Source organism: Pteropus medius, unplaced genomic scaffold (assembly GCF_902729225.1).
Source record: "Pteropus medius unplaced genomic scaffold, Ma_sr-lr_union100, whole genome shotgun sequence".
Classification (NCBI taxonomy): Eukaryota; Metazoa; Chordata; class Mammalia; order Chiroptera; family Pteropodidae; genus Pteropus; species Pteropus medius.
This window is the reverse complement of record NW_024344378.1, coordinates 17922171-17994259: the sequence shown is the minus strand read 5'-3', so window position 1 is coordinate 17994259 and position 72089 is coordinate 17922171. Positions and strand designations below refer to the sequence as shown.

The following is a 72089-nucleotide window of genomic DNA, read 5'->3' as shown; positions in this document are numbered from 1 at the left end:
TGGCTTGAGAATCTTAACACGATTTACGATATTCTAGCAGTAGGAATAGATTTTGAATTTCAAACAGAGCTTCCACAATTTTAAGTTATAAGCTGTGGTTCTTTAAAAAAAAAATAGGAGTGAGATAGGAGGAAGGGGCTTTAACAGAATGAAGCCTTGATCCACGGATTTATTCCATTGATCAAGGACCTACCGTGATCCAGACCTTTTGGCAGCATCGAGGAGGGTGGTGTTAAAAGATGAAAAGATGTGGTGGTCGCTACCTTTGCAGGAGCTGACCACCCTCTGGCCCTTAGCTGCAGGAACTGCTGTCAGCACGGTGCCTTGCACACAGCAGGTTCAAAACTGATGTTCATTAAGTGACATTCCCTAACATGTGCACTGCCTTTGGGTCCTGAAGTTCCTATCCATGATGCTGCTGAGAGAGGCTGCATTTCCCCAGAGAGTACCGCTTAGGGGGCCAGGGTCTAACCCCAAGCATAGTCCCCAGAACAACCTCTCCAATAGTGTTCTGGCCAGTTTCCATCTTTGGCAAGTCAAGAGGAGCCTTCGCTACTGAGCCAAGAACACTGCTCAGTAGTGGGAAGGATAACGAGGCCCAACTTGACCCCCTTGCCCATCTGACCTCATTGCCCACTGCTCTCCCCTTGCTCACGTCACTAAGGCATACCAGCCTTCTTGCTTTTCCCTGAAAAGGCTAGACATAATGCTATCTCGGGGCCTTGGCAATTGCTGTTTCCTCTCCCTCAACCACTTTGGCTCCAAATATCCTCATGCTAACAACTCCCTCGGATCTTAGAAGTCACTAGACAGTGGAGCTGGCTCTTGCTAAACTATAAAATGGCGTGGCGACCCCTGCCCTGTGTCCCTCACCATGCTGTTTTCTCTACAGCACTTACCCCCATCTAACGCACTACATATTTTTACCTCTTTTGTTTGTTTATTGTTTCCCTTCCTCTACCAGAGGTAAACTCCAAAAGGGCAGAGATTTTTATCTGCCCTGCTCTGTTTCCAGTGCGTGGCACATAGTAAACATTCAAATGCTGGTTGATTAATTGAGTGACTAAATGAAGGAACATGAATAAGTATCAGATCGAGGTCCATCCCTCAAGGAGCTCTCCCATCAATCAGGCACATCTGACATAGGCTTGCCAAAAGCTCACCGGTCCAAGGCCATTCTTGACAAGTGTTAAATGAGTGGTAAAAATAATCAACGTAAAAATTCACAACAGGAAATATTGTGAGATGAGAAATCTGGAAGTGTCTGAGAGGCAGCAGAAACTGAGCAAAACCATGGAGCATGGCTATGAGAATGACGGTAATAATAGCTGCCATTTATTGAATAGCTGTCACGTGCCACGCACTACGCAGAGTAACAATCGTATGGGCTAAGTAGTATTACAATTCATCCTCATTTTATAGATTAGAAAACTGAGGCTCATGGAGGTGAAGAAATTTGACCAAGTAAAACAAGCTAGTAAGAGGTTTCAGAGCCCGAGCCGATGGAGCAGAGGCCACTGGTGCCCGGCCCTCACCCCCTTGCTCTCGACTTCCACCTTCTGGCACTTGAGGCTCTCTCTGGGGCTTATTCCAGTTGCCAGAGACTAGTTTAGCCTGAGCAAGCAGCAGGCTGAAAGCGTTTCTTAATTAAACTGCCCCCTGTTCCCAGCTGCGATGCCATGCTAGCTTCTAGCCCCAAGGACAGGATGTAGAACCCCCAGCAGCTGGAGCTTCTGAAGGGCCGGGCCTTCAAAAGTGGCTCTGGACAAGAGTTCAAGGGGAATAAAAATTCGAATCCCAAAATAGAGGCCAGACCTTGCCAGGGGTCCAGTCTCAGTCGCGAGAGGTTTATTATCTTATCTCCGCCACCAGTTTCAACCGCATCACATGTTAATAGAGGGGCTTGGAGGGAAGGTCAGAGTGGGCAGATGACCCGGGGTTTAATCCAGACCCTTGAAGTTTTATCTGGAAACCCACATGATGCACTCTCTAGCCCCCAGCCTCTCGGGAAGCTCTCGGAGATAAAGCCATCTATCTGTAACACCACAGGTCCTCAGCTTTCCGAGGGGAAGCCACTGCACACCCTCCCTCCAGGTCCACTCCCTTTCCGAAGCCCAGGGCAGTGCTCTCAGCATTGTCTATTCCAGCAGAGCCACAAACCAGGGCTGAGATCCCCACAGGTGCCCACGGCAGAGGGAGAGCTACGGCCACGGAGGCCAGAGTCTGACGGAGTTCAGAGAGGGGAGAGGAAGTGCAGCTAGTTTTGACACGTGTGGATGCCTCCAGCTATGGACAGGGGGGAAAGAGAACTCCCAACCAGCTCCTCAACATTTGGCGGGGGATGGGAGGGGAGTTCCACAATCCATCGAATCTTCAGGGGGCACGGCAGAATCATCACGGGCTTTGTTGCTGACCCTGGCTCTCACCACTCACTCCCATGTGATCGAGAGCAAGATACTGCTCCTCCTTGAGCTTCAGTTTCCTCGACTATGAAAATGGGAACAATGGGCTAGGGCTGCTGTGGGGATTAAAGGAGACAGTGGAGGAGAAGCCCTAACCCAGTGCCTGCACCTACAAGGGGTTCACATCTTCTCTGACTCAACTCTCCCACTTCCTCTGCCCGGGAACTGCCATATCCAGCAATCGTGGGGAAAATGAGGCTGCTCTTCTCCAGTTGCCAATGAGTGATGACTAAAGTAAATAATTAATCCCGGCTTGAAACCAAAGTTCAGACTTTGTTCCAGGATAGACCTTTACTCTGCGAGAGAAGGATCAGTTTGCCAATCTATCCAGCCTTAGACTTACAGAAAACCCTGGGCAGCCACCTCTGGAACCCCTGCCCTCACTGACAAGTGATTGTGTCACTTCTGAGTGCCAGGCACTGTGCTGAGAGCTTAATGAATCAATTCCAGTCCAGAGGGAAGAATTCAGGGAAGAGTTTCGCTCTGTCAGAGCCGGACTGCCAGCACCATGCCAGGCCAGCCAGGCCTCCCTCTCTGTTGTTACAAAGAAATTCTCCCACACAGGCAAGTCCCTTAAAATAGCCCGTTGGGTCTGGGCCATCAGGAAACGGAATAAAGCTGGGTCGGAATGGGGCCTACCATGAAAGAGTTTACAAAGCAGCCACTTCAAACAACAGGGACAATCCCTTCATGCTCAGAAGCCTTAGGTGGGCGAAAGCAGCAAGGCAGACTTTCTCAACAAAGAACACTATTCCACAGGAGGACAACACGTTGGGCCAGCAGAAGCCCCCAATACTCTGGGGCAGCCCTGGATAGGGACCAAGGCACACTGACAGTGTAAAACAGGCACAGGCTGGGGGACCAGACCAAACACATCTGGCTTTGTGCTTGACTAACAATGACCCTACACTTTCTGAACCTCAGTCTCTGTATGAGTAAAATGGGGTTAAAAATGCATAACTTCAGGGTGGTGTCAAGACCAGAGATTATAAGTAAAAGGCCTGGCGGCGTCTGGTACAAAATAGGAATTCAGTACATGGTAGCTGTATGACAATACAGGTCGAATTCCTTTATTCCTGAGTGAGGATATTCCTGGAAAAAGAGAAACATCAAGGCCTCTCCACCAGGGACCATGCAGTGACGGGCAAAACTACAGACGAGCCCACACCCACGCAACCCCTTACCCCACCTGGTACACGGCCAGCATCAGGCATCACCCCCACCCCTTACTTCCTGGAGTGTCTGTCAGATCTGATAAGAGTGATCAGTTTCCACCAGGTCTGAAGTTCATGCTCCAGGGATCCCAGAGGCAGGTTGGAGGGCCCCACATGCTCCACTGCATAATTTATGCCGCAATGACATACACAGAGTAAGGGATTCTGCCCCCACCCCACCACAGGACTCCACCCAGGCTTGGGGAGGGTGGCTTCCTCACCAGCCAAAGGGAAATGACAGCAAAGGGCCAGAGAAAGCAGCCGTGGAGGGGCAGAAAGCACAGCTGTTTCCTCTTTGCTAACTCAGCTGCCTGGATGTCACTTCCTCCTCTCAGGTAATAGCAGGGAGAGAAGGAACTGGAAATAGCTCTGTGTCATCCCATTCACAAAAACGATAGGCTCAGAAAGAAGCAAAGTGTAATTCCCAGGGTGGTTTCCTAGAATCTGCCTTCACTGAGGGCCTAAGGTAAACCTGAAACATCTCTGGCTGTGAGGCTTCTCAGGGGAGGTGAGGCACAGCTCCTTTCTGTAAAGCATCCCCCTTCCTCAAATGATTAAAAAACCAGATTGAGGGATCTGGGAATTACTATTTTCTCTGTGCTCAGCACTTTCCAAAGCAGCTTTTGTACCCACCCTCCCCTTTGCAAGTCAGGCCAGAAAGGAAGCAATCAGCCCATGTTCTCGAAGAGCAAATGGAGCTATAGATGGGGAAGGTAACATGGCTTGAGAAGCCAACCAGCAAGGCCTCAGGTGGAATCCCCTGGGGGCCCAGTCTCCCCAAGTGTAACATGTGATGAAGGAGTCGTGAGGTCTCTGTGGCGACAGGGCAGGCTTTGGAGCCCGAAGGTCTGGGTCCGTGCAGGCCCCTCTCTTCGTGCAGCCTATCAGCTGTGTGGTGGTTGGCGATTCGTTTAAGCTCTGTGGGCCTCGGTGTCCTGGTCTGTACAAAGTCGATGCCAGCAGTAAGTACACATTTCAGGGACAGTTTTAAGAGTTTCTGTAAAACTTTCAGCATGGAGAAAACATTCAGAAATGTTAGCTGTTATTTTCACTATTACGTTTTCCCTAAAGAATCAGGCTTACCAGAATATCAGGGTGTGTGGGGTTAAATACATGAAGAGATAATTGAAGCACAGTATTTAAAAGTAAAACGAGTTCAGAGGGATGTTGAAGGAGAAGGTGACGTGAGTGGGACTGTCTCAGGTAACACAGAGATTTCAAAGGCATCCCGGGCCCCCAGAAAGCTGTTTAGTATCAGCCCCTTGACCCTCCAAGAATAAAGGTTTCCTCTCTCTGGCCACTGGGGTGCTTTAGCAGCTGAGCTGGGGCATGCGGATGGAAAGTCTTGCACTGTGACACGTTGTGGCTGTATCGGGCCCTGCCAGTCAAGGCCCTTCACTGGAGAGACCCAAAGCAGCCAACACCTCACCCCTCGCTGCTCCCCCACCTCCTCTTCCTCCTCTCTCCTACCCCAAGACCTCCATGGTGCAATCAATCACCTTTTACGAAGCAGCCAGACCCCTCTGGCTCCGGTCTGCCAACTAGAGTCCCCAGTGCAGATCTAGAAATAGAATTCCAGTCCTTACTGAGCTCTGTTCCCAGCCACGGCTGTAAGAACAACCCTAGACCCAGCTCTGGAACCCACCAGAAGGACCCCATAGTGGCAGCAGCTCACCTACTCTCGCAATCCTTGGAAGAAAGGAAGGTTCAGAGGTGTCTACACAATAAACTCTGAACTCCCTCAGCTGGCATCTGAGGCTCTCAGAAGCTGGCCCTGACCTTTCTCTTCATCTTCTCTCTCACATGGGTTTTGCCCACATTTTCTTGGCACGTTCCACCTCTGGTACCTTTGCTTTTCCCTTTCTTGGCCTGCCCTTTCTCTCCCTTTCCCTTCTAAATCCTACTCTTTGCTATCCTAAACCTAATTATTCCTTAAGAGCCGCCACGAAGCCTGCCTTCTCCAGCCAGTCTTCCCTGAAACTCCGGTTCTCAGAGAGCAATCCCTCTTCTGAACTTAATAATCGTCGTGGCAAATACCTATGTTGTGCTTAACACGTGCCAGGTACTGTTCTAAGCTCTTCATATTTATTAACTCATTTAATCTTCACCACAACCCTTCGCCAACGAGCGAGGTCCAATTTTCGCCTCACTTTATGTTTTTTACAGATGAGGAAACTGAGGCACAGAGCTATACATAATTTGCATCGGGTCCCATGGTAGCAAGTGGCAGAGGCAGGATTCCAGACCAGGGATGCGAGAGCCCAGGTGCGCTCTGACAACACATCCTTTCAGGTGCTGCTGCCTGGACTCCTAGGTTATTTCCAGGCCCCTCTCTCACCGACTCAGCTCTAAGGGGGAAGAAAGTGACAAGCTCACAGACGTTGGGTGTCAGAGACCAGGGTAAGGATCACAGCCTTGCCTCTGAATTACTCTGAGTCACATAAACCCTCTAACACTCAATTTCCACATCTGTAAAGTAGGGATAAAAAACACCCACATCACATGATTGTGCTGAAGCTCCAATGAGATCCCCTCTAAAAGGTGTCTTCCGCACTGCCTGCCGCATAATAGGTACACTATGTTAGTTCTCACTCACTATGCATCTTGACATCCTCGCTGGGCTCTGCTCAGCCCCTGTTGTTGATGTGGTGACTTGCCAGGAGGTTACTCAGGGGCATTAGGGGAGCCTGCCTGTGGCTCGCCCTCCTGCCCTTCTGTCCTCCTGTCCAGGCTCCTGACTTCTCCATTCACCTGCCTTCCTATGACTGACTCCACTACAGGTAGCAGCTGCGAGAAATCACACATAGCTCTGGGAATCCGCCTCCTGAAATGCTGATCACCCTACTGAATGCTTCCATTATTTTTGGCAATTGCCATCGCAGAGTAAGCCTCTGGCCCTGGCTCAGAACCTATTTCCAAAGCCAGAATCTCCACCTCATTTCCCACACACACCCCTTGTCCTTCCTATTCCCTGGATCCCTGTCCTAATCCATTATCCCTTTCCTGGATTCTCAGAACTCAAGAGGAGTAAGTGTAACTACTGTATGTATACTGCTATTATTTGTTTCATTTTGTTTAATTAAGAGGCAAAAGAGAACAGAGTTGCCTGTTAGACTTTTTCTGGCCAAGAAATAGTCTGGTCAGTGACTCAGGCTGAGGAAATTAGAAGGCAATTTCCAGGGGACTGCTGTGCAAACCCAAAGTCAGAAGTCCTAACAACACTCCTCTAATTCAGAGCCTCCACTGGCCATTAACTCATGCTGACCCCGGAATATCTCTTTGGAAAATGCAGCAGCTGGCGCTTATATTTCTGGAGCTGAAACCAGTCTCCCATGACATCAAATAGGTTTATTTTTCCCTTCCCTTCCCCTCCCCTTTGCCTGCCACCACACACGGTGATTCCAATTCTGATCTGCCCCCCAAAAACCCTCTCTCTGCTCTAAAAAGGGCCATGACAAATGCCTGGTTATGCTCCCCATTCAAACGGCCTTGAAGGATGTGGTTAGCTGTTTCATGAGTAGGGAGCCTTGTCAGACCTGTGAATCACCCCTAGATCACTTCCCTCCTCAGAGAAGGAGAAGAAACTGTTCGTGTGTGTGTGTACACAGTAAGAGAGAGAAAGGGGAGAGAGAGAGAGAGAGAGAGAGAAGAGAGAGAGAGAGAGAGAGAGAAGCAGAGAGAGCAGGCAAGAATGCTAACCCATGGATGGTACTGACTTTGGGGCTAGGATCCTACTTGACCTTGCCCTTTCTGGAGCTCCTCTCCCCCCAACCCATGTTCCTTCCCTTCTCCTTCCCAACTTACCAGGAAGCCATCCCTAGGTCAGCTCCAGGAAGCCCTCCAGTCTGAACAGCTGCTCTTTGTTTGTTGGGCATTTTCCATGGGGCACACAGCCCGATTTCCCATCAGACTATGACCAGCTGGGCTTTCCTTCTTTTGCCTCAGCCTTTCTCTTTCTCTCAGCTTCACCTATCGGGTCCTAAATGTACTTCAGTGTTTTGGTGATCAGAAACACAAGATGGAAACCAGCGTATGTTGAGTGCTTACGATGGGGACCGGGTACTAGGTGGAAGCTTTATCCCAAATTATCTCAGGTCAATTTCCCAACAAGCCCTGTGAGGTTACAGGTGAGGATACTGAGGCCCAGAGAGGCTGGCCCCAGGTTGCACAGCTAGGAAGAACCAGAGGCAGGATTCAAACCATGATCGCCCAACACCACTCATTCCCTAATGGAACTGGCCCTGAGAAGACTCTTTTCATGCTGCAACTACACATCTTTCCTCCCATGAGATTGGATCCATGGCCTAAGGGCTTAGAGGAAAAGCTGAAGGGCTGAGAAATGAACAGGTGGGGGGCCAATTCTTAAAAACGTAGCTCCCAGGACCAAGACAAAAATCTGTAACGATCTAAATACTTGGGAGAATGTATTATTTCCATAGGGTCAATCCTTAATTTATCACCTGAAGTATCACTGGGGACCAGATATCATCCTGGACTTGTTCCCCTCCTCCGGCCTCACAGTGACCTCCTTCCACAGCCCACCACACACTCACCTCCATAGCACAAGGTCAATGTCCCACAAAGTGAGGCAGTCCTCAAATAACACTCTGCATTGCTCTCTTGCTGCCATGCAGGCCTGAGGCTGGTCTCCCCAACCAGACTCCAGCTGGGGAGAAGAGCCGCATTTTAGGTTCATTTCCTCCTCCTGAAGTACTTTGACCTGAGTTTACCCAGATCTGCCTTAACTAACTGAGAGACCCTGAGCAATCTCTAAGACTCAGTTAAGCCAACTGTATAAAGGCATTAAAGAACCAACCCCATATAGGGTATATTAGGATGGGGGTCTCCAATTGCTGGGCTGTGGACTGGTACTGGTCAGTGGCCTATTAAGAACCAGGCTGCATAGCAGAAGGATAGTGGCAAGCTGGCGAAGCTTCATCTGTATTTGCAGCCGCTTCCCAGCACTAGCATCACCACCCTAGCTCCACCTCAGATCATCAGGCATTAGATTCTCATAGGAGCACCAGTCCCTGGTGCCAAAAAGGCTGGGGACCACTGTTTAGGGTACATTCAATGAACTGCAAGGATCACATAAAATCATGCACATTAAGCATCTGGCACCATCGATGCTAAATGCTAACACTGGCTATTATTTGCATTCCCTAACCAGTCCTGTAGAAGATCATGACTGGTATTTGTCTGAATTAAACAATCAGGAAAGGAAATGACTGTGAAAGCACAACGCCTCCCAAATCCAAACAAATAATTTCTCGTTTGCTTTAGATAAACAAACTTCTCTCTACCACCATATGACTTGACATACACCTACACACATATGTGAGTGCAAAGAATTCTGTGGACCCACATTCGAATCCTAGTGGAAAACTTGCAGATGAAGGTATCTGCAGTTTGCATCCAGTATCATCAAGATCATTTAAAATACAAGTGGTCTGGGGCCAAATCCAGTTTACCTAAGATCTCCCCAGTGGCAGCTCATAAAAGTTAAGAGAGGAGCCCAACTCTATGCCAGAGAGCCTGGCTTAAGCAGCAGCTGCCCACCCTCCCCTAACCCCACCCCAAGCAGGGGCTTGGCAGAGAGGAAGGAAGCCAAGGGGTTGACAGCACCATCCAAATGATGGAGGCCACATGCCCGCCTTTCATAAACAGACTAAAAGCACAAGACCCTTGGTGTCCAGGCAGCTCCCCCTTGTCATGGGGAAGAGTACAGCCTTTGCTAGATGTCCTGAGAGAACCTTTGCAGTGTGTTCCCAGTGTTCTGGAGCCAGCAGAGCCCCTCCTGCTTGGGCGCCAGGCCTCTCATCAGCTAGCTCCAGCTAACGTGCACACCCCATAAAACCTCTGCTCTGCAATTTGCCAAAACTGGAGAAGAGGTGGGAAGAAGGCATGTTTCTCCAGTGCAGAGGGCTTCCAGAACATATGTGACTTGGGCACAGCGTATCTTGCCAGCTACCCCCACCAGACTGCCCTGCCCAGAACACTTCACCTTCTGGTATATGGTGTTCACCGTGCAAGGGCCAAGAAAGAAGATCCTAAGCTTCAGAGGCACAGCTCCTCCCAGACTGCTCCTCCTGTCCCTGTTGGCCCCAATGACACTTTCTATTATTGGGCACCTCTCCTTATGCTATGCATTTATGCCCCAAATGTGTAGGGACTTCGTGCTATCACCAGATATTTGCCTTCCTGGTCAACCCCAACTAGATTTAGATTACTTCGATGAACAAAACCCACACCATGGGCAAGAGACCAGTTAGACCCAGGTGCTGTGATTAACTATGTTGCAAGTGACTTGACCCCATCTGGTTGTCAGTTTCCTCATCTGTAAAATGAGGGGGTTGAGCCTGATGAGTCCTTGGGTCCCTGCCAGCTCCACAATTTCACAACACATAACACTTTCTCCTTCAACTGTTCTCCACGTTAGTTCATGGCTCTATATGACCCTATCTGTTCAGTGACATTACTCTCTGCCCATAACATAATGTCGATTCTTACATGGAAAGATGTCCCGGGAAACACTTTGTGAAAAGGGAGGAAATGATCATTTCGAGAGAATTGGACAAGACTTCTTTTGTATTTTTCACATAGAGCACGTTATTATCAATCTGAAAAACTGAAATCTTCCTTTTTGCCAGACCATTAATAGCTGCTTTTCAAAAGTGCTTTCTTAGTCAGAATCTGACCAAAAATAAGCTACCATTTAATGAGTACTTGTTATGTGCCAGGAACTGTGCTAAGTGCTTTGCACGGATGACCTCATTTAATTCTCCAAACAACCCCCCATTTTAAAAATGAGGGAATGGAGGCCCATGGAAGTTAAGTAACTTGCCCAAAGTTACTCAGAGCCCCAGCACTTAACCACCTCTCAATACTGTCTGCAGTGGGCCCCTGGTCGCTTCAGCAACACTCCTAGCTTGTTGACAGTACATCCGGCATCTGTAATCTTGGACATCATTTGTCAGATTGGAAGATTTGATATGGTACCTAAAATCAAGAGCCAGAAAAGCACCTGCCTATGTTTCAGAGAAGAGAGTGCCATCAGAGAAGACAGTGTCATCTGTTGAAACCAACCTTAACTGAGGACAAGGTGGGGGAAAAAAGCCACTCCTCGTCCTAAAACTTAGCCTGCAACGTTTGAGAAAAAAAGTTAGGAAGGCTGACTTGATTATAAGTGCTGGAATATGCAAATGAACATCTGTCCCCGGAACAGGGTAACCTCCCGGTGACGCTGTCTTCCAAAAAGAACTTTCTTGAAAAGCAGAGGAAGATGCTTGCTGAGCCTAATAACACAAAAGAAACAACTCTTCCACCATGTCAGGGAATGTCCCACATGGGCACCTACCTCTCTAGTCAGGAACCAGCCCCCACTGTTTACCTCCTCCCCAGCCTGAGCCCAGCCCATCTGCTCCTATAAGATACCCAAAGTTCAGAGCTGGTGATAAAGGCAGAAAGAATTGCTTGAGGCCAAAATTAGCACAAACCTCTGTCCCCTTCCAACAGGGAAATAAAAGGCATTTCAGAGATCAATGTGCAGTCTAGGGCAGCAACTAATAGTCTGCTTTAATTGTTAAAATTAATGCTTTGAGCATTCTAAACGCTCTTGTAAGTGCCTAATTTGCAAATAAGATGCAGTCCTTCTGCTTCGGACGGGCCGGCTGTCTGTCTCTTCTTTCTCAAGTACAGGAGCAGAGACTGCTCAGACAGGCGTCCTCGGGCGTCAAGGACATCATGTTTACTTCCTAAGGTGCGAAGGATGGGAAGACAGGACTGGCTGAGATGAAAGGGGGCCGTGTCACACAGACCGGGGAGCTCGGCTCAATCAACCTTAGCCCATTCTCATTAAGTTTAGGGAAGGAAGGGGGAGGGGCAGCTGTTCCTCCGAGAGCACAGCAAACATTTGCCTCCTCGTGTCTGGAGATGGAGCATCACTTCAGAGGAAATGAACCCGGTTAAGGGTCACGTCCAGAAGAGGGATAAAAGGAAAAGCCACAATTCTCCTCACACCGACGGACACAATGACTTTAAGAAGGAAATCAAAGATCAGGGCTGAGGGTGGAGGTGGGGCAGGGGGCGCGACGGCTTCCCTCTGCCCCTGAACCCAGGCTTAGGGAGGCAGAGACCAGGGCGAACGTGGGAGAACACGAGGCTTCTTGCCCCAGGGCCAGCCTCGGAAAGCATCCTGGTCTGTGTGAGCCAGAGCGACTCGAGCTCCCAGGGAGGGCCTTCGGGAAGATGCTCTTTCCCAACGGAGCTTCCCAGCGAGGGTTTGACGAATGCTCCCCCCACTATCCATCAACGCTCAGGCGGACAGATGACTTCACCGTTGTAACAGACAAGGGCAGCCACTTGCCAATTCCAAAGCCAAAAAAAGAAAACGGGGGGTGGGGGGGAGAGGCAGTGAGTGGAAGAAGGATAGAAAAGACTTCCCTGGAGATCGCAGCCATGCCAAGAAACTCCACGGTGAGGGCTGTCCTGTGGGCACTCAGCTCCGGGACTTAACAGCGGGAGGGGGCGAGGGCCACCCAGGAGCCCTCCCGGGGGTCCCTGGCCAGCCCTCCGCAGGGTGGTTTGGGGCAGTACTCACATAGTGCTTGGAGGGGTTCCTCCGCTTCTCCACGTCCACCACGGTGGCATCTTGGACGCAGTAGGCGAGCATCTTCCCCCACAAAGCGAGTGGCGCCCCCCGGCGGCGTCACCTTCGCATCCCGGCCGGGCTCCGGCTCCTTCTCCCGCTTCCCGTGTCCCCGGGGTGCCGCCCGCCACTCCTGCCAGGCACGCCGCTGCCCGGGCTGCCGGCACCCACAGGTACGGCCCCGGGGCGGGGACGGTCACGGAGGGCACGCGGGCTCCGTGCGCCCGGGGCTGCTCCCCGTGGGCCTGTCGCGCGCCCCTTCCTTCCGCGCCGCCGCCGCCGCCGCCGCCGCTCTTCGGCTCGCTCGCCCGCTCTCTTCGCCGCCCGGTGGGTCCGGCGGGAACTGGCGAGCAGAGGAGGGGCGGGGGTGTGTCCCGCCGACGAGGGGACGGGGCGGGAGCCTGGGAGCCTGCTGTCAGCGCGCTGGGGAGGGGCGGGCGGCGCCCCCTCGCCGCGCTCCGACTCCGGGGGGCTCAGCGCTGGCGGAGGCTGTGGGCGCAGGAGGCGGAGGCAGAGCCTGGCAGGCGAGGAAGGGAAGGGAGGGGAGGGGAGAGAGGGGAAGCGCGCGGGGAGGGGCTCCAGGCCCGGGGGAGGGGCTCGGGGCGACGGGGAGGGGGCTGCAACTCCGACTGAGAGGCCGGGACCAGCCGGCGCGCCCCCACCGAGCCTAGAGCGCAGCCCGCGGCCTGGCGCGGCCCTGGGCTTCTTCGGGGGGCACAGAAACTCAGGGTGGCTTCCGAGGGAGGAAGGGCGGAGGGACGTGAAGCCAACACTCCCCCACCCTGGCTCTCGGTCTTGGAATGGATTTGAGCCTTTTTGTCCCTACCTTTACGTGCCCCTTTCACTCCTATCCGCCAGATCTATTTAATGAAAAGTACTTTATTACCCTGCTGTTACTACCCAGCCCTCCTCCTCCCTCCAGGAGGAAAAGGGAATGGGAAAGGGACCAGCATTAAACCCTTCAAGCTAGAACCTCTTTTGATAAACCACCTGTCCTCCCACCCCCCGCGGGTCACAAAGGGCGAATTCTCCCCGGAAATGAGATCGATCCGCTGCCTGAGTCATCCATCGATCTGGGCCTGTGTAACTAACCTGTGACATCATTTACAGTGAGGTTAGGAGACTCTGCTTAACACCACTGCCTTAAGCCCAGGGCTCCCTCTGGGACCCTCCCTAGGCCGGGAGGAGGGAAGGGAACACACGGTGATGGGAAAATCCACTGGGTTGGGGGCCAACTCATCATTGGCCCCGGACTCTGGCTTTGTCACCACCTCTCCCCCTGGTCTGGAAAACTGAATTTCCAAGCCACTTGTCTGTCCCTGGACTTAGGGCACAATTACTATTTAATTCAATTTATTTTCACCCCCCACCCCCACCTTCACCTATTTCAACATTTTTTTTCCCATTGTAGTTTCAAATATATTTAAAGAGATAGTGTTTTCACAATGAATCCTATTGCTTCACAATTACAATAAAGCGTTGTGACTATGGACCAAGGTGAAACATCTGAAATGGGGTGAAGTTTTACAGCCTTACTGTATTAATATTTTCTTCTCTGCACTGTCAGAACCCATGTACCAGTATCTAACACTTTATTCACACATTTGCTTGTACCCCACTATTCCTCCAACCTTCTTGTGGAAAGATTCTAGAACAGCAAAGGATGCCACTATCTAAATATTTGACCATGAGCAAATCACTTAACTCAATGACACAGGCATTAGAGTCACCTTAGGTTTCTCATCTGTAAAATGTGGGTGCTGAACTAGATGGTCTTTTAAGATTACTTCCTACGTAGACTCCAAACTCTTAGCAGTAGTTAACTCCTGCGGAGACATTTTGAGTTGTCTTTCATAATTAGCATGTATAGCTTTTTGACATTTAAAAAACCTATTTTTTTAAATTTTCTTCTCTAAAAGTCTAGAATTCTAGAACTCCAAAAATCTGAATTTTAGGATTGATTGAGCACATATACTCTGCTCATTTACAAGGCATTGGGAGACAAAAGAGTGAGAGAGTTCCAGTAATGTTTGTGGAACAGAAAACTGAATCTACTTCACAGATGCTTGTCCCTTCCCTCAAAAAAGAGAAAGTCCAATTAAGGAACGGGGATACCATTAATAAAATGTGCATTAGGGCTCAAGAAAATGGAGTATTTAAGGAGATCTTCATGGAGGAGGCTGTCCCTGTGCTCGGCCCGGAGGATAGGCAGAGTTTGGGGCACCTTGGAATATTGTCTCCTCCAAACTCTTCCAGAAGCAGCACTTGCCCTGAGCTGCTTGGGCATGTGCATATTTGTCCATAACACACTTCATTTCCTCTGAAAGCGCCTTGTGCACAGAGACTGGCTATAAGTTATCTTATACTTCTTTGCATTCTTCATACAGCCAAGGATAGTACCTTATACACAGTAGGAGTCACTATACAAGAATCTGTTGAATGAATGATCAGGGGGAGAAGAAAAGATGGAACGAGGAGAAGTGACAAAATGTAACTTGAAGCCTGAACCAGCTCGTGACAGGCAGAGGGCCAGAACGACAGTGTCCACATGGGGAAGGGTCAGGGAAGGGAGTGAGGCACAAGAGAAAGAAATAAGAAGAATAGCGAGTGTGTGGGGGGCGGGTGGGGGGGAGGTCTAAACTGTAAAGGACCTCGACACTAGGCACAGGGCTTCTCTATCTGAGAAAATGATGGAAAACCATTGTGGATGCTGGAACAGGAGTCCCAGGAAAAGATGATCTGGCAGTGACACTCAGTGATGGGAAAAGGAAGAGTCAAGGCATCACAGCCTGAGCAAGACCCCTTGTGGGGAAGGCGGCAGACCCAGGATAGGCCCTTAGCACTGAGCTTGCCTCAAGAGAAGAGTTCCGGGAGAGCCTCTGAAGATAAATCAAGGAAGGCATCCTGTGGCTTCACAGTAAAAGGATTCATAATGGTACTGGGCCAGTCTTCCTCTGTGGACTGCAAAGCATTCGGGAAGTACTAATTAAGCCTAAGGAGCCCCTGGTGAGGGGAGCTGGTGTCCAGCTATTGGAGGGAAAGAAGAAATGGGAGGTTGGCTTGCCCTTGGGTCCCCTTGTGGGCCAGAGCAGTCAGCTCACTGAAGAGGCACAAACGATTTCCCACTCACCCTCCTGCTTCAGATCAGGACCTGAACATGACCCTGAGTACAAGCAATCTGGAGGAGAGAAAGCAGTTCCATGCTCCCCTGCAGTCCTAGTAACTCAGTGCTCGCCTACTAGGTGATGGCCTTCTTCCAGCCTGAGAAACCCCAGACAAGGTGACATCTCCTAAACTCAGGTTCTTCAAGAACAACTTGAGTGCTTCCAATTCTCCCTGTGCTCCCAAATTACCTCAACTGGAAGGAACAACTGAGTGCCAGCCCCCCATCCCAACCCCATGGTACCAAGATCTCTGGGGATTAGTTGGGTAAAAGTTATTTATACCTGTGGGAGAAAATCTTTTTTTCCCTTCTGGGGCCGTATGCCCATGATGCTTTAAGTATAAAATGGTACAGGCTCCCCCTTCTTCCCTGGCTACATTTCAACCCTTTCTTTCCCAACAGCACCTTAAGCATTCCTTGCTGTTCAACACACATTTACCAAGTGCCTAACATGTGCCTGGCGCTCCCCAGAAATGATTGAGATCGGCTGAAGGCTCCTTGGAGACCGCACTGCATCTCACTGTTTCATACCCCAGCATGCCTGGCACATAATAGGTACACTGGGTGGTCTGTGTTGAGAACATCTGCTCAAGGAGCTACTACTGCTGGAGAGAATTAGGTAAACGCCTACTTTGCCACCTTCATTTATGAACTGGGGATGACCCAATCCCAGGACCTTGTGTGAATTCAAATGACAAAATATAATCGTAAAAATTTCAAAAAAATTTTTTTAGGATAAAAAGGGAAAGAGGACCCAAAATAAAGATGCAAACTGACTGATACCTGAAAATCCGATTTTTCAAAAACATAATTGTAGGATGTTTAGAGCCAAAGAATTTTTCAACTGGAAAAGACCAGAAAGGTTATTTATTCCAATTTTACAGAGAGGCAAACTGGGGCTGAGGGTAACTAAGCAAGCTGCCTGATGCCACACATACAGGTAATTCCAGATTAGCTGTCTTTGTCCACCAACACGCGTACGAGCCTATTCACAGACAGAGTTTGTTTAAAGAGCACACCTAGCACATTTACAAACACAGGCAGATCTAGAACATTGCTCTTCCTTGAACTCAGGGTCCATCATTCCAATTCTCCATCCACACAAGCATCACACACTCCCTGGACCCCCAGCAAGGCAGAACGTTCCTCAAGGGCAGGGATCGTGTGTGTCTTGCGGGGCGGGGATGGGGGGGGATGGTTTGTGTACATGCAAATCCTATCTGCTCCCCATATGCAGAGCCCACCCACCTCCTCTCCCATGTAGTCATCGTGACCACCCCAAAGAAGACAAAATACAGGAAATCACTGAAATCAGTAAGTGCTAAACAAAGGCACAGTATAATTCTCTCTTCCTCTTCAGAAAGTTTATGGCAATTGCTAATCATTCAGTTGATTACTAATCATATGTTGCCTCCTGACAGTTCAATTGCTACATAGTGAATGCTTATTTGCATATTTTATTGTTCTTCAAGTTTGCTGTGCTTGGATTGTGCCTTCTAAACCAGTAAGAAGCCAGCGAGGGTCTTGAGGACCGTGAACTTAGACTCTGGCCTCCCTATCCCCGCCACCCAGAACCTTGGTCACCTGCCACCCACATCCCACCCAGCACACCCATAACAGGGCTTTATGCATAAAAAAGACTCAATAAATGGTTATCTTTTAAAATTTCTGGAATCTCAACAGATATTTGTAGATGCTGCTGATAAAAGTGATGTCTAAAAAGACTTGAACAGTTTCTGAGCAAGACTTAGCCTGGGTTCTAGTCCTGCTCAACCACAACCCAGCCTTGTGACCTTGAAGTTGCTTCCCATATGTGGGTTTCTGGTGATCTTTCTGGTCCCTACCATGCCCTAGCATGGTAGATAACTATTATATAAAGTGAAGTCTAACCCATTACCCAAAGATGTGCACATTTGAGTGAAATTTGGCGCCCCCTCCTGACCAAAGTGGTTTTAGCATCTTTATCCAGCAGCTGGCCCAAGATGTATCCCTTTCAGTCCCTGGCTAACCTCTGGCAGGAACAAGCAGGACCGCCTGAAAACAGATAAACTGCCAATCTACAGGCTATGAGCAGTCCAAGGCACTCATGCTTCTCTCTTTCTCTTACTCTTTCTCCTTCTCCTTTTTTTCTCTTTCTCCTTCTTTTCCCTCTCTCTCTCAAATCAGCCCTAACAGACTTATGTATGAGGGGTGTCTTGAGGATGGTCCCTCCTGAACTTGGAGTAGACAGCGAGGCCAACTTCCATTCTCCCCAGAGAGAAGTAACTTGCTGGCCTGACTTCTCCTCTCCTTGGTTGCCGGGGAAGGGGACCAGGCTGAAGCCCCAGAACTGCCCTGTCGGCTCAGCCCCACTGTTCACTAACTGCAGCCATAATAATAGCCCCCACACCACTGTTTGCCAAACCACCAGGTGGTAGAAGCCACCTCTCTCTGAATCTCAAAACCACGTTTATCAGCAAAATCGCAACAGGCTTCTTTACATGGTGCCATTGAGTCTCAGTTTCCCATGTTAGCTGACTCTGGTGAGGGTCCTTATGCAGCAGAAATTTTTTTTGGATAGAACCACCTGAAGTTCCAGCCTCAGTAAATGACTGTGCCCTGGAAAACCAGAGGGAAATGTGGTAACATGCATGGCCAAAGAGGCCGAGGATGCAATTAAATTAGTGGAAGAAAAAAATATTATTGCATAACTCCAGGCTGTGTCCCTAACACTGACCAGACATCTGGCCCCCAAACTAGCGTACTGTGTTTTAAGACCTTCAAGGATGCGAATGAGGATGGTTTCATACCATGTGTCTCAACTACCGAATATGCCTTTAGTTGTATTCCCACCTGGTAGGGGGTTATCAACACCATCTTGGTATAAAAGATCAGTTTGCATGGTTCCATTTTAACCATAAGCCACCACAGATTTTCTTTTTCAAAATTCCCTGGATTTTCCAGAAGGCAGCAAACCCTGATTTGGCCACTGAATGACAAAAAGAACAGAAAAAAAAATCCCTTGGGGAATTCAAAGGCAGTTCCTTTAAATAGCCTGAAGGCACAACCAAAAATATGACTCTAGTTTTAACTTGACCCCCCTCTTTTTTTTCAGTTCTCTATTCAAAAATGTCATAGAAATTACTATTCTTTGTCCTATTTGAATCCATATGTCTATTTCAGGTGAAAGATTCAAGACTCTCAAAGGGAGTCTGACTCCAGCTCATATCCTACCCCCTCTGTCTCAAGCAGAAGATATCCCCATAGTCGGTTCATGTCTTACCCAGTAGGCTTGAGCAGGCAAAGGAAGCCTCAGTAGGCTGGGTTTCCCCACCTTGGTGAATCTGGCTGGGATTTGGACTGCTATCAACAAAGTGTTGCCCTAGGCAGATCACTTTGATGAATCTTACCATCTAATATATGAATAGTACATGTCTTAGTTGAGACACTTTGGTTTGCAAGTACTAGAAACTGAGCTGAGCCAGCTAAAGAAGGAGAGGGGGCTTTATTTTCAATGTACAGAGGTATCTCATTATCCATACGGGGCTTCTTGGAGTAGATAGGACCAGGAAGTAGCAAATCTTTGAGAACACGATCACTTTCTCCATCTCTTATCTCTGCTTAGCACTGTGTGTCTGTTCTAGTCTCTATCTGCAGACTGTTTTTCTCTGTTTCTTCACCGACATGGCACGAGCCCCACCACCACCCAAATGTCTACCAGTCCCTCAGTTCCAGACACATCTGACACTTACTGGCTGTCTCTGGAGTCCAGATTCCAGTTCCCAGGGAAAACAATCTGATTGGCCTAGTTTGGGTCATGTGTCCACCCTGACCCAATCAATTATTATGGGTGGAGTCATGTAGTACAAATGTGACTCTCAGCCAGCCAAGCCATTGGGTTACGAAATTAATTCTAAGAAAGAGGGTTGGTGTGAGTGACCCACACACCCCAAAATATAACTACTAAGTTATTGTTTACTTTTTTTAAGGACTTCATTTGTTTATTTATTCACTCAATGAATATTTGTTAAGTTACCAACATGTGTTAGCCACTCCGTTAGGAACTGAGGCTATACTTTGGGCAAATCAGAGAAGGTCCTTGTCCTTAGGGGGTTTTATTACCCACCTTTGGAGAAGATACACATTGTTTTTAAAAATTATACAAATACATACAAAATTTTAATTGTGACATATGTTATCAAGATGGGACAGACATACACTAAAGTGTAAACGGTGGTAATCTCTGGGGTTGGGAATATAAAGTTTTACATTTTAAAAATTAATTTATTTAAAAATTTAAAAATTTCTTCTATAATATATCCTTCTATACACATGTACTTCTTCTATAATAATAAAAGGTTTGTTTGTTTTCAGTTTGCATTTTGAAAGGATCACTGTGGTCCCCAGTGAAGGGGTCTGGTGGGTGAGGGGGACAGTTAGAATTCTGCAGTGGAATATAAGAGGTGGCAACAGGTTGGACTAGGATGATGGTCTTGGATGGAACTAAGGGAACTTTAGAAGCGAGAGTGGCCTCTAGTGACAAGTATTTGGTAATATTTGTCAGGGATGAGGGAAATAGAAGTATTAAGGACAATTGTAGGTTCTTGGTCTGCGTAGCTAGGGGAATTGTGGTGTTGCTCAGTTTTCTAACTTTTTCTTTAGTCTTTAATATATGAAGGCTGATCTAGTCAGTATCAAAAAAAACTCCCTTTTGCTATAATAATGATCATGATAATAATAATAGTAATGATAACAATGGTGTTTACTACTATTATTACTACTATATCACAAGTAATATTAGCAGTTGTTTATTAAGCTCCTACTGTATGCTATGCCAGGAATTCTGCTGAGTAAGCACTATGCTCATGTATTATTCCACAAATGGGAATTTAGTCACAAGCAAGAATGTCCTCCCTTGTGGAGCTCACAGTCTAGGTGGAGGAAACAATGACTTAGGCAAGGGAAAACTAAGACGTGGGGCCCCATCAAATCTCTATTTTTAAAATATTTATTCAACATTTATTTAATGAGAGCTGGAAGAAATATATTTTCTACTAAGTGTGCACTTCTTTCTCTACATTCAAAGTAAGGTGTTTACTGCATGGACTGAAAGCAGTGTTTTCTAAATTGTTTTTTATTTCACGGTTTTTCATGGATACTGTGACATGCTATGAGTAAAAGTAATTTACAAGAGTTTTATTTGTTTGCTTGTTTTTACTGTCATGGAGGTCAAATGTTTTCTATTTTTCTGGAGTTCTTTTTTTTCTTCTTTAATTTTTAGTGAGGGAAAGGGGAGGAGGAAGTTTTCTGAATATTTAATTTCTTGGGGGGCATATTAAAAGGTTGGAACATAAAACAAGTCATTTCTTCTAAGGAAAGAGCACTAGGCCAAGTATTACTGCACATTGTCCTTGCAGCTGAGGGTGACTACTGCCGACTTCAAGGGTGTCTACTGGCAGAGGTCAGAGCTGGCCCAGCCCAGTCTATAAGTACAAAGCATCCTGCACAAGCACACTGCAAGAATACTCCGCAGAGATGGGAGGTGCTAGTGAGGAAGGATTTTGAATTTCCACTTGAGGATGCTATTTACTGTGGTAGGAACTGGACAATTTATGCCAGGAGATCCTTGGGAAAATCCCACTCTTTCAGGCCAAAGTTCTTAGCCATGATTAACACATGAAGGATTGCCACTGCCCAGGCTTTTAAAAACAAAATAGAAAAGTCTCACCAATGGATAGCCAAGAAAACATTTAGACAATGTCTGATTATTAATTCACGATTATTACTAATGCCAGCTCTATAAGCACAAGGATGTTGGTCTGTTTTCTCACACCCTCTCGGTGCTGACAACAATGTCTGACACAACAAGTTTTCACTAAATGTTTGTTAAACAAATGGTAGTAAATATTTTTGACTTTTTGAGCCATATGATCTCTGTTGCACCTACTCAACTCTGTATAGTATGCCTATACTAGGACCCACAATTGCAGCCCTAGATATAGATCCAAGAGAAATTAGTACATATGTCCACTAGAAAATGTACACAAATATTTACACGGCATTATTCATAATAACTCAAAACTGAAAGGCACTCTAAGGTCCACCGATGCTGAATGGGTCAATAAGTGGTATTACATTCAAACAATAGAATACTATATACCAATGTTAAAGAACAAACAACTATTACATGTAACAAACTGGATGAACACACAATGCTGAACAAAAAAAAAGACAGATTCTTAGGGCACATACTGTATGATTCATTTACATAAATTTCAAAATAGCCCAAATTAATCTATGGTGCTAGTGGTTATATTAGTCGTTGCCCCTGAGAAGTATGAACTGGAAGGGGACACAAAGACCTGTGCGGTGCTGGAAATGGTCTCCAGCTTGATCTGGGTAAAGGTTTTAAGCTATGTGTTAAGAGTTGTGCATTTCATTGCATGTGCATTATACCCTGCTGTAGACTGAATGTTTGTGTTCCCCCCAAAGTTCATATGTTGGAACCCTAATCCCCAATGTGATAGCATTTGGAGATGGGGACTTTGAGAGGTAATTAGGTCATAAGGGTGGAGCCCTCCCGATGACATTAGTGCCCTTACAAGAAAAGACATGTCAGAGCTTGTTTCTTCCCCCCAGCCCCACCAGACCCATCCATACTGGCACCCTGATCTCAGAGTTACCAGCCTCTAGAACTATGAGAAATAAATGTCTGTTGTCTAAGCCACCCAGTCTGTGATATTCTTATTATAGTAGCCAGAATTGACTAAGACATACCTAAATAAAAAAGAAAAAAAAAATGAATGAAATAAAAGTAAACAAATTGGCCTGGATAAATCTTCGTAAGATTCTGGTGAGTAAATGCAATGCATGTTATAGAAGGATATTTACAGTATATCATTTCAGCAAATGTTAAAGAAACAATAGTATATATATATATATTGTGTGTGTGTGTGTGTGCGTGTTTAAGGATATATACATCTGCGCTTAAAGTATTAAAATGGACAGGAAGGAGCGACTTCAGGATGGTAATTACTTCTAATAAGAGAAGGGAACCAAAAGATTCTGTAAAATACAGTAATACATGTCTTTAAAAAAAAGAATTGAATGTCCCAATATTCATGGCAGCACAATTTACAAAAGCCAAGATATGGAAGCAGTCTAAAAGCCCATCAACAGATGATTGGATAAAGAAATTATGGTTCATATATACAGTGGAATATTATTAAGCCATTAAAAAAAAAATGAAATCCTACCATTTGCAATGACATGGATGGACCTAGAAGTTATTATGCTGGGTGAAATAAGTCAGACAGAGAAAGATAAATACCATATGATTTCACTTATATGTGGAATCTAAGGAACAAAAAGAACAAACTAATCAAAAACAGACTCACCAATATAGTGGACGATTGGGTGACGGATAGAGGGGACGGAGGTTGGGAGGCTGAGAGAATGGGGTGAAGGGCTAAAGAGTACAAATTAGTAGTTGATAGCTGGGCATGGGGATGGGGAGCACGGCATAGGGAATGCAGTTAGCATTTTTTTTTTTTAGGCGAGGCAACCCTTGGTTGACCTCACAGATTGCAAGGACCTTGTCAGCTTACAATCCCTTATTTTTTACTTTTTACGCCTACAGCACCTGTTCTTCCTAGGTGATCTCCCATCCAAATACTAACCAGGCCCAACTATGCTTAGCTTCTGAGATCAGACGGGATCGGGCTTGTTCAGGCTGGCATGGCTGTAGACTGCAGTTGGCATTAATATGATGGCTAGGTGGAGGGTCAGAGAAGGAGGGAGCAATTGGGGGGATCATTTTATGAACTATATAGATATCTAACCAATGTACTGTATACTTGAAACTAATTTAAATAAATAAATATTAAAAAAAGAATTGAATGTGGTAAAAGGCTAATATTTGTTAAAACTGCCTAGTGAGAACTTATTTTTCATATTGCTCTCTGTGTGCTGTGAAGTGTGTTTGAAATATTCATGATATTTAAATAATTTATTATACATGAAAAATACAAAAATCAGTGAGGACAATGAATGTGCTCTGATAAGCACAGAAATCAGAAGTTGGTGGTTACGAATGTCAGTTCCAGTTTTATATTACTGTCAGTAATCAATTTCTATATTTTGTTAGTGTTGCACAGCATCAAGTAATTCTTGATTCTCAGGAAAAAAGAGGCCTGCAAACAGTAACAGTCTTTAAACAACTTGTCTTGCAGGCTTCTGACACTCGTCAATGAGTCTGATCCAGAAGCTTGAAAGAAGAGTAATAAGAATTTTCTGTTCAAAGTTGTATTACTAATACTATCTAACAACTGCTCACATTCTTAAATTGATTCCATTTCAAGGGGGTCAACAAAGGGCTCTGCTGCTAGTTTTTACCTTCATTGTTCAGGGAGAAAGACTTTTCTTGTAACTTTATGTGATGTTGAATGGTGCCGTTTTAAAAATCTGGTGTATCGATATCAGTAAAATCTTAATGTGTCATTACTACATTTTTGCCAACATTTCATAGAGTGGTTTTAAAAAAATCTCCCTTATAATAGCTTTTTCTGAATATATATATATATCAGAGGAGTGTGGTGGCAAAGGGGGAATGTGAGTGTGGGTTTGGATTCATGCTCTCCCCTTATTCTTCGTGCCACCTTTGCAAGTTATTTGACCTTTCTAAGCTTCAGTTTCTTGCCTATAAAATGGAGATAATAATGCTCACCGTATGGGGTCATTGTCTGATGAACATGAGATAATTCATGTAAAACAGCCCAATGCAGACACATGGTAAATCCTCAGTAAATGTTAGTTGTTATTATTATTATTCACTAAAATAAGCACCATTTGTTCTCGGGTCCTGCTGGTTTATACAGATGTACGTAAGTTTAATCTTCAAGAACACTTCATAACAACTGAGTACATACTCTGCGGATAGGATAGACCAGTGCTCTGCGCTCGGGGGACTTGCATTTCTAGTGCTATTTGTGCATTTGCAAATTTCTCTGTGGGCAGAATGATCGGGCAGAGGTTATCGTTGCTCTTTCACAGCAGCCTGCTCTATGTTCTTGCTGCCCTGCTACGAATAGGTCTTAATAACAGCTTGAAGTTTCCTAAGCTTTTCCTTAGTATGTCCTTCTCCTTCGTGTGCGACGTGTTATTTATATGTGGCGCTGTCAGTGCACTGTCGTCGCCAGACTTCTTTGCATATGTTTTTTTCAAAAATATTAAGCTGTTCATTTTCCGTGGAATGAAATGGAAAGCCTGGTTTTCATGCTCCACTGTGTTTAGTTTCACAATGGTATTGCGATTTGGCAGGGTCTGTAAAAATAATTTGCAAAATTTACTACACGAAACATATTTAGGCCTTGGATCATTTTTATTGCCATAAAAGGTGACTCCTTAAAACAGCGAAACATCACCATGCTCCCTTGTCTTGAGTGGCTCTGCATGAACATTTTCGGCACACTATGATCATAAACTATTGTCAGTGAGGCTGACGCTTTACAAGCATTGGTCTAAGGTGAAATATTTGACATGTTGGTGTGATTAAACTTATTGTACCCATCATCAAATCTTCTTAAATGACTTATTTTTCACCAGTGAAATTCATTTTCAGTTTTAAGGATAATTGTGTAAGTCCACTTGAAGGAAATATGCCTTAGCTATTCAGGCACTCTTATCTAATAGGTATAGCAGGACAGGCCTCGAAGAGAAGTGTAACATGTAAACTAGTTATTGTGAGAATGACTGTTGAACTATATATAGTGAGTATATTAGCCCTGTGGTCACCAATGTATTCCCATTTGGAATTACAAACACATTTGATGTGCACATTATTATCTGAGCTTTCAACATAGTTAAAACATAGTTTTGAATAATCAATTTTTAAGGAGGAATGTGTAATAAGATCTTTTTAATGTGAAAAGATTTATAGATGTGTATCAGGCACTGTCAGTGTCTCGTCCATTTCCCCTCGGCCACCCCAGAGACCAGAAGCTTCAGCAGAGTTTCCTTATGCAATGGTGGCCCCCTCCTTCAAGGATCTGTTCCTCTTTCAGGGCTGGATGCTCTGGAAGCTATGGCCCCTACGAGCAACCTGCAACCAATGAGGGACTGGAGTTGGTGAATAAATCCCCCAACTTCTTTGTCCCTTGGACAATTCTGAGGTGTGTTCTACAGCCTCTCAAGGGGGCACAGTGGGGTTGAGTTCCAGTGGCCCACAATGCTAACCTGTTCATTAACACACCTTCATGGACTTTCTCCCTTTCCTGTGTCACTTTCCCACTCCCTCACCATGCTTCTTTGGATCGTGTCCCTCCAAAATTACTTGCATTCAGATCATCGACATGGGGACTGGTTTGAGGGGACCTCACAGTTAGATACTATGCAATACACATTACACGATGTGGAGGGATTCAGGCTGATAAGGGTGAAGTAGGCACAAATCAAAGTGGGTGTCCAACTCACAATAGTTCTCCGACTTATCACATATACACTACTTCTTTCCTTTTGAAGAACTGTTCCCTTCCCAAAGGGAACTGCCTCCTTGGCCATAGTGATTGGTTGGCATTGGGCATGTGATCCAAGCCACTGATAATACCTCATACCATGACAACTGCGATAGGTCCATGGAGAGAACATAACCCACACTGGACTAATCAGAGGCCATTCCTATGATCTAACTGGTGCTATGGGAAGAGAACCTCTTTTCTCCCAGAGCTATGAAGCTATGAGCCCAGTGAGAGCTGACCTCATCCATCTCTCTCACCACACAGAGAAGCCTGCTCACAGAGACAGGGGATATAGCGAATTCTCAAGAAAGGCCGAATTCTCAAGAAGGGCAGGAGATGAGTGACAAAAGCATCTTCATGGCATTTGAATCCCTAAGAATTCTGTCCCTCCCCACAGTTTGGTTATATAGGCTTCTGTATACCTTGCCATAGCTAGCTAGAGTCGAGTCTTTATCATTCACAGCAAAAGAAACCAATAACAGATGTTTCACTCTGGGACAGAAAGTTGGGTTGGGAGTGACGATGAGGGGTAAAGGGGTAGCTCTTCAGATACTGTGTTTTTCAGTCCTTCAATTTCCATTTCGTTCTTTTTTAGTTGCTAGATCTCACCTGAATTTCTCATCTCTTCACCCAATATATGCACCTTTTACTGTAGAATCTTGAACACATTTATCAAAGTTATTTTATGGCTCATATTTTCCTTTTTCTTCACATATCTAGTAATTTCTGTATAGTGAACATTGTGAACGTGTTCTAGAGACTAGACTCTAATATTCCTCTGGAAAGTGTTTTCCTGCAATTAGGTAGGGAAATTATTGGTGGATCACATCACTTAAAGCTTGCTTTTAGGTTTTGTTAGGATGGGTCTATTTTAGTTTTAACTCTAGTGCTAGGGTGAATGCCTTAGTCAGGTATGTAGTCTTTACTCTGAGAGTTTAGTGTGGTCCTTCCCTAGTTTCAGTTGATAGCTTGAGCTGATTACCCTAAAATTTGGTGAGACTTTCAGGTCCAAACTCGGTCTCTCCTGTGACATGCAACTGCTGAAATCTCTGTTCAATCTCTTTCAGTCATCAGCTACTGTTTTCCCCTTGAACTCCTTGAAATCTCACCTGGACACGTGGAGTTCAAGGGTCAGCCAAGGATTTGAGGAGGATATATACACATATTTACATATTTGGGGGGCTTCCCACTGTGACTCTCTCCTTTCCAGAATTTTCTCAATTTCCAGTCACTCTAGTTGCAAACTCCAATAAGTCTGTGGCTTTAGTCCTTCAGTGACACCTACTCAGTACAAGTTGACTGTGGTTCTCCAAGTGTGGTCCTTGGACCAGCAAGCAGCACTAGCATCACATGGAAACGGGTTAGAAATGTGAAGTTTTGGGTCCCAACCCAGACCTAGTGGCTCAGAAACTCTTGGGGGTGGAGCCCAGCAATCTATTTTAACAAGCCCTCCAGAGATTCTAATATACACTAAAGTTTGAGAATGACTGCTTTAGAGGAAAAGCTGTACAAATGTGGGTCTCACCCAGAGTAGTTCTCTTCCTTTACTGTCTGATCTCCAGTGCCATCAAATACGTTTTTCTTCTTTTTTTTTTTTTTTTTTTTTGGCAGGGGGGGCAGTGTGTGTCCAGAACTCATGATTATATTATCAGGGAGGAATTAGCCTTAAACAAGCTACTCTGTCATAAGAGAATTCAGATATTCATTTATTAGTATATATTCATATTATATATATATATTTATTTTCTCCAAACATATGTATTCTCTGTAATTTAAAAAAGAAATTTAAAATATTTTTGAGATTGTAATAAAATGTTTGTGAAACCCTGGAAGTACCTTAGTTTTATGTAATACAGCTCTAAAATCTCTAGTTTAAACCATATGACTGATAGAATGGGTCGGGATTAGCTTCAATCATGCATAGGAGTATCTCCATGGCAACTGTCACCATAGCATCAGGCCTATGACAGAGGTGGTAAATGAGCTTGTGGGGAGGAACAGTGTAGAATCTTCCTGGTCCCCACTCCAGAATACCCCAGACATACATTATACCTTGATAGAGGAGGCCTGCAGGTGGTGACCAGGTGAAAATTACCTCTTTGCTAAAAGGAGTCACGTTTCCAGCATTTCAACCTGTTTTCACTCTTCTTAACTCCTGTGGTTCAGACTCATATCAGCTTTGGTTCATCGATGCTCACATTCCCCAAAGTGCAAGGGTTCCTGCTCCTCAATGAGAAGCAGGACTCCCCCTCAAGAGGACAGTGGCCTTATGTTTCGGAGTATTCCCACCCTACCAGACTTATGGGGTGGAGAGAAAGTCTATCTAAAATAGCACTCCAGACTGCCCCTCCCCCACCCCTCCCCCAGGCAGATCCACTGGAAGCAGGCACTGGGTAGCACTTTTCCAGCTTTAACATGCACACGAGTCCCCTGGGGATCTCGTCAAAATGTAAATCCTGACTTAGTAGATGCTATGGGCTGAACTATGTCCCCTCGAAATTCATATGTTGAAGTCTAACCCCTCCCCTAGTATCTCAGAATCTGACTGTATTTGGAGAAAGGGTCTTAAAGAGGTGTTAAGGTTAAATGAAGTCATTGAGGTGCGCCCTGGAAGTACCTTATAGTTTTATGGAACATAGTTCTAAATTCTCTAGTCTAAACCATATGACTGACAGTATGGGTTGGAATTATAAATCAATATGACTGGTTTCCTTGAGAAAAGGAAATGCAGACACAGAGGAAACTCCATGTGAAGACACAGGGAGAAAACGACCATCTACAAGCCAAGGACAGGAACCAACCCTGCTGACACCTTGATCTTGGACTTCAAGCCTCCAGAACTGTGAGAAAATATGTCTGTTGTTTATGCTACCCAGTCCTTGGCGCTTTGGGATGGTAGCCCTAGCAGACTAATACATTAGGTCAGTAGAACTGAGATTTTGCATTTTGAACAAGCTCCTTCCTAGAGGATACTGCTGGTTTAAGGATTACATGTTGAATAGCAAAGATTCGAAAAATCTGGTTCCTTCCTCTATGGTGTTATCAGCAGCTTCCAAATAATCATCTAGCAGGTAGGGGAGGAAGACACTTTTTCTCAAACACTGCCTTCCTTAAGATGGATAATGCAATTGTTCTCAATCTTTTTAGATTTGCAGCACTTTTGAAATATTATATGGTGGCACCTTTCAGGGGATGAGTCACAGTTATATAAATGCCGGGATATAATAGGGCATGATGGATGCAGTAGGTAAACCAGGGAGCCCATGCTTTGCCAGAATATGAGTTTTGTGTGGTCAGATTTTCCAATGGATATTTACATTAAATCTCTAGATTTTTCAACTTTTAAACATTGGCCACTCCGTCAATTTATTTTTGAAATGTGAGGCAAAGGAAAATCTCTGACATCCTGAACATGTTCTTGATCTGTATCTTATTTGGGGAGTTAATATACATAAAAAATCATCAAGCTGTACAATTAAAATTTATCCAATTTACTACTTGTAAGTTACACTATGTAAGGTGGGGATGATAACAGTACCTACCTCTTTGGGTTTATGTGAAGATTTAAGTTTGTTGAGTGGTTGGTGCATAACTAACTGTTCAATAATCATTGGCTATTAAGTACTTCGCATTAGTGAGACTTTACTTTCAATATCGTTCTTACATCCTAGATTAAGTCTGAGGCCACAGCATTGCTAAATTGGTAGCTGACCACCAAGCCTCAAAGGGAAAATATTTCCAACCCTGATTCAAGGAGCAAATACGATCAAACATTGTCACGACTGATGTTGCAGGAGCAGAGAAAGCTAATCTCACTTTCCGCCTTCAAGAACTGACCTGTTTCTGTCCATTGCAAAAGACCCTAAACTGCTCACCTCAAAAGAGATGGCAGAAGCTCCAAGCCAGTTCACTACTGGCTGCCTGCAACCTCAGGGGCAGGGCACCTGCCCCTCCCTCTGGCCAGTGGTGCTGCCAGGGCAGCCTGGCTTGTTGACGTGCATGGTTACTGTTTGGGGCCATTGCTCAAGGTAATCCTCTCAGGAACACCCCTGTGCTGGTGACTTTGTAACCCAAAAAGGGCTTTAGCAATGACTAATAAAGCTGTAAGGGATACACCCAGATCCGAGAAAATCCATTCCCTAAAGAAATGATTTCAATTACTTTTCAACACTTGGTGCTTCTTTGCCTTTTAAGCCACAAGCATTAAGTTTCTCTGTTTGAAATTCTAGCTCTCTCAGGCTGCATCCTCCAGAGATGCCATTTTCTCTGGGAAATCACTGAGACACTACGGGTGCCTGGAATCGGGGAGAGGAACTAATTACCCTCAAGAGGGCCTTTCCTTGCATTTCAGGAGATGCGCTCTTTCAGCGTTGCTGCCGTCTCTTTGAGAAGGCTCACACATCCCGAATCCCCCTTTCCCTCCCATTTAGTTTAAAACTCCTGTGGCACTTACCCTGGTCTGCCTGGCACGACCTTGGCCTTTCCTACTCTTTTACCTCTAAATTGGTCGCCCACCTCTCAGTTCTAGTTTTGTTTCTGACATTTGCCACTGCCCACATTGTAGGCCCTAATTTTTCTTCCCCAGGTCCCTGCAGCAGACCACCTGCCCCTGAGCTTGCCCTCCGCTCTGCTGCCAAGTCTTTCCAAAATGCCAGCTCTCAGCCTAAAATCCTTGAATGCTGCCCCACCCTCCGACCCACACACTGTTTCCAAACTGAATGTTCTCAGTACTGCCAGAATTGAGTTGTCAAGAAAAGCCAGAAATCTGGACTTTTATGTGAATTCTCACATCCTTTCTGCTTATTTTTAGTTATTACATTTTACACATTAAAAGGATTACGAAACATTGTAGTAAGTCTCCCACCCATTCCTGGCCCCAGTTTGCTATCTAGAAGCCACCCCATTACCAGTTTCTTCTGTAGCCTTTGAGACACATACACACTCACACGTATACCCAGTACCTTTTTGTTATACAGATGGGAGCCAGCTTATTTATGTCGGTATAAAATTTTAAAACTCTGAAGGTCGAACAAGACACATTTGCAACCATAAGTTACAAATCATGTAGGCATGTGCTTATGATCCACTTGACTGAAAGATCCCTGAAAAAGGGTAGGCTTTGTCTTAGTATCCCCCTCTATACCTGGCATGATGACTTGCACACAGCTGGCACTCAATAAGTACAATGTTCTCCCATTGAAAGTTATTAAGCACTACTGCTGGATCTGTCACAAACTTCCAGGTGACTCGGGAACAGTTAAGTCTTAGTTGCATGTCCAGCTCTGTGGAAACATAACCAGAACTCAGCTGTAGGTTCAGAACCTGCCCATTTCCCATTTTTCCTGGTTACCTGGGTATACGACAAAAGAGCAGATCATTTCCCGTTCTTGCGCTCGCCCTGACAGGGTGTCTGCTTGTACAGACGGCCCACCCCCTGACAGAGTGCTGACACCAGCATTCCCAAGCCAGCTGTCACTCCCAGGAGTGGGGTTTCCATTTCTTGCCCTCTACCGGGTCAAGGCAAGCCTGGACGGGACAGAAACCACAGGACACACAGCTTGCTGACTCTTCCCCAGGCGCTGGGCGGGGCTGGGCTGGCTGTAGCTTGAGTAAGGTCTTTTCAAGCTTCTTCATGTTAGGAGAAGGCTTATTGCTCAGGTGGTTTGGGGCCTTCTTCAGTGTTAGATTCACCTTGAATTTATTATAATTTTAGTATAATATGAATCTTATTCCCAAAACTCAGGTGGGAGAGACTTGTCATATTTGTTCTTTTTCTTCATTTCAAGTTACCATAGGCTTGGAAACCTCGTCCTCTTGGCTGGTAGGAAAATATTGTTGGTAGTGGGGTGGTGCGGGCTCTCCCCTCTTTGGGAATGTGTGAAAGTCCAGGAGGTTACGTAGTGCGTCAAAAATGAAGACAAGTCCACTTTTATCCTGAGACCAAGTCTTCTGCTGCTATCCGCAGCATGTCCCTGCAGAGGAGGCTTGTGGCAGCTTCCATTTCAAGCTTGGGAATGTGGGCTGAAGCTGGGAATCGTAGGCCAAGGTTCTAAGCTATTCGAGAGATACCACAAAGCCTCTCCACAGAAGTCCTGCCAAACTGCCACCTGCCTCAGGCACCATAGGGAGCACATTCTGGTCTGCAATGCCTGGAGCCCACGAATTTCCTTCCCCTCCCAGGCTCCAGGCTTCCAGAAAGCATAAGTCAGCTTGTCTGCACAAACAACTTCTGCGTTCATCCCCCAAACCAAACCTCCCTGAGGCAAGGCTGACTTCCTGCTCAGAAAGAAGAAATAAAATACAAGAAAAACAAACCTCATGCTAATAGCTCAATATGTTATCCTGCCACCTAATGTATAATTGAATAAACTAATAGTTCACAAATCAGTATGTCACAAAATTCAGCACTTGTCACAAGTCAGCTGCCACACATCACAGCTTATGAGACAGACACTACTGTGGCTTTGCCCTAAAGATGGTAGCTTAACGTAGCTAAAAAATGGAAGGATATTTTGTCTTCATTCCTACTTTATTTCCTCCATTTACTGATTATCTTCAGAACAAAAAAATAAATAAGAACCCTTCTTCCAGAGGAAGCAATTTCCAGCTAAGAAGATTATCAAAAGGGATGTTGCGCAGTGCCCCAAATAACTGTACCAAACCCAATGATAAGAATGCAAGCATCAACTTAGAATTAGGCTATGCTGATTAAAATGGAAGTAGCATAAAGACCATTTCTATTATTAAAACTATCTTCTCCAGTCACTTAGCACTTTCTTAAAAACAACCTGTTTTTCACGTTAATCGGATTGGAGACGGAAACAGTGAATTAGAGCGGAATGGTGTCTGCTTTATGAGAGGTCTGAGTTGACAATACAGTGATTGTTGCCTTCATGTATTGTTACATATAATATCTGGGTAGGCAAGTGACCAAGCACTTGAAGTAGCAGATTGGGAACCTTGAGGTTTGAGTTCTTCATGATGTTTATTCCAGAATGCTGTGTGTTAACTAGGACCTCAGCCGCTGGCCTCCGGGCTGGTTCTGCAGCTGACACCACTGCGAGAACACGGGACCTGGGCCACCCTCAGCCTCTGCTGGCAACAAAGGCTAATGTCCAGGGCAGAACCACATCTGTCTAAAGCTTGTCCATAATTAACTCAATCTCAACACCACTCATACCTAAAGACATATAAATGCAAACAAAATCCAGAAATCATTTTTACCTATCCAGATAAGCAGTGATTAAAACTCTTGATAATATGAAGTGTGTGTGAGCCTTTGGGTAGACAATAGACTTATATAAATCATTGATAGGGGTAGTAAATGGATCAATCTTTTCAGTGGGTAATTTGTCAATGTCTATCCAAATTTTTAAATGCTCATGGTTTCTCCTGGCAGTTATACTGCTAAAACTTTACCATACAAATTTACTTGCAGATGTATGCCAAGAAAAGGAAGATGTACAGGATGTTTCCTGCAGAATTGGTTGCAACAGCAACAAACTGGAAACCAAGTAAATATTTCTTAATAAGAGTCTGGTTAAAAACATTAAGGGACAGCCATACAATGGAATTATGCAACCATATAATGAATGTGGTCAATCTTCCATGCTGAAGTTACAAAACAACTCTAAGATATAGTATTAAAAAAGAAAAGTGCATAAAAATGATGACATATTTTTTTCTGTAAGAATAGACAAAAGATTAACACAATTATTTTCCCAATAATATACATATAATCTTTAAAATATACACAGTACCTGGGAAGTGGTAGACCATTTTCCCCTTATTTATACTTTTTGATATTAAAAAAAATTTTTTTTAAAGAATGAGGCTGTGTGCACATAAAAGTTGAAAGATGTCTGTGAGAGACTGCATTTTCCAAAAATGGCCAGAGCAATACTGCTGGTTCTATATGTCCTTCTAGAACCATCAGGAGGTGGTTTATTCCCTTCCTCTGGATGGAACTCTGATGGCCTCGACAACTAGAAGTGACACCGTGTGGCTTCTGGGGCTATACACAAAATGGCCGTACAGCTTCTGTCTGGGTTGTGATCTCTTGAGACGCCTGCCCTTGGAACCCAATCATGCTGTGAGGAAATCCAACCTACCCCACAGCTCAGTGGTTTTGAGTACACGGAGTCATACAAACATCGCCGCTACCCAATTTCACATTTCTGTCATCCCAGAAAGAAATCCTATTCCACCTACTCCCCTCCTTCCCCCATGCTCTTGCTACCACTAATCATATTTCTTGTCTCTATAGATTTGCCTGTTCTAGACATTTCATATAAATAGAACCATACAATGTGGCCTCTTGTATCTGGCTTCTTCCACTTAGCATACTGTTTTCAAGGTTCGTCTATGCTGTAACATGTATCTACTTTATTCCTTTTTATGGCTGAATAATGTTCCATTGTATGGATATAACACTGTTTATCCATCTGTCAGTTGATGGACATTTGGGTTGTTTCCACTTTTTGGTGATTAGGAATAATATTGTTGTGAACATTCACACACAAGTTTTTGTGTGGACATATGCTTTAAAATTTCTTAAAGTTCAAGTACTTTTAAATCACCTAATATTAAATGATATATAATAAATGATACATAATTAAGATATTTCTTACTCATTATAGGTTTCCTAAGAGCAGCAAATCTGTTTCCTCATGGAAATTGAGATGTAACACAGAACACTTAGTAGGCCTAAAGTGATAAAATGGCACTATTTCAAACCTAGATTTTCCACCTTTCATTTAATGTCTGAATTAATGAGACACCACTTTATTGTCTCTAAAAATAACTAGGACTATTATGTGGCCTTTAAAATTCCTTTATGTTCCAAAAGGAAAACTTGTCATTTTAATTTGACATACAGGGAGGGACTTGAGTCTCTTCAGGAATTTGGGGGTTGACTTAAAATGCTTGTGAACACAGTACCTTGTACTATGCTGTGACTTACCTATTCGAGGTCACCTAATACAAGTTCAATAAAAATAGGGCACATTTAAGAAATTATGGATTACATAAAAACTCTCTTATGTGAAAGTCTGGGCTCACATTTCATCTTCATCAGCAGACTATCATAGTAATAAAATCTCTATTGCAAGGTTGTTCTGCCACAGGTACCACTGCCCTTCAAAATGGCCCTACTTTCTTCCCAGGGCCTGCTGCTGGCTTCTCCAGAAAGCCTCATCATGGTCTTTGAGTCTGCCCGTATGCTTCACATAAATTTACTAAAACAACGAGAAGCTTCTTTGGGGCAATTGCTGTAGAGGCCACTCGTAGAGAAGAAAACACACTACTAAGAAAGTGTGGATGTTTTCTCCGATAGAAAATTACAAGTTTGCTTGGTTTCAAGCCTTGGCACCAAGTCTTGGGTTCCTCATTACTGAATAGATCTCTTTCCACTTGTCTTTCTCTCAGCCAATGTCCTGGCACATTATCAGAGGGGAAAATAATTAGAAGTGTCTTATAGGGATAAGAAGCACTGGTAGCTTACCAGATGGAGATAATCGTGGATCTTCAAACAAATCCTTGACCCAACAGTAGCACTATTTGTCTTCTTGTTTACACAAACTCTAGTACTGTACACGACTCCCTAAACATGTGCACACTGAGCATTACAGTTCCCACCCTCTTCAGAGGAACCCTTTGGTGGCTCTTGGATACATGAGCAGTGACCCAACTATAGTGAGCCCCAGAAAAGTTTCCAAGAGCTCCCTTCACTTTCTCAGAGTTCTTATGTTGAGACAGGATATAAGGTCCGCCTTATTCTTAGTTCACTCGTGATTCAGGTTATGTGAGTGTGGGGTCGGGAGTGAGAAAGAGCTTTATTATTTTTGTGACTCTTGCTAACTGTAAACATGCCAAAGTACAGATCTGTAGTTAAAAAGCTTCTGACATCTCACCTTTCAGAGGTAACAAGTGTATCACTTTGGTGAGCATTTCTGGTAATGTTTGGCGTGTATAATTATTCAGAGGCATTTTTCAAATATATTTGTGAGTATGGTGTTAATTTGTGTTCACCCAGAAGCTGACCCTGAATGAGACAAGGATCGGAAAGGAAGCAATTCATTTGGGAGGTGGGGCAAACAGTAATGGGGTGTGAGGGAGGGAGGGTAAGGCAGCCAATTAAGGGTGGCTACTGTGAGCTGCTAGTGTGGGTGGATGGAGCTTAATCCCACAGCTAAACTCTGAGAAATGGTATAGAACCCGTGATAGAGGATTTGAAGGGGATGGGAGCTGGAGCACGTAAACCCCACGTCCCACTGGCTGAGGCTGCCCCCAGTGGATGTTAATTCTGAGCACTTGGAGAAAACCCTGCAGGAAAGAGAGGACGATATTACCAGGTGGAGGGAAGCCAGGCACACACAGAGAAGTAGAATTGCTTGAAATGTGTTCCAGGCACTGTTCTAGGTGCTGGGGACACAGTAGGAAACAAAACAGAGAAAGAGTCCCGCTCTCATGGAACATTTCTTCTGGGGAAACAGGTAATAAATAGGGCAAGTAAACACATGGAGGGTGTTACTGACGAGTACTGTGGAGAAACAGAAGTACTGAGAAGTTCTGGGGAGGAAGAAGAAGGGGTTGTTGCAATTAGCAAGAGATCAGGGTAGGCCTCACTGAGGTGACACTCAAGTAGACTCAAAGGAGGGGAGGAGAAGCCCATCACATGGTTATCTGCACAAGGAACGTTCCACGCGGAGGAAGCAGTAAAATCACAAAGGCCCTGAAGTTTTAACAGGATCACTCCAGCTGCTGTGCTGAGAAGGAACGGAAGAGGAGCCAAGGCAGGGAGCACAGTGAGGGGGCAACGGCAGTATTCCAGGTGGTGACAATGGAGAAGTAGAAGCTTAGATTCTAGAAATATTTTTGAAGGTATGCCCTTTTAATGGTCTGACCCAAGACTCCTTCCGGCACAGCTCCAAAAAGCCAAGATGTATTCAACACAAAATAGCTGCTGACCTCAAGGAGGAACCACTGGGATGTCATTCCAGGTAGACCCAATTCTACAGGGATCCTTCTGGACATGGGCAGGACACAAGGCAGCCATATGGGTAATTGCTGTTAGAAACAGAGCAGAGGTTTGGGTCGAGTCAGTGAAGTCTACGACAGGAAGAAATCTGTCAGTAATAGCCTTCAGCCTGACACATGGAAACAACTTCCCAATGTAAAACCACTCCATTCCACATAGAGCAGAGCAACTCTCCAGGCCTACAGGCTTTCTGGCTGAGCCACTAAGAGCTTATTATGTCAAGACGAAGGCAGATGTGCTTTTTGTGAAATGACTGTAATTAACTCTGAATCTTTCTGTATACTTTATTTTTGCTGGCTAGATTTGTCATCTTGCTGTTAGAACAAGCCTACCACGTGGCCCAGATTTTCCCTTTACCTTGTCATCCCAAGCAGAAGCTGGATTCTACTGCCTGTCTGGGCACATATCGAGTCTGTCAGGATGGTGTCAGACGTCCTGCATTCAATGGTAACCTTGAAAATAACATCTACCACTGCCAGACATTGGTTGAAAGCCTCGTAACTTCAGGGCATTAAGGGACAATGTAATTTAGTCATGTACGTCCTCAAGTGCAGGGAAATGTCCTGAAACACCGTTTCATTCAGAAGGAAAACAAGGAAAATGGCAAACATGGAGCCATGCCTTGGATCCATTTACTCCCATCTCTGGGTGGGTCTATAAACAGCATTCTACCCAGGACTCATGACTCGCCAATGGTGCTTGACCTTTGGAAATCATAGGTCAGCAACACTCATCTAGGGAGAGCTAATTCCCTACATTGGGCTCTTGACCATCAAGACAGGCCCACGAGAATGTTCTTGATAGTCTAAAGTTTTAAAAAGTGTTGGTCTGTGTGATCTGGCGGTATGCTCTTCAGTTCCCGCAGTCCATGGGCTTTACCGCGACAGAGCCTCCTCCATACATACCGACTCAGCCACTATCTCCTCCCCTTCTGCTTCACGAATGGTGCCCAGTCCAGTCAGGAGGTCAACAAGGAGAGTTTTCTTGAATGTTGTAGCTGAGATAAAAGTCATCTTATCCCAAGGATACAGTAGGTAGAAGGCAGTCTGCAGAATTTATGCCAAACTTCAGTTCTCAAATGACCGTATTTCATTGCTGATTATGAGATAACTGCCTCCTAACCTATAAGCCTCTGCCTGATGTTTAAAACCAGAGCCTGGGAGGGAATATCACTTGGTCTTTCTCCTCGGCTCGGCTCTGCCTGGGCTGTCTGCAGCCTGTCCTCAGAATGCTATGTAGTAATTCTCCATTGTGCTGATGATGTCACTCTGGTCCTCCAGGAGCTCCAGTACCTGCTGCAGCACAGGTTCACTCAGGCCTGGGCTGAGGCTCAGGCGAGCACAGGCCAAGATGTGCAGGAAGTGGCAGCCCTTTTCCATGTCTGCAAGAAAAAGGCAGTTGGCTAAAGTTGGACACACCTGTTAGACTCTCCTTTCTCTCTAAACAGAAGCCCTTCTCTACATCTGAATCAAAACCTGCATCGTAAAAAGGTCTCCAGATGATTCTTATGCACACTGAAGTGGGTGATGCACTGGTCTAGATTATCAGCAAAAACCAACCAAACAAAAAAACCAGTTCTTGGGCCTGTTTTTATACCACATGGACTCACTGCTCAAGGATTTAGGCCTTCAACTTTCAAGGATTCCCAATGAATATTTTTATATCTATAATCTAATGGATTTTTTAGTGCTTGATAATCTTTTTCTCCAATGCAATTACATGTATAAGTGCATGTATTCATACTGAACCCCTAGCTTCCCAGGTGGGAGCCCACTTGAGATGGACAGCTGAGTCGGTTTATAGCAGCCTCCATATTCTTTCCCACAAGGCCTGATTGATTGGGATGGCCATGGTGAAGTGAGTCCTGGCTTTGGCCCATTTTCGTTCCTCTCTGCATAGGCTTCCAAGAAGTCTTGACTGTGATGACTGTGTTCTAGTAACCTCTTACCCTCTACCCAAAACTAAGACCGTCTGGTATACAGGAATAAAGGTTCAGGGTTGGCAACCTCTTTCCTAGTTGAAATCAATGATTTAGAGCAGTGGTAGGCACAATGAAGTTGTCAACCATTAGAAGATTGTGAAATTAATTTAGTCAGCTGTGATTAAAATTCTTTTTCTTAACAGGCTAAAATAGAAAATTACAGAATGTACTGCATTATAGGTAGGATGTCTACCTATTTTGTGAAACTTTATTTCTATATATATATAATTTATATCTACCTATATACTGTATCATAACGATATATTAGGTTATGATATAACCCTGAGTCAGTCAAACTGCATTACTGAAAACAAACTCTCCCCAATTTTCACTTTAAAGCCCCAGCACAAGCCATGCCTGGCCTCTCACACTCCACACAGTCACTGAATGTTGTTCTCAGATAAATTTTTTAGGCTCCAGGAAGAGGTATCATGGCGTTGGGCAAAGCATGCTCTGGGAGTTGGTGCACCTTTCAAATCACGGTATTTTCGAGCTTCAGTTTTCTCACCTATGGAGAGGGCGGTGGGGCACCTGTGAGATCCTTTCCAGCTCTGAGGGTCAGAGACTATCACAGGCAGCCAGCCTGTCCTGGGCTAAAAAAAGACTTGCTAAATTCTGACCTCTAGTGGTTCTGTCATCTCATTATTCCTCCCAATCGGGATTTCTGTTGAAAATTTACCACTGTCACCTGTCTCCACATTTCCAGTTTGTCTCTTCAACACTCATTCAGTAAAGATTTCCTGAACACCTACTATGTGTGTAGTGCTGAGTAAGGAAGAACAGAGACAGTGTAGATGGAGAGTTGACTCTGGAGTCCAACACACCCGAATTCAAGTCCCGGCTCTATGACTAGGGCAAAGTGGTTCACATCTCTCAGTTTTCTCATCTGTAAAGTGGGAACTTCACTGGTGGTCATGTGACTGACCGGTGGTAGGTGCTTCTTACATGGGGAATTACTATAATTCTACAGTCATAGCTATAACCTAAGATGATACATATCACTTAGTTCTTGCTCTAAAGAAGCTTTAACTTGTCCTGAAAAGAAAGGTTGATGATAGAGAGTGGAGAAGAACTCCAACCAAACTGGGCCTGCACATAGCAGAGGTAGCACCAGCGAATTCAGCACCATTCGACTTTTAATTAGTTTTTGTTAAGGCCAGGATGCTCAGGTTCAGGAAATATGTGGGGCTCTAAGCAGTGATGTTGACAAAGGTCTTAAACTATTTCTTCAGAAAGGCCATTCTGCTGTCTAAGTCATCTAGTAAGGCTGTTCACAAAGTGACCTTCCTCTTACACGAGGAGGACTGCTGTTAGTTCTTCTTTAAATATTAGGTAGAATTCACCGGTGAAGCCGTTGGTCTAGGACTTGCCTTTGTTGGGGGATTTTTAATTACCAATTCAATCTCCCTTTCTAGTTATGGGTCTATTCAGATTTTCTATTTCTTCCTGATTTAGTGTTGGCAGGTTTTGTGTTTCTAGGAATTTGTCCATTTCATCTGGTTATCCAATTTATTGGCATACGGTTGTTCACGATTCTCTTCCAGCCCTTTTTATTTCTGTGGAATCAATACTAATGTCCTCATTTTTATTTGATTTTAATGTCTTTTTTCTTAGTCCATTTGGCCAAAGGTTTGTCCATTTTGTTGATCTTTTCAAATAACCAACTTTCGGTTTCCTTGATTTTCTCTGTTGTTTTTCTATTCTCTATTTCATTTATCTTTGCTCTAATCTTTATTATTTCCTTCTTTCTGATAGCTTTGGATTTACCTCATTCTTTTTCTAGTTCCTTAAATTGTCAGGTTAGTCTGATTTGAGATCTTTGTTTTTTAAGTATTTATAGCTTTAAAGTTCCTCTAAGCACCACTTCTGCTATGTCCCATAAGTTTTAGTATGCTGTATTTTTGTTTTCAAGCATCTCTAAGTATTTTCTAATTTCTCCTGTGATTTCTTCTTTGATCTATTGGTTGTTTAAGAATGTATTGCTCATTTCCCACAAATTTGTGAATTTTCCAGTTTTACTTATGTTATTGACTTCTAACTTCATTCTACTCTTGTCAGAGAAGATACTTTGTACGATTATCTACCTTTTCAAATCTACTGAGACTTAGTGGCCTAACATATGGTCTATCCTGGAAAATGTCCCATGTACACTTGAGAATATGTATTCTGTTGTTGGTAGTGTTTTGTACATGTATGTTAGATCTAGTAGATTTACTGTGTTAATTTCTCTATTTCCTTCCTTATCTGCTGGTCTGATTGTTCTATCCAAAGTTTCCAACTATTTTTGTAGAACTGTCTTTCTCCTTCCAATTCTGTTTTTGCTTCATATATTTTTATGGTCTGTCATTAAGTACATATATGTTTATAAGTGCTGTATCTTCTTAGTGTATTGAACTTTTGTTAATGTACAACGTTCTTGTCTCTTGTAACCTTTTTGACTTAGTCTATATTGTCTGATAATAGTATAGGTATCCCTGCTCTCTTTTGGTTACTATTTGCATGGGATATCTTTTCCCATTCTTTTACTTTCAATCTGTTTGTATCTTTGGATCTAAACCGTCTCTTGTAGACACATAGAGTTGGATCATGTGTTTTTTATCCCAATTTCTGTCTTTTGATTGGAGAATTTAATCTGTTTACATTTAAAGTAATTACTGATAAGGGGAAACTTCTGTTATTTTGTTATTTGTTTTCTGTCTTATTATTTGAACTTATTCCAGCTTACCATCGATAACATACAGAAACTCTGCTCCTCTGCAGCTCTGTTCCAAGCCCTTTCAGTTAATAATGTCGCAAAATTACATTTTTATACATTGTGTGCGAAGAACATAAAACGAGTCATTCTTTTAAATGCACTAATTTCTTAAATTATGTAGAAAACAAAATGTGGAGATACAAACCAAAGTTACAATAATACAAACTTTTAGACTAATACCTGTTATTTTAAAAAATGTATTAATCTCTAAAATTATGTAGAAAACAAAAAGTGGAGTTACGAGACATTGTTACAATAATACTAGCTTTTATAATTGCCCAAATATTTACCTTTACTGAGAACTTTATTTCTTCATATGGCTTTGAGTTGCTACCTAGTGTCTTTTCAATTCATCCTGCTGGACTCCCTTGAGCATTTGTTACAGGGCAGATCGAGTTAAACTCCCTCAGCTTTTGTTTATTGTGCTATGTCTTGATTTCTCCCTCACTTTTGAAGGACAGTTTTGCTGGATATAGAATCTTGGTTTATAGTTTGTTTTCTGTAGCACTTTGACTGCAGCAGCCCACTGCCTCTGGCCTCCAAAGTTTCTGATGAGAAATCTACTGCTAATCTTATTGATGATCCTTTTTGTATATGACAAGTCATTTATCTCTTGCTGCTTTCAAGATTCTCTTTTTGTCTCTGTCTTTCAAAAGTTTGATTATAATGTGTCTTGGTGTAGTCTCTTTGGGTTCATCTTGGGGTTCAATTAACTTCTTGGATATTTATATTCATGTCTTTCATCAAATTTCAGACATTGTTTATTCAAATATTCCCTCTGCCCCTTTCTCTTCATCTTCTGGGACTCCCACAAGGCATTTGTTGGCCTATCTGATGGTGTCCCATTGGTCCCTTAGGCTCTGCTCACTTTTTCTCAACTGTGAGTTTGTTGATTCTTTCTTCTGCCTATTCAAATCTACCTTTGAATCACTTCTACATTCTTCATTTCAGTTATTGTATTTTTTACCTCCAGAATTTTTATTTTGGGTTTCTTTTTAGGTTTCCTATCTCTTTGATATTTCCATGTTGTTCACCCATCATTTTCTTGGTGTTCTCCCCATCTTCCTTTATTTGAGCATTTTAAGACAGTTGTTTTAAAGTCTTTGTCTGGTATATCTACCATTCGATCTTTTTCAGGGACAATTTCTGTTTATATACATTTTGTTCCTTTGAATGGGCCATACTTTTCAGTTTCTTTGTATGTCTTGTGATTTTTAGTTGAAAACTGGACATTTGGATCTAATAATGAGAATTTAAGATCAGATTCTCTCCATTCCCCAGGAATGTTTTCTGTTTTCCTTTTTGTTCTTGTTGTTGTTGTTTTCATTGTCGTACGCTGTCTCTGTGCCAAAGATCAGCCTGAGGTATAAACTGAGGTCTTTTCGTTTTTTTCCTGAGCCTGCACCTTTCTCTGGGCATGTGTCATCACTTTCTAATTTTCTCCCTATATGCAGTTGCTTTTGAATGCAGTAGTCTTTCTTTTCTGGCTCCCCAAAGTGGGGGAGATAAAAAGAGTAAAAAAAAAAGGCACCGGTACTTTAAAATCCCCTTAAGACTTCAGCTGTTGGGGGGCTTGCAACAATGGGGTGAGATGCAACAACAATGACCACCCACCTCTTTGCACCTCTGTAATCAGAAGTAGCAATCAATAATCAGAGAACAGACTCCTGATATTTGGAGGACAAGGCTTATTTTGCCCACTCTATCTCCCGCAAGCTGCTCTAGGAATGAGTGCACAGCTGTCTACCACATGGCTGTGGTGGTAGATGGGTAGTTGTTACCAAGGGCTGAAAACTGAAATTAACCCCAATTTACTGTCTAAGCTTTCCCTGGAAGTTTCAAACCTTCAATAGACTTTAGAGTTCCAAAACTGTTACACCAGACAGATTCCTGGTGCTTCCTACTCAGCCATCTTCTTAACAGTTTTATAAAACACCAATTTATTTAATCCTCACAGGAACCTCTCACGTAGATATTATTATCCCCATTTTGCATATAAAGAAACTGAGGCACAGACTTACCCAAGGTCACGCAGCTAAAAAGTGGCAGAGCTGGGGTTCAAACCCAGGCAAGGTGGCCCCAGAGCCCAGCTCTTTACAACAATGCCATGCCGCCCGTCTTAGATAAGCCTGCTATCAGTGCTTTAGGGACCTGAAACAGGCCTCATGTTTACAGTTCTTTTATCACCATAGTTTTAAACTTTGCTGAAATACTCATAAATGACTAAAAATTTTAAGTTCTCCCACCAGTCATCCTGACAAGGAAAAACTCAATGCTATATTTTGTATGAAAGGTAAGAAACAAACTAAAGATCCAGAAGAAGGAATGGTTAAAAAAATGATTGAATATCTGTTTATACATATAATGGAATACTGTACAACTATTAAAAAGACTAAGATACTTTTATACGTACTGTTGCTGAATGAACTCTAGAAGCCAACATGAGATTTATAATATAAGGCGTGGAACACTGAGTATTGTATGCTAACCTTTACTTGTGCTTTTTTAAAAAGATAAACTATACAAATATGTTTGTTAAGTACATTTAACATCTCTAGAAGGATGTAGGAAACTAGTAACAACCACTGCCTTTGCAAAGGGGACACGGAACTTGGGGCTCAGTGCTGGGAGAGAGTCTGACTTTTCTGAGTGTATGTTTGTATTGTTTGACTTTAATCATGTGCATACATTATGATTCAGAATAATTTTTCTTAATGTCATAGGTATTTCCTATGGAAAGGAGTGGTTACAGTAGATTCCCAGACAGTTCCTATTAGCTGTTTTTATTGGTATTTTCAGTTATTCAAGCTCTAGGATTTGGCTTCTGCGAGTTTAGTATTTCCAGGGAATTGGTTTATGGTTTTTAGAGGCTCCCACTTACAGAATGAGTGACAGAGACTGTCCACCTTGACACACACACTCACCAAAGCAGGAGCTGGCCTGTGGATTAGATGTAAAACCTTTCTCTTTACAGATCCTCAGGTCACCAAGGCTATTTGGTTCTCCTCAGAAATGAAGTGTGAATTCCCTTCATTTGCTTCATCAGGCCCTAGGATTATTCCAATCCATTCTGTTCCTAATACAGATAAAATAAGAATCTGGCCAGGTGGCATGGGACTAGAATGAGTGCAGGAATGTTACATGGGGAGCAGCCTCTCATCCCTTCTAAGAAATTCCACATTTCACTGTTCTTAAAAGCTCTTTACATTGTGGATAGAGAGGTTTTTCTCCCAACTAAAGGATATGTGTTTTCATTGTTCTGAATGAAGTGAACAATGGCCAGAAACCTTGCATTAAAATAATAGGTTGCTTTCGGTTTATTTTAAGATCTGGGATCTGACCTCATCGGTTCTTAAAAGTCTAAATAGAGCTGCATACCATAAACACCAGGGCTGGAGACCTGGTCCAGCTCTACCCGGTGACTCAGCCTGGAATAGGTCCAGGCCCCAGGGATGTATGAGCTGAAAAGACTAGAGGTGGACTTTTCTGGAGAGAAAGAAAGCAGGAAGAGGAGATTTGCAGTCATAAACAAGCCTTTCCAATTTTCTTCTAGTGCCAACATATGTTATTAGCATATGTTTGCAAAAGGCAGACATTGAAAAGTCACCTTTAAGACTGATCAGTCTATACAAGATTTAAAGGTAGGACTAATGCTTTCTTCTTTTTCTAACTCGTATGAAAATGGTATCTGTTGTCAGACTATCTACAGTTTGAGTTTCTAACCACTAGGGGACGACCTAACTCCACTAAAACCAACTATTTTCTAAACCATTTCTTTTGCAAATTATCAGGTTTCAAAATGACTGAATTACATTGTCCATAAACTATAATGTCCAGAACCATTCCTCCCAACACTGAAGAGCCTGATGTCAGGAGGAAAATTTCAGGTTTGGATTCAAGAACAGGGCAAGAGTAGAACAAGAAATAACACAAATTAGAGAGAATATGAGAACCAGAAGGACATCAATAAGTCCTAGCCTGATGGCTTACCTCACTGCATCAGAATCACCCAAGGAGCTCAGCCATCATACTTCTACCCCATCCCCTCATGAAGCAGAATCAGGGGTGGGACCTGAGCTCCATATGTTCAAAAAAGCTCCAAAATTGAATCTTATGTGTAGCCAAGGTCAGAACAACTGTGCGAGGCTAATGCCCACTTTAAAGAGGAGGAACCCAAGGCTCTGATCAGGTTCTTGGTCAGCTACACTTCCAAGTCACTACTGGGGAAATCCCAGTCTCCTGACTCTCTAACCTGTGTTCTCTGGGAGGGAACACTCTCTCCCGCCATGCACCAGGACACACGTGCATCATACCACTTACGATTTGGTTTCTGGCAGTCTTCTTGAATGATACGGTGTATCTTTCTGTGCAGTTCCTTGTCTTCTCTGGTTACCTGATAGGAAAAGCAGTTCAGAGAGAAATGTTCTTAAGAAACGCAGAGGTTGTGCCATCCAGACTCCCAGGTTAGTATTCAGGATAGTTTCTAAAGATTTCACAACTATCATCACCCCTACATTGACAACGTGATTTTAGTACTTGGCCTACAGTCAAACCAGTTCTGCCCCTCAGCAGCTCACTGCTCTGTAGCTGACCCTTCAGGCATATTCCCTTGGGAGACAGTTTACTAAGGCTACGATTTAAGGAGAAACTGTAATACTTTTAAGGAGCAACTTTCTTCTTAAATATTCATAACACATTCATAAAATTTCTCTTATTTGTTATATTTTTGAGGGAGGTACAAGTGATCAAAGTCTCTGATCTCAATCCCAGGACTCTTTCCTCTGGGCTCTGACATCTGCCTTCTCCTGTCCACAAGGAAAAACAAAAGAAATAAGACTGTAAGGAAAAGCTAGCAAGAATAAACCTAGCCTATCTACTGAAACCCTTTCTGTCTTAGAAGGCAAACCTAACCCAGATCCTTTCTCAACCAGCTCAGATAAGAGCGAAACAACAACCAAATGGGTCTCTCTTCATGTTCAATAGTAAATCTAATTACAAAACAAAACAAAAATAGAAAGGGAAAAAGAGGAAGGAAAAGCAGAAGAAAAAAAAAAGAAGCATAGGAACAAACATAGCAGGAATGCTTGTTTGATGGGATTTAGTGAATGACCAGATTTAAGAATGGGGATACTGATAATGCCTGCCTTTTCATAAGGTTATTGTGAAGATTAAATGAGGTAATGTGGTGAGCGCTGCTGCAAGCTGGAGCCCTGTAAAAATAGAAGCGTCTACATTACTGTGCTAACGATTTCCCTGAGGCCAGGCCCTCAGGAAAACAGAAACCTACAAGGCCAGGCACTGAGGTGAGAGGGGAGGAGTGAAGTCAGGGAAGGAGGATGTTTCAGCTGAGGAAAAGAGTGCTATTAGCACTTGATTACCCCATTCCAGCTCACACTGATTCACAGGAGGAAGTGCCCCAGCCCGGCCATGCCTCAGCCCTGGACTGCTGCCCAACTTCTGGCTGCTCCTCAGAAAGAGCTGCTTTCTACAGACCCAGGAGGCTAAGCCAGGAGCCTCCTAGGGGAAATGTGACTGGAGTGGGTGGGTGGAAGTGGTGGGGATGGGGGATGGAAGAGCGGTGTTAAGGTGAGGTGCCCATCACAAGTTTCTTCAACCCTACAGCTCCCACCAAGCCTTTCCTTCCTATCCCAGGAGGGGATGGACTGCACTCACCTTTATACAGATTAGAATAACCTTTTCAAAAGTCACTCAAATAGTATTTAAAACATCTTTTAGTTTTTAAAAATGCTTTAAAATAGGGAATCATTGGAATAAATCGACATCAAGAAAATACCCTACATTAAGGAGAGCTTCCTCTCAGGAATCATGCCTTTACATAGTGAGACTTCTGGGGTTCCTCAGGGTTCGATCTGTCTCCAGGAGAATCACTTGTGGCTAATGCCACGTCATGAGGAGGCCCAATTTCAGCCTGGCTCCTCCAAGATTAAAGGTAGGCAGTGAGAGGCAAACTTTTAACCCTGGAAGTAGGACACAAGCAAGCACTTGTATCCTTGGTGAGAGTCTCAGCTGGTACAGTTTTGGGCAGCCAAGCAGACTGTGTTGAACAAAAGCTTAGAGGTACATGCCCTTTGCTTCAGCAATTCCTCTTTTAAGGAGTCAATCTTACAGAAATATTTATATAAGTTCACAAAAATAGTTGTGCAAAAATAGCCATAGCAACACTTTGTGAGAGCAAAAGCTGGAAGCACCATAAATGTCCATCAGAGAGAAGGGGTTGAAATATTTATGGCAAGTTCCCATAATATGGAATACCATGCAGGTGTCCAAAATGAGGTAGATTTATAAGTACTAACATGGAAAGACGCTATTTTGGTGTCAAAAAAGTTGCTGAGCATTATTTAAAGAATTGTCTCAAGTGTCCTAGCGGATATTTGGCAATGTCTTGAAACAGCCGGGGAGCTGCTACTGGCATCTAGCGGGTGAAGACCAGGCGTGCTGTGCTGCTAAACATCTTACAATGCCAAGGTCAGCCCTCCACAACAACATCTGGCCCAGAGTACTGAGGTTTAGAAATCCTTATTTAGAGAATAATCACATTTTTTTGCAAAACCAAAAATGTCAAGCAGCATATATTTATTGTAAAAGCACAGATAAATGTCTAGAAGGATGTTCTGTTGAAAGTGGTACCTTGGGGAAAGATAAGGGCCAATAAATTTCACTCCTTACTTTACGTACCTCCTTAATGATCAGTTTTTCAAAACAGTAAATAGGTGTTCTTAAATAACAAATATATTGGTAATTGAAGTTAAGAAGGAAAAAAATTAAGTTGCAAGTCTCTTACATAGAATAGATTATCAAAACCACCATCTTTCTGGTAAACGAGTCCTTTTTCCTGCAGCAGCTTTATAGCATTCTTAAATATACTATGAATTGCCTTGGTAGTTGTGTCATTTTTAAAAGCCTCCTGTGGAAAGAAGAAAAGGAAAAAAAAAAGATGAGAAGAAAAGAAATAAGTCCCATCTTACAGCACCTGACATCAACTCCCTAGACCAACTGGTTTATGAATTCACTCAACAGGCTTTTAATGTGCTGAGTCAAAAAGATCCAGGTACACACCAGCCTAGCAGGATTAGATTTAAGAAAGATTGAGAAGTTTGTGCTAATAGGATCATGCTTGATAACCCTGGTTATGACTTTTTGTTTAATGTGTTTAACTCAATGATACGAAATAGAAAACTCAAAAGGACAATCTTTATTTTTTTATACAGAACTAAAATATTGTATACATATTAGCTCATTTTTTTTTTCCAATTAAAATTGTGGCTATATACAACCTCTTCCTAAGGACTTCAAGGAATGTTATATATATTGAAATAAGTCAGGGATTCCACCATGTAGAAAGTATTAGTCTTCATATTTTAAATGGATAACAATGGCAGCAAACAGCTGTGTACAGACTTGTCAAAGGGAGGTCCTGGGCTGAAGGTAGACATGGGTCCTAGAGTGAAGAAAGATCATCATATGCAGGAACTTCAGCTGCTGTCAGTTTGCTGTCTTCTCAAGTTCAATATTTCTTCCTTTCCTAAGAGACAAGTTTGCCTAGAGAGGTTACTGGGGCCTTCCAAGTTCTTATTCCCAAGGAAGCTAAGTTTTCAGCTATGTCCCACCATGTTAACTATACTGTGCTTCTTGAGTTGGGGACTTTGTATTTCATCTCAGCAACCTCCTCTCTGGCACAGTGGGTGATCAATAAAACATCTGTGTAATCAATGGAAATAAATATGCCATTATAGAGGCTCTATTCTTATTACTCCATTAGGGTGTTTCATTACTAAAACGAAATGGTGAACAACAATTAATTGTCCTTCAAGGTGTGAATCCATTTTTAATGTGACCAAAATTTATCAAGATATTAAAAAGATCAGAGCACCAAAGAAACATGGCAAAACTTCCAAAAAAACTACTTGAAGGCAAAGTCCTACCTCCAATAAAAGGTACTTATGAAGGCTGTCCGAGGCAGCACCCAGAGATGCTGAGAAAGAGTGTGCTTGAGATTTGCTGATGACTCTTCCTCAAAGTGATTCAGAAGAGGAAAGGAACTCCCGAATGGCCTCAAAGGTTGACAATTCCATCTCTAAAGAAATTTCTTTCTAGAAGAGGCCTCCCAAACAACAAGCACTGTTTTAATCTAATAGATCCTGGCGATGTTTCACAAACATGCTTTCCTGGGCTGAAGAGGAGCGTCTAATACTCTTAATTAAATTAATAGTCCTAAGTTTTTCCCTAACAGAACAAGTTGAAGAACCTGGCCATTAGAACATTAGGGCCTAAAGGCTGACCAACAGTCCAGGGTGTGACAGCATCCATTCTCTGAAGGGAGAATAAGGCCATGAAGTATGACATTCGTGGACAGAAATGCTATCTGGGTGTGTTTAGAATAAAGACCCCACCAAGCAATCCTGAGCAAAGCATTTTTTAATTTGGGGAGTGGGGAGGAGGTGGGGACCTTCAGGCAAAGCTGTTTTTAATTTCATACATGAGTGCTCTCACTTGGAAGAAACACAACCCAATATAGGCTGCCCTACACAACTTTATAACTACTTAATATGCATAATTTTAAGGAGATTTGTGCTCTTTAGTCAATTTAATATAAGGATCCTAAGGGTCAAGTTTATTACATCTTACCAAGATAGAACTAAGTCGGAAACTAACTAGAAATGTTGTTACAAGACTATTCCTGTCATTAAAAATGACTATTGGTTCTCCCCAGACCATGTATAAAACCCGGTTCTTCCTTCCAGATTTTAGTTAAGGTCTAGCAGCAGGGAGTGCTGGGCTCATGAGATTAAAAGCAGTTTCAGCTGTGAACAAGGAGAACTCAAGAGAAAAGGCTCTCTGTAAATATAAACAATATGTGACGCTTCCTTTCCAAAAACATTTGCCTCAGCTGACCTTGGGACAAATCTCCCTTCTGGTTACAAAGACATGGTCTCAAGGGTAAAGCCTCCAATCATCTCTTCTAGCCAGTAGCTCTTCCTGGCCTGGGATTTGAGTCTTTCTTGTCTTTTTCTAAAGAGCAATGACAGACTTCTCTGATTCAGGAAACTAAAACTGTTCAGAGGAAAAAACTGACTGGCTGAACATGCTGAGTCTTAGCAGGCCTCTCCTTGTGGCAGGTCAGGAACTGGGTGGATCTCTGAAATATATATAGCCTTCATTCCCAAACAAACTCAACATTTATCTAGCTGTCAAAGAAACAATGGTTTTGCAAGGCCTGCTTATCAGGTTTCTGGATTTGCTAAGAGAGCCACTATGAAAAAAAAAAAAAGGAAAAGAGAAAATCTTCAAACCTACTCTTTCCCTGCCTCTCAACTATAATAGTGATTTTTTGAGAAGCTTTCATCTGTATGACAACACAAAGTGTAAAAGGATCTAGGGTTTCAACATCATTGTAAAGCATCCTTAGCCTACCGGTCTCTATTAAACAGGATTCATTTGAATGACATTGACCTGCCCAAGCAGAGCCATATTGAGAGAACAATTTATAATTGATGGAAAAAGTTTCTGAAGACAAAACAAATATAGTGCCATATTCATTTCCTTTTAAACATACAGCACTGGGCAGGCATAAGTTTCTGCTCTAAGCATATCCAAAAATATATCCTGCCAAAGGCTCTCCACAGATCATTTTGAATGGAGGAGCCTTTTAGCCCTCAGAGACCTCCTCTTTATTTAATTACAGCCATTGCATAAGAGCTGGTTCACAGGAAGAATGTGGTCTTCACTAAGCTTCAAAGTTTCCTTCCAAACATGCCAATAGAGTGGTCAGAAGTCCTAGGAGGCCAACTTGGCATTGAGCCTCCTCTAAATGATTAAATGGAAAGAAGGTCAATTTTGCTGTCAGCGGACAGCTGGAGAGCTGCAACTGTTTAGAAGCAACGGTGGCAAAAGACAAAGCGGCCAGTCATGACCCTCTCCACCTTGGTGTTTCCTGAAACGATATCCCTCATCTCTGTATATGAAATCATGGATCACTAGACACACAGCCTGGTGCCAGGAAGAGATAATTAGGTTCATGAATGAAACTGAGAAGCAGTGGTCATGCTCAGAAAGTTGAATAGGGACTTGGTATCTGTTCCACTAGAATCACAAAGAATAACTTACGTTACCTAACAAGAGAATTCAGAGCAGCCCTGTTGGTAAATGGCAAAAGATTAGAAAATATCTAAAATCCAGGAATGGAGAGGCTGTTTATATCAATTATGGTACATGTAACAGAAGATTATTGCATAGTGACAAATCTCTATGTACAGCTAGGAAAAAATCTGTTAAGACATACTGTTCAATGAAAATTTAGGCATAGACTAGTATTTAGCATGCTACCATTCGTGTACAAAAAGGGATACGGCTATTTCTAGTTTATATATGCACAGACTATCTCCAGAAGAATATTCATGACGCTAGTCATGGTGCTTGTCTCTGGGGAAAGGGTTAGGAGGGAGGATGGGAAGGAAAAATTACTTTTAACTAGATACTTTCAAGGACTATTTGAATTATTAAAAAACATTCATTCTTCAACCAACGAATAATTATCGAAAACCTTCTAGAGAACAGAGAATAAGATAGACAAGACTCTGCTCTTGAATTCTGGTGGAGGAACAGGCAGGCGAACGTAAATACCAGTGACAGTCATCAGACATGAAGACAGGGTGAGAGATAACACAGTGAGGGAGCTGGTGGTGTCAGAGCAGATAGTCGAGGAGGGTAAGAAGGTGACCTTTAAGAGGAGATTATTCCCTGGTGGAATAAATGAAATAAACACACACAAATCATGTTATAACGACAACAACAAAAATCCAATAGTTATAACAAAAGGGAAAACCTAACACCAAAGTCTCAAATAATTCTTAATTTCAAGCAAATGGGTAAATACCAAAAAACCACAGTTCACCTGTAATACTAGGAGTGAAAAAAAAAATAGGAGGAATAAAAATGACCTAAGTGTTCCTTGAAATTTTTATTTATAAACCAGACTGAATACAACCTGGTCTTTATTCAAACTAAAACACGATAGGTTAACCTTATTCTGAAAAAGAGACAACTAGTCATTAGAAATCTTGGTTCAAGTTCGAGAATCACCTTGCTGATCAATAAATAACCTTCTCATCTATTCTCCCCTCATTTGGTTCCTGCTGAGATTAAATACCCCATTTCAGTGAGTACTAAGAACGAAGTATAATGAACCTTAGACTATTATTATTTTTTCTACCCAAAGATTAAGCTTAATGAAATTAAGTAAGGAGGTGAAAAGGCAGGTGCATTCTCATTTCAAATTCATAGTGGTCGGTGACCTTTCCAGAATAGAAACAACATGTGATAGAAACCATAACCTCTATTCCTTGGGTCCACCCTGTGAGTCTTACTGCCAGTCACGCTCACTCGCACCCTCCAGCTGGCTGCAGATTTGGGACAGGGCACTTAAATTCTCATGTGGGCATGCTGCACTTACTTTCTTGGAGCAGGCACTGTGATTCGCAGGCTGATTGGCAAGGGACAGTAGAGACTCCACCATTTCCAACTCCTGCTGGTAAAAGGTTTGCACTCTGTTCTTCATGAGGAATTCTTTGGCTTTTTCACTTAGCAAGCATGTGAGACTGGAAAGGTCCAGGGCACTCGGATTGCTGCTGAGGAAGGTTTAAAAAAAAGTCCTGCAGGAAGCTATCACCTCTGTTGCTTTTTGGTGTGCAGAAACAGACCTTTAGCTAGGAAGCCCAACACTATACTGACGCTTGTTTTTGACATAAAGGGCAACTCATACTATGAACACTGCACAGTTGTTTAAAAGAAGGCAGAACTACAGGAACTATGATATTCATGATAGATTACGAAAAAAGTCAACTTGCAGAATACTATACAAGGTACAGTCTCATTTTTGTAAAAGAGCAAATGACAATCCACAAAATATATAGTGGACGTTCATGCTCATGTATGTGTGGAAGAAAAACATCTAAAAGGATACACCTCAACCTATGGGCAGCAGTGGTTACCTCTAGGGCAAGGCTCTGAGGTGGAAGCCAGGACAATGGAGAACTTTCACTTTTTACTTTATACAGGCCTATAGTTCAGGGTGTTTTTAAATATAATTTTTAAAAACATATAACATATACACTTAATTAAAGCAATTAAAGGACACAGTGAAAAGTTTCCTTTCTATCCTCCTCCAGGCTCTCATCCCCTTGGCAACCGCTATTACTGTCTCTTCCAAGAGTTCTTTGACGCATATACTAGCAAATACGGATGTACTCTTACTCCTCCCATTTTCTTTCCCCGCATGCAAAAGAGTAAAAGCATCCCTGGTGGAAAATGACTGGTATCATGTTCTGTAGTTTTTATTATGATGTGTCATCGTGAGGTATTTTGATTATGATGCATTTTGGTGTACTTTTCTTCAGGTTTCTTGCCTTGGGGCTCATTGAGCTTCTTGGATCTGTGAGTTTACAGTTTTCAGCAAATCTGGAAAAATTTCAGTTATCATTTCTTTAAATAATTTTTCTCTGCTCCTTCCACTTCTTCAGGGACTCCACTTACACACATATTTTCGTCACAACAATCTTAGAACATTTGTACTATTATCATCTTCACTTCACAGATGAGGACACTGAGGCATGCAGAGGGTGAGCGGACTTGCCCAGAGCCTCACAGTAAGTTGACAGTTTCAGAATTTAAACCTAGGGCCACTCTAGCATCTAGAGTTCCCCTGCTTGGCATTACTACTGCTGTGGTCACATCTTCAGCAGGGATAGGCCATAACCTACCTTAGTGCCTTTTCTTTCTCTAGGGCTGGGCTCTGGAAAGGCTGGTCATACACCTTCCTATAGATATTGGGCAGCTCAAGCATCCTTGCAATTTGAATCTTACACACTGGATCATCCACTTTATCTAAGAAGCCACAGGAAAAAATATGTCACAGAAATTACACTGAGATCAGTTCTTTCCCATATCCAAATTGCTGCTAGGATGACAGTAAATGAGCATTCAGAAGGTCTCTCCTTCCTTGTGGATGCCTAGGGATCATAGTCTAGAAACACTAAAAGGTTTTCAGTCATCCTGCAAGAGGGAATGCAATGCCCTAAGCATCACGGGCTTGGCCAGGAATAGACGGGACTAGGGAGGATGCATGAGCTTATTTGCTCATCTGTTACAATGATGGGCAACAGGAGCTGTCCTTGATATTCCCAAGCAAAAATCAGCCAGAGCGGTGCAAAGGGCATCACTCCAATGATGCAGGAATGTCACATACCTGATTAGCTGTTTTCTTTCAAAGTTAATGAACTCAACGGTATTCAAGAAATCTCCATCATTAGAAGAAGAATATGAACACTCTGCCCTAAATGGATTCATACTTAGAACTTCAAAGTACTTTAGAAATTCTACGTGGCCCAAATAAATTTTCCAGCTATACATAATAAATCATTTGTTTTCTTTCCTAATTTATTTATAGTTACCTCTCTTCAAAATATATTTAAGAAATGATGCTTTTCTAAAGAAAGCATGTTATGAAATATAATTTCCTCCATAAAATAATTAATTTTTTCATTTGAACTTTTTAGAAGTTTGACTTTTAGCTAAACAAGTTTACTGGACACTCATCCAGAATAACAACTAATTTGGCAGAAATATCTTGTGCTTACAATAAGCAGTGGCACGGATTTCTCGCTCTTCTCTGTACGTGTGGATACAACCTCTGATCCGGATAACGTCTCCAATTTCTATCTTTGTTCTCTGCTCAGTGGTCTCTTGCAGCTTCTTAAGCTGTGAGGTTAAGCTCACCTCTCTTGCACTTGGAACAGCTGTAGTTGTTAGGGCCAGATGGAAAGAGAGAAATGCATAACACAATCACTCACATCTGTGAGACAGCTTTGGGATAATACCAACACAAGACATTTATCTATTCTATTTCTGATTAGTTTGCTCTACTCTAGGAAATCTGCATAACCTTTTGAAATTCTCTGCTGAATAAAAGGCATTAAGCTGTAATTATTGAAAAGGAGGGTGAAGGGAACAGAGTCTGGAAAAAGACGTGACAATCCAAGTGGGCAAGTTCCAATGTGGCTCCATCTTCTTCCCTACCCCTGCACTGCCAGTGCAGTCAAAGGGCTCTACGTGGTCCTCAGCTGAATTCTGTGAGTTCAGCTGAGTTTGGTGGCAATAGCTTTCAACGACCCCTTTAAAGTGTCCTTATAGGGAGACAGGGGTCTGGCATTAAGGGAAAGAGGCCCAAGAATCTCTATTTGTGGTTCTGTTTATGGGGGAGGCAAATCCACCTCAGGCTGATTTCCCACCTTGGTGCTTAACACCCTAATGTCTCACCTCTCATCTTTGTTGGGTAAGTATAAGCTAATCTCTCTTTTTTACACACACACTTATACCACTTAAATCTACAAACTGAAACAAGAGAGTCCACCTTACACATATGATCTAGGTTAACTGTTACATCACGAGCTTAGCACAATGCCAGATCCATAGGAAAAATTCAATAAATGTCAGCTATTTGTGAAAAATAATAATTAAGCCCTCTAGACAAAATTATTTTGTTTTCTTTGGGGTAATTCAATGGAGACTACTGAATAGAAAAGTAAATTGTCAGAATGTTTGCCAGAAAACAAACAATTCTCTTTTTACAAAGTGCCATCAGCCATGTGTGCATGCTTGTAGCTCCTATACTGGCTTCAGTTATTTGGATTTTTAATACCTTAAAAAAAATAATAATTCCATAACATTTTATTTTGGTTTTAAATTGCCAGAGAGGCCTATGTGTTTTTATATAAAATGATCTGTTCTCTGTATTCTTTATGTATAAGCTCTTCATCATTTTTGAGCACTTTAACTTCTAGAAGACATTTAGGGAAGCTCTGTCACATTATGCTTATTACATCCATTCTTCCTCTTCCACTGCATTCTTTCTCTTTCATTTCATTACAAAGAAGTTTGAAAAAAAAGCTTTTAGTCTATTTCTCTTGTCACTGATAATAGCTTTTAGTGCTTTAACAGGGACCTAGGAGAGCTTAACATATATACTCCCATATTTATTGGGATAAATAAACAACTATCTTCTTTGGTTATTTTATATAAGCTGCAAGGTTACATCTTTTTAAATATTGCAATCTACTTGAATCAACAACATTTGTTAAATGCTGATTTATTTCCAACTTTTGTATTATTTTTTGTCATATACTAGGATTCCTACAATGGAATCCTGTCCTTCATTCTATTAATCAAATATTTTGCTCTTTAATCTAATACAATTTAGATAACCATGGCTTTGTAATGGGCGAAGGCCTTACTTTTCTTTTAACATATTACTATACTAAAGTAAATAGCAACCACAAAGGCAAAGAGGACTTTGTGTATCTATCCAGTAACCAACAGCTAGGAATCTAGACACAATCAGCATTAATGTCACTCGGCCTATTGGGTTTCTTCAGAAAATACTCAAGTATTACTTTTTAAAAGGTTACTCCATCTGTGTTCCTATCTCCAAGTCCTCTTCTACTCAGGCTGAATTTTAGGTGTATTTATAAATTTCACTGCCATTATTCAGACATTATAGGTAATAATAAATGCTTCATATAGCACCGCTGAAATGACCATAATGATGGCTGGTCTGAGAAAAAGAGGCCTAGCTTTCATTTAAAAGGTGAGCCAAACTGCTAAAAAAAAAAAGGGAGGCGGGGGGGCTCAAACTGGGTAATTTAATGAATATAATGAAATGGCTGGAGCCTGACAGAATTTAATTTAAGTAGCCTATTCCATGCTGAAAGATAAACCCTCTTTAAAATTCTAATATTAAGAGCCAAGCTATCTTAACTTTTCTCATAAGCTAAGTCCAAATGGTACATTCAGTGTGACATGTATAGGAGTTAATACCATATTCTTATACTTCTACTGACTGGAACATGATTTTGACTCAGACTAAAATTTTGTTTAAAAAAATGTCTTCATTGGTCACTTTCCAGTGGAAGGCTTTAAGACTGAGGGCAATTAAATTAAAAGGAGAGAATGGGCTAGTCAGGAACAATTTTAAAATATCGTCTCATATATAACATGATGAGAATCATTTTCAGGCTTTTCCCTTACATTCTTACCCTCTCTTTTTATTCTCAAAGCAATTTTCAATTAATTTATCCACTGTGATTGTACATCTATTAATGTACTTACAGATATTTTAAAAATCTCATTCTCAGTACTGATATCTATTTTATCTAAACAATTCTAAGAGTTATATAATATTCCTGATATGTCATTTCTTTTATAAAAGAATCGACTTTAAAAATGTCTAAAAGTTAAATGTTAGACAATGTCTAAAACAGGGGTCAGCAAACTATGGCCCATGGGCCAGTTCCATCGACAACCTGTTTTTGTAACTTAAGTTTTATTGGAACAGAACCACACCTGTTTATGTCCTGTCTACGGTTGCTTCTGTGTTACAATGGCAGTACTGAATGGAGATGCAGACCTTGTGGCCCACAAAGCATGAGACATTTACTATTCGGCCCCATTTACTATTCAGTCAGAAAAATTTGCTGACTTCTGGCATGGAACAAGTATGCATATTCGAACTACACCTTCTGAATCAAGACTGTGACAATCCAACAACCATAAATTTGCAAATGATTTTAATACACTAGATATATCAAACATCGAAGCATCTTACAGGTTTATTTCTTGCCTGTGAGATATCTGCATAAAACGTGTTGTCTCTTTTAATTTTTTTTTTTAATCTACAAAGCTTCCTAAGCAACTTCCTACAGTGCCATTGATTTAGATTTTCTCAAATTAGAAAATGGGAATACAAAAGTTATGTGAAATTGATTCTAAATGTAAATATATCAGAAAATCAAGCAAAGGACCATTCCATTGGTCAGTAGAGTCAAAGTAGGAGGTTGAGATTCTGACAGGAAATGGCAAAAAGGAAAGAAGAAACCACTCCAAGTGTTGCAGTATAACACAAGGAGACAGATACTAGATGTCAGATACGATAACAGATAATACTTACTAAACATCCCCACTGTGTATGGTTTACTGTATATGTCATAAAACAGAGAAAAACAAGGTCCCAGTTTCTGTAGCTGCTGTAGAACCAAAAATGATCACCAACACGGCATAATATTTTTCAATATTAAAATTTAAGCAACTTAAAAAACTAAGAACTATTAAAATACACTCAAAAATTCCAAATACAATTTCAGTTATAGTCAGTGTGTTCAATATACAATTTTAAAATTCTTTTTCAGTTTATATTATTTAATGGCTAACTTCAAAACAACTCTATCTTACCTTCTCATAAGTCTTAAAATTCCTGGTATATTTCTCAAACATGTAAATATTTCAAAAAATCTGAATATGAATGGCAGCACTGAAGTTAGTGGCAGCCACATAAGAGGAAATGTCTTCAGAATTTTCTTTGGTCAAGTGACATGCCTGAAGCAAGGGAATTCTGACCTGACTGGCAATTAGGCTAAAACATCTTGACTTGCAGAATAACTGGCAGAGTAAAAACAAAATGCTGAAAGTCTTAGTAACCTAGTCACAATCCCATAGGTTTAGGAGGAAGTGAGCACCAAAGAAATGGGAGAAAGAAAAACAAGTGGCTCCCCTTTACTATCAGTTTTCAGAGTAGCCAAAGCTCTGGACACAGTGTAATTGACCAGTGGATAAATGTGAAAATTTAGCTTTACAGCTGTTCTGATGAGCTTCCTTGAGGAAAATCCATTGGTTAGCTGGAAAGCAAAGGAAGTGACAAATAAAATTACCTGAGGAAGGCTCAGTACTGTTCGACTTCTTCCAGCACATGCAGTTTATAACTCCAGTGCTATCATCCACTGCAAGAGAAGTATAAAAAAGCAGAACGGAGATTTGGGCGCTGCTGGTGATTTAGCAGCAATTGTCACTGGGTTCAGCCATACTGAAAGACAGCCTTTCTTAATAGTCCGGTTGGGCAAATCCCTTATCAAACTCTCCTTTCACCTTTATAGATATCATCTCACACCATACACCAGCGGGAACTGCTTGTTTGCAATGTCACCGTGATACATAAGCCCAGTGGAATGGAGTCAACATTTCACTTACCTTATCTCAGAAGTGCTAATGATTCATCTACACTTCTACTGAAAATGGTGCCCTTGGGAAGTGAAGGGCAAAAATCGCAACGGCTACTAACATAGAAAATCGGCCCTGTCCTCCTACCTTGCAACGAGAGCATCACATGGCCTATGGTTAGAGGCACTTAGAGCGCAGTCTTTTGTCACCATTTGCTCTTCCATGAGCTCACTGACTTAACTAGAAAAAGCATCCCAAATCTTTGGGCCTAGGCTTCTCTTTGAAAGGGCTTCTGCCCAGTCCTTACCATTGCAGGAGATGTAAGGAAAGCCAAGTACATCACGAAAGGGAAAAGTTGTATTTTTATAGTTGAAAATAATTATATCTTGATTGCATAAACAACACTGGTTTGGCTTATTTATCCATAGTGGGGGAAAAAAAATCAAAGAATTCCCATTGCACTTGGATTTAAAACTATAGAGGTCTTTGGAGACATTTGCTATGGGATGATAGGCGTTTTCTCTTTGCCTAATTTCTGACAAACTCTGTGTAGAGGTTGCTAAACATGGAGTCAGTGGGCTTAATGATTTTTAAAAATCATCAGCTAGACTGTTGTAAAAACACATGTAACAAATAAGAAATATTAGGCAATGTTTTTATTGCTGGTTTAAATCTGTGTTGAAAGCAGAAACTTAGAAGAATACTTCTTATACTAAAATAAATTCTAGATAGATTTTACTTTATCAAACGTAATATAGTTAGTTAAGATGAAAAGAAAATATGGGTGAATACTTTTTAACGTTGGGCATATAGTTGCTGGGGAGACACTTTTAGAGTAGACCTGAAAATCAATTTATTTTTAAAAGTCTAATATATTTGACCAACTATAAATTAATACTGTATAGCAATGTTCCAAATGAGGGGGTTAGTGTCTCAATATATAAAGAGTTCATACAAATTAATAAGGAAAAGATCGAGACCACAAGAGAAAAAGTGGCAAAGCAAAGGAATATGCAATTCATGAAAGACATAAAAATGGCCAAGAAACAGGTCAGTACACTAAATTCACTAGTTAGCAGAAAAAAAGAAGCAAATTTAAATAATTTCATCATCTACTAGAATGACAAATATTAAAAACACTGATATCTTCATATGCTATTAGTGGGAGTGTAAATTTATGGGAGTGTAAAATTTCTAAAGAGCAAGTTTAGAAATGTTTATCAAATTTTAAAATGTATACAATATATCCTTTGGCTTGGCATTTACTTCCAGTAATTTATCTTGAGGAGAAAAACAGAACAAATGCACAGATATATACATCTTCTATAAGGCTATTCTGGTTGTAGTACTGGAAGTTGGAAATAACCTAAATGTTTATAAATATGGAATTAGTTAAAGTACAATGGTATATGAGAACAAAGTTATAATAATGAAGATTGTTCATTGCTCTTAAGATATTCTTACCTCATTGTAAAAAGAAATCATATATATAATCTGATAATCTAATTTACATAAAATATTAAATAGTATACTTTGACAGAAATGATTTTAAGATGTTAAAATGCTAATAGCAGTTTCTTTTGGAGTATGGGGAAGGAACCCCATATTCCATGTATATGTGGACTGTAAGCCTAATTTCAGAAATATTGAGAGTAATATACATAATAGTAATGAAGAAATAAGGCATATCTATATTTCTTCAACATTAGGAAGATGTTAGAAATATTAGAAAGGATGTTTACCCAAACATTGACATTGTTTTTGTCTGATTTATAGGGTTTCGCATAAGTTTTATGTACTTTATTAAAATTTTCTCTAGCTTAAAATTTTATTTTATAAGGAGTGAACATCATTTTAAGAAGCAAAAAAATCAATAAGGATGTTTCAAGTTAAAAATATCTATGTCGGACATGGTTCCATAGTGTAGCAGTTAGCACGCCTGCTTTACACCCCAAAGGTCCTGGGTTTGCGCCCCAGTGGAGCCACGGTCCATGGTCTAGGCCATGCCACCCTGAACGAACCTGATGTCTGATCTCGGAAGCTAAGCAGGGTCAGGACTGGTTAGTACTTGGATGGGAGACCACCTAGGAAGACCAGGTGCTGAAGGCATAAATAATAAAAATTTTTAAAAAATGTATGTCACCTCTAGGGACACCACTTCTCTGGGCAGTTTAAAATCTTAATTTATAACAGAAAGTCAAAAAATGTTAGCACATGAACATTTGCTCTAGAAAATGTGAGGTCATTTTGATCTTGACCGTAGCCTCCCAGGATTCTAGGTCTGAGCTTGAGTTGCTGCCAGGTGCTCTGCGTGCTTGGGGCACCACTACTGACTTCCTGGTTTGTAACCTCTCCTGGCGCCCTGAGGTCTGGCTGCTGGAATTCTCTGGAAGGGGAGCATCCTTGCAGGGCTGTGCCACATCCTTCCCAGCTAGGGGAAGACTGCCTGGGCCACCGGCCTTTTGTTTCAGCAGTGCGATGGGTCAGTGTGAGCAGGAAGCACCCTCAGCATAAGCCTGTGGTGAGTCTGATGAAGCAGGACCAGGAGAGGAGTGGCTGCCTGGCAGGTGGCCCAAGAGCCAAAGTGGACCTGAAGACATCAGGGAAAGTGCAGCTCTCCCTTGAACAGGCTCACAAGAATTTAAGTTGCAAAAACGTTTCTCAATTATTTCAACTTTCAGATGCCTTTTCATTTTCCCATAGCCTACAGATGTGTCATGCTTTCACGACATCCACTCTAAGAGGAACGTCACTGTGGAAGACTCAGACATATCGCCTTCATCCTTCTCTAAATGGAAAAGGGGTTAAGTGAAGCCCCTTTAGGTCACAGACATAATATTTGGCCTGGCTTTAGGGCCGGGAATGATGTCCTCATACAGCCTCATTTATTTGATTTAAAAAACATAAAATTAAAAACTAGATACTGTGGATGAAGGGGGAAGAGCTTAAGGAGAGAAAAATCAAATTGAGTTATAGTGTACTATGTAGCACACTGGAACCAATAAATACATTGGACCTATCAGTGGAACTTTGAGCAAGTAACTGAGCTTTAGTTTTCTTATCTACAAAATGGAAATAATATCTGTCCTTTCTATTTCAAAAGATTAGAGGGAGAATAACATGAATTATACATGTAGAAGTGTCTTGTAAACTATGAAAGATACTATTATTTCATTATTGGTATTTGAAGAGAAGTACTGTATTATACTACAGATAATGCACTTGCCCACTGCTGGGTATGCTGTAGAAGCTTAGCGAACGCTTGTTGAGTTGTCTGGAGAAAAACAGAACGAGTATCTTTGGTTAAATAAAGCAGAGATGAGATCCAGTAAGGGAATGCCTAACAAAATGACCTATTTCAGAGTTTTAAAAAAATATATTCAGGGAAAAGGCAGAAGGCATGAGAAATCTCATCTCATATATTATTTTACAAGCATGAGACAATCACCCTCAGGAAAATTAATACATATTGAAGAAATACAAGGACATTGTAAATTATCAATCATGCACAGACTGCCAATGGTCACCTAGTTCAACTGCCTTCTGTGTTTCCCCACGTACAGCAAGAACATAGATCTAAGGCAACACAACAGAAAATGACAATTTCAATTACAGCAAAGGTTTGGAATCCAAACACCTTGTTTTTTAAAAACTGTTCTGTACATAAGTCTTATAAATTACTTTTCACACCTCCCTGCTTTCTTAAAGAGTCTACTTTAACATTAATCTGGCCTTTTCTTTTTAAAGGTATCAATATAAAGATAGATTAGCATCTTTTGCTATTTATAGCTATGCCCGCAGGTATCAGGTGTCTGTTCCTGATCAACCATGATCCTAGAGCAGTATTTTAATTCTTCGGCCTCCTAACTCCCCAGCATCTGTCACTTGACAGTATTCATCAGTATCATTCCTACCCGTTGCCTCATTTTACACTTAGTCCTGGTTGGTGGCTCCAAGGGGCTCCCAATAGAGGAAAGTGTTTGGGGTCTGTGGGAGTCCCCTGCTGCTCTGAAAGGCTGGGGTTGCTTCGAATTCAACATTCAGTTAAGTGGGATCCCTTTCACATAAACTCAGTGTCAGACACAATTGTTCTTACCTCCGTAACTGTAGAAAGCATCTCTTTCTCTCACTCCAATTACAGTTCCCAAGATATCTACTTGTTTTATTGGATGTCCATTGTAAAAAAAAATACCTGAAATTGGGAGGGGAAAAAAGAGCAAGTCCATATAATGTATGCTTACATTTTCTGCTTCAGTCAATGCTGACTGTGAGGGTAAAAGTGGGGGAGCGGATATAAAAAATCAGTGGCATGCTGCCTGCTGAAATTCTAGACTTAAACATCAAAAATGACAAGCCTCAAGAAATCAGATGTCTTTTCCTCAAGGGTCATAAGGAGAAAGCCTGGCTTTAAAAGAGCTCATACTAGTGCAGAAAAAAGAAAACCAATGTCGTCCAACTGAATGTGGTTAATGTTCTTTCCACTTGTGAAAATGAAATGTACCTCCCTGTAGAACTCTCACAAAGGGCCTGAAAACTGTCATTATATTATGGGACCAAACACGGCACTATAGTTTGAGAAAGAGAGGAAGCCATGAGAAAGGCTTCTTTGGCTCTTTTACTGGTGCTTTTCTAGGAAACCAGTCACCATTTCTATGAATTACCTGTAGCTTTTATTTTTTTAAAGAGAAGATAACTAGATTACAAAACACGACCTTTTGAAGCCAACAGGTTACAACTCAAAAACTTCCTGAAACTCTATTTGCAAACCTAGGAGACAGATGCCAGCAGGCTGGTTCCCACCAGAGGAGAAACCTAAGAGGATGAGCCCTACTCACGTATACCTGGAGGCCTTTTTTTGGACTCAGGGACCAGATACAGACAGAACAACTACTGGAAGCAGTGAGTCCCTGATTCTAACCCAAGGTTTTTAGTGCTGTCCTGGCTCCTGGAGAGCTTCCCCGCTGTGGCCCCGCAATATCCTCACCTGAACTTTTTGGCTTAAGCTACGTGCACTGTGTTCCTGTCACCTGCAGCTAAAGAGTACTGACTAAAATCCTCTCTAGCCTCTTTTTTTTTTTTCCTCCCCTCCACAGCTGAATTCTTTACTTTCAGAAAGAGCTTATAAACTTTTAAATGGTGACTTCCTTTTTAAATAAATATATGAATTGTAAATAGAATCAGTTATCACTTCAGGCAGTTGGCTACCTCCCCTCCCTCACTCCTGCCAAGTCTGGTCAGAGCCTTTCTCCTCCACGTTCACAAGGGACCTACGGCTTGAACCCCGAATTGCCTCTGCTGACAATTCTTGTTTCTCATGTAGATTAAAGAGGCTGAGAATGAGCTGCTCACCACAAAGTCCCAGGGGATGGACAAGGAGGTGTTGAGCCCCAGAAATTCTAGGAAAGTGAGATGTGGTTAGAAAAAGAAAGGTGGCAAATTTAACCAAAAGAGGGGCCCTCTACAGACATATTTCTAAAGATATTTAGTGGATAAAATTTTAAGAGCAAGACCATTCCAAGGCCTACTCCTGAGTTCTTAAAACTGAAATCCAGGTCTTTTAGTTACTGCCTAGTGATACCCTGGGGTCTTCTGCCCCTGCCTCCTGCATTGACCAAACACAAAAGGGATAGGGCACCTTCAGAGGAGGGAGATCCCTGGAGGACCTTTGCAGGCAACCGTTCCCTACTTCCCTGCTTGGCAAAGGAAAGTTTAAATGGGAAGAATGAGCCTCATAGGGATGTGGGCGTGGAGTCCTCTACTGAAGTGTACCCCATCACCGTGCCCTGACGTGCTCTTGTGCAGAGTAGGACTATGGCATGGCACTGCTCTGGTCCTCCAGCTTTGCTGTAGGCCAGGTGGGGCTTAGGGTGGCCAGAACTTCAGGCAGGTCTCTGGCTGCAGTCAGCCCTTTCTGCTTCCCCAAATGCACTGTACAGGTAATGTCACTTTCTATTTGTGCACTGAGCAGAGCAAAGTTAGAAGTGTTTTTCAGCACCTGACTGGCCAGCCCTTCTCTTCCCTTTGCCCAACTGATGGTCTGGCCTGGTTGCCAGGCAATTGTTTATGTTAGAGACAGAACACTCCACAGGGTTCCGTGTGGTTAGTTGTGGCCCAGAGAATACTGGCAATTAGAGACAGAGCTGTGGAGCCCTTCAGACCCATGGATGGTCTGCTGCCTGCTCCTAAGATGTCTTTCCAGCTGGTCCTGAAGCTGCTGTGGGGTATTCTGCTGGTGATAGCTGAAAGCTTCAGACAGTTCAGGACTCTCCGGGTTTTCTGATGACACCCTGACATGGTAGTTTTTATAGTAAAGAGCCGACACACTGTTTAAGGGGAAAGGCATTCTGCTTGGGTTGAAGCATATAGAAAAGGCAATGAGAAGACTGGACTAATGACACAAGCCAACGAAGTCTTCAAATCACCCAGAGGTCAGTCATTCAATGTTACAAACTGTGCTGGGCAACACTTGATAAAAATCTAAACAGGTCTTCATTTGAGGACACAACAGACTTTCTTGGAAAAGCACAGAAAAGGGAGCTAAAACTTTCAGTTCATGGACTGACAATAGGTCACCTTCAAGGACAGACACCGTGAATCAAAGATGCAAAAAATCCTTCCAATCCCAAGTGACCGACAGAAAAACATCTTAAAAGCATCACAGAACAAGAAAAAATCAATTGAGGAAAAAATACATTGCTTAGAAATAAATTTCCCAAATTGTGTAGAAACATGAACCGTACATACCAGAGGGGCAACCTCTACAAAAAGATGGCTGTAGACATGGAAAAAGAGCTTAAGAAAATTGGATGGCAGCTCTGTCGACTGAGAGAAAGTTTGGTGAGCTAAGAAAAAGTAATCACAACAGATATTGGCTAATGTTAAGTTTAATTTGTAGCCTTTCCCAAGTAGTCCCTTTGTTCCTGCTGCCTTTTGTTCCACATGCAGCCCACAGAGGCCCAAACACGTCAGGGGATGCTCTGGATCATCAGGTCTCCCAGAAGGAGGAGGGCTGGGAAGACTCAGGGATCCAGGGACATAGGCAGGTCTCATTCAGTTTTCATAGCATCCGACCCCTGAACAGCTACGAGCACAATAAGACATTTGTCTATTTTCTCTCTTAAAAGTACTTTCCATTTATGTCTTCTTAGTGTAACTGCTGTTATTTAATTGATGCTACAATAGCTGACTGAAGTTTGGAAGCATTAAAATGCCTAAGAAAATATTTTTAAAATATATATTCACTTAATATAATTCTTATGAATACTCTATTTCCACTTTATTGGACCCTTTAGACTTAGATAATATAAGTACTGTATTTTGATTTAAATGATTTATTTATCCCATCAATAAGTTTGACATGCATAGAGACATCTGGAATAATAGACAATTTCTGTATTCTATGAGCTATAAACAAAAAGAAAAAACAAAGAAGACTCCTAAATCTAAACACCACACCACCAACCACTAGTCGAACTTCATATTTTTTATTCAATTAACCCTAAATCCATAGGTTAATTTACGGGAATTGACATTTTGCAATCATTTTGCAAGGCAATTCTGAGGTCAAATTTCACAGGTTAAGGGGCAGTCTCCCACAAGGCTGCTCTCACTTCAGTCACCAGCCCCAAATTTGCGGGTCCACATGCCACCTACACTTCTGATCAACTGGCTACAAATTCAGGGGTTCCCATGACTCTATCAGGTTTGATATGATATGCTAACTTGCTAGAATGGCACACGGAACTCAGGAAGGTTCTATACTTACAACTAGTTTTATAATAAAGGGTACAAATCAGTGAAGGGCTTGGTTGGGACCCTTGTAGTAGAGACCTCACAGGGTCTCCAGCCTCACCTTTCCCTACCCTATAGCTTAACAATAGATTGTCCCCTGCGGCTTGACCTAGAGCTTGGAATGTCCCCTGCCATAGAAAGTTGTCCTGAAACTTATGATTAATGCCCTTTAAGGATCACAATCCTTCTGGTCTAGCATTTTTTCCAGACTACTCTCATCTTTGTCCCTGGATTGCTAACGCCACTGGAGAACCACGTTGCCAGAGGAATGACTCCGTGAAGCACAACAGACACCCCCAGAACCATCACGTAGTCCCTGGAATAATGCCCAGATTTTCCCTTGAATACTCTAAGCCGGATGAGAAAGTAAGGCAGTTTTGAAGGTGGTAACCTGCTGCCTTCTCACATCACTGGTGCTCAGACAATGAACGCTTATTCTAAATATCCCAACTCCTGTGTTGATCTATTCGCTGTGTACAGGCAGCAAGAGCCCCAGACTCAGTTGCCCTCTGGTTTCATTGAGACAAGTCAAATGAAGAGGTGCATCGGACAAAGTATGGCAGAGTCCAAGCACGAAGCTTCCTTGTCCTTAGGACATAAGGATGTATGATTACCAACCAGGAGAGCTCACCCAAGCCTCAGGGCCCAGAGTTTTTATTAGGGTTTTGTTACATAGGCATGATTGATTGAATTGTTGGCCATGTGAGAACTCCATTTCCAGTGCCCCTCCCATCTCAAGGAGTCAGGCTGAAGTCAAGTGGCTCAAATCTCAACACTATAATCATACAATTAGTCTTTCAGGTATGAACAACTTCCCCCTTCTCCCCCCATCCAGAAACTACCTAGCGGCCCAGCCAGAGGCAACTCATTAGCATAAATTCAGGTGTGTTTCAAGGGGCCACCAGGAATAACAAAGACACTCATTCCAGAAATCTAAAGATCTAAGAAAGACAAAGGCCTACCAAATTCTTTCTTAAACATTCTTTTCCTGTTTTATCATTTTTTAGTTAACTTTTGTAATTTTACTTAAGATATTCTTTGCTATTTAAACATTTCTAAATTTTATGTAATCAAAACAGAAGTTTTTTTCTTTATAACAAACCATACCAAACCAAAACGACAAAAACACAAAAGTAAAAACCTAAATTAGTGGAATTTCTCACCCTTAGAGAACACTACAGTATAATCTAAAGATCACTATGTATGCTTTAGTCATGAGGTTTCACTTTAAAAACCACATCTGAAGTATTATCGCAAGTAATATAGCAAAGCTCATCAGGACCAATTTTCCTTGGTTTGTTATTAAAATACCTTAAAGTCTTTCACCTACAGAAGAGGTAAGACTCTGTCATGCTCCCGATACTTCCTTGAGCACCTACAGAAGATCTTTAAGCAAGGCTGGCATTTGGTATGAATTAATTTCTTCCTGAGATGAGCTATTTAGAATGCCAGACAGTTCTGGAAAACGGACAAATGTGGGGGAGGATGGCTGCCTTCCAAGGAAAAAACCACCATTTCCAACAATAATTAGGAAATAAAGGTGTGGTGAAAAATCTGTACAAAAGGTCACCCAGATATATTTGTACATAGAACTGGAAACACACAATATGTCACATTGAACTGTGCGTACTTGAGATTCTTGACTATTTCTGACTCACAGCTTGCTATTTGTCATGGCGCGAATGATTCTAAGACCCACGGAGCCAATTGAGATTAATTATGAGCCTTTATTAGCCGGCTGGCGACTGACTCTCTACCACGCAGGGTTAGAGGAGTTCAGCCCTGAGCTTCCAGAGGAGGCAGCTTATAAAGCCTCCAACTACATCCTTGAATAAGCAGATTACAAGAAGCAGAAGTTAGCCGTTAACGTTTTGTACAAAGATAAATGTATCCGGGGGAACTCTCAAATCAAACAGGGCCTAGTAGATCGTTTTATCATCTGCACCTCGGAATGTTGTGCTTCTCCTGGGGCTGGCGCCTGGAGATATCACCTCCTTGAAACTGGAGAATTTCCACTTTCACACTATTCATTCAAAATAGCAGAGTTTAACCAAACTTCTCATATAGCCCAGTAAACATGTGAAGATCTATCCACAGCTATGTGAACTATTTAAATCTACACCGTAGTATATTTGTTATATTTTTAGGTATAAAGAGCCTGTCTTTAGTGACCACCATTTTAATAAAAAAAAGTGACTTCTTTTACTTTACACTTATAATGCTTTGTTGCTCCAATTCACTTTTTCTTGAGAGTCTACTACATGCCAGATGCTGTTCTAAGCACTGGGATTACATATGTGAACAAAGCAGATGGTGTCTTTCCTCTCAAGGAGATAATATTCTGATGTTTGATATGAATTAAAAACAAAACCCCACAAAATTAAGTTAATCCTCATTTTTACAAAGAAGCTTTACAGGTTTATCACAACTAAGCCAGGTAAATGGCACAGTTCAGAAAGGGAGCAAAGCCCAGGGATGCCTAGTCCAGTGAGCATTCTACCAAGAGCAGGCCCAGAGAAAAATAACTGAGCATTTCTAAACACGAGACTTCAAAACCAAGTAAAAACATTCCTCAGTACAAAGACTACTTTCCCAAACATCTATTTAAGAAAAGACTTAGACTGCTTTAAGCTTGCATAAAAATGAACTAATTTGAGGGTTCTGGCTAGGTCATTTTCAAAGTTTGCAGGAGGAAAGGCTCTCCTGAAAGCTCCAATGCCTCAAATTTCTGCAGCTTTGGGGGAGTGTGGGGTGCAAACGTAGCACAGGGCAACGACCACGCGGATCAGCAACATACCTGGCACCTGGTGGGACTCCTTCAAGTCCAGGATGTCCCTGATGTAGAGTTTTGCAAAGGCTAAAAACACAGGATCCAAACCCCACAAGAGAGAAGGGGTCTCCTCATCACACTGGCTGGATTCAGACTGCATCGTGAGGCTGGGCTGTGGCTTCCAGCCAACCCTGCAAGTCTCAAATCACTGAGTCGAGAATCTAGATAGAAGACACAAAATGAGGATGCAATGCGGTTAAAGTGGTTGGAAACTGGCATGGCCCCAAATCCATTCCCGGGCATCCAGAACTCTGCCAGGGGTAAACCGAGGGGTCCAGGACCTGTCAAACTTCACGCCACCCCAGCTTGCGGAAAGAGGCGTTCTTCGTGTGCGGGTCCACGAGTCCCTTACCGCTGTCCCCTTGGAATTTCCTCTGCCCCACCGTAGGGTGTCTCCCCCAAAATTACCAACTGCGAAACGGGTAAACACTAATTTTTCACTTTTAGGAAATAGGTGCATACAGGGGCATCCCGAAACTGCTTTAATAGGCGGGGTCCAGAGAGAAATGGGCGTCCTCGTGGCCAAACATAGGTGGGGCACAGTGGGTAGGTCTGTCCGTCGGTCTGCCCCTGCACGTCCCGGTTTTCGCCAAGAAACTGAGAATGGGAGGAAAACGGAAACGAAAAACAGACACACTCGCAGTCTCCCCGCCGCACCCACGATACGCGGACCGCCCAGGTGCCGGGAGCGCGCAGGCGCGGCTTTTCCGGCACTAGGAAGCAAATCCTCTGAACTTCCGGCCGGGCCCGACCCATTTTTCTCCACCTTGTCCTCTCCTCGGTGCTGCCCAGGCTCCACCCCCCGTTCGAGGCCACGCCCCATTTTGTCCTCAGCTCCGCCTCATCCCAACGAGATCCCGCCCCAACCCGCCCGCGGCCACGCCCCATTCCGAGCCCCACTGCGACTCCGTCTCAAGATTTCTTCCAGGTGGTGGCGGGGGGCGCGGCACTAGTTCGGGTCAGGCAACGCTCAGGTCCCTCCACCCTCCCAGACTCCACGGGTCTCTGTGGGAGCTCAGCGACCAAATATCGGAGACTTTGAGAGCTGGCCTTGAAATTTCTGCTGCCCAAGTCCTGCCTTCAGACGCAACCTTTCATCACCCCCCCGCCCCCCTATTGCTAACAGGCTAACTAGTGGTGGGACTTCCAAGCCGAAGCCCAAGAAGTTGGTATTGGTTTGGGCACCTTTTTTTTTTCTTTCTTTTTTTTTTTTGGTTCCTGATACATGAAGATTTAAATAAAGCAATACCAAAAGCAGGATTACATTGTGGCATATTTTAAGTGTTATTTACACTGATAAACGATCTAATACATGCATTGGGACTCTACAGTCTCACTCGGAGATAATGTTAGTATCTAAATTTGAGCTCTTGAGGAAATGAATGTGAAGTTCTCTTACTCTACACTCTGGAATAGTGTACATTTAAGAATTTTGAAAAGCTGGCTTTTTGGTAATTATGGCCACCTTGAGGATGCTTGTTCCCAGTAGTCCTAATATAAAATGAGAAGATAGCAATCTTCCACTACCATAAATAAATAAATAAATAAATAAATAAATAAATAGGCTACATCATGACATTACTCGAGTTGGTAAGAGTTCTTCCTAATTTACAGGGACTCTAAAATGGCAGGAGTACCCCTCACTCTGGCAGGCC

At 42.6% G+C, this 72089-nt stretch overlaps 2 protein-coding genes and 1 pseudogene across 11 annotated transcripts in view; all 3 read right to left on the bottom strand.

The window, feature by feature from the left end:
• SH3PXD2A (SH3 and PX domains 2A) overlaps window positions 1-12819 on the bottom strand; it is a 220628-nt gene extending 207809 nt beyond the window's left edge. For 2 of the 3 annotated variants that reach the window (XM_039871290.1, XM_039871294.1), the window contains exon 1: window positions 12276-12819. In XM_039871290.1, the coding sequence (XP_039727224.1) occupies window positions 12276-12347 (72 nt within the window). In that variant the 5' untranslated portion in view covers window positions 12348-12819. The remainder of the gene's footprint in view (window positions 1-12275) is intronic. The other variant, XM_039871291.1, reaches the window with a different exon arrangement.
• Window positions 12820-23095: 10276 nt separating this feature from the next.
• LOC120610071 (uncharacterized) lies at window positions 23096-23214 on the bottom strand (annotated as a pseudogene).
• Window positions 23215-37281: 14067 nt separating this feature from the next.
• Window positions 37282-71134, bottom strand: STN1 (STN1 subunit of CST complex). Of its 8 annotated transcripts, XR_005654679.1 has the most exons (11): window positions 70897-71134; window positions 70402-70595; window positions 63910-64005; window positions 59528-59596; window positions 55406-55564; window positions 54530-54653; window positions 53224-53398; window positions 48556-48678; window positions 46074-46146; window positions 44678-44829; window positions 37282-38398 (listed from the first exon to the last, which is right to left on the bottom strand). XR_005654679.1 is itself a non-coding variant. In XM_039871284.1 (10 exons), exons 2-10 carry the CDS (start codon window positions 70532-70534, stop codon window positions 38241-38243), a joined length of 1110 nt encoding a protein of 369 aa, XP_039727218.1. In that variant the 5' UTR covers window positions 70535-70595; window positions 70787-71134; the 3' UTR covers window positions 37282-38240. The 8 variants fall into 8 exon arrangements, 7 of the variants coding, with proteins under 7 accessions (XP_039727218.1, XP_039727216.1, XP_039727221.1 ...); XM_039871284.1 differs by lacking the exon at window positions 44678-44829 and having other exon boundaries at window positions 70787-71134; XM_039871282.1 differs by lacking the exon at window positions 44678-44829 and having other exon boundaries at window positions 70897-71133.
• Between the last annotated feature and the right edge of the window lie 955 nt (window positions 71135-72089).

Coding starts and splice junctions, on each gene's coding strand:
- STN1 (XM_039871284.1), bottom strand. CDS start 70,534: ATGCAGTCTGAATCCAGCCAGTGTGATGAGGAGACCCCTTCTCTCTTG. Junction 53,399..54,529: donor GAGAAAGAAAAGGCACTAAG/GTAGGTTATGGC, acceptor AACCTTCCTCAG/CAGCAATCCGAGTGCCCTGG. Junction 38,399..46,073: donor AGACTGCCAGAAACCAAATC/GTAAGTGGTATG, acceptor TTTTTCTTGCAG/ACATGGAAAAGGGCTGCCAC.